Source organism: Nuphar pumila, chromosome 4 (assembly GCF_984573655.1).
Source record: "Nuphar pumila chromosome 4, dmNupPumi1.hap1.1, whole genome shotgun sequence".
NCBI lineage: Eukaryota > Viridiplantae > Streptophyta > Magnoliopsida > Nymphaeales > Nymphaeaceae > Nuphar > Nuphar pumila.
This window is the reverse complement of record NC_143252.1, coordinates 41,091,199-41,163,287: the sequence shown is the minus strand read 5'-3', so window position 1 is coordinate 41,163,287 and position 72,089 is coordinate 41,091,199. Positions and strand designations below refer to the sequence as shown.

Sequence of the window (72,089 nt, the reverse complement as noted above, 5' to 3'; positions counted from 1 at the left end):
GAGCTTACCTTTCCTCTGCTTCATGGATTCTGAACTCTGATTTTATTTTAATTCAATTCAAGGACAAATGTGATTAATTTTGGATATTGTGGAACTTTGATTTTATTACATGCATGGTTAATTAGTTGTTAAATTTTAAATTCCACAATTATATGTTTGCAAGTGTTCATATGTAGTAGCATGCCAAGTTTTGTACCCAATATGTTTTTCCGTTGTTAACTGCTAAAAGATTCAAATGTATTTCAAAAAAAAAATCACCATTTTTCAGGTTACAAAAATTGGGGTGTTACACACCTACTATTTGAAACACGTTGAATTGAACACAGCTACAAGGCCTGATTGGATAAAAACAACCTTTGGCTATGACTTTCAAAGGTGTTTTCACCCCATGGTGAGATTACCAATTGTTATCCCTAAATTTTTAGACCCAATTGATATCAGAACCATTTATGTCACAATTAACGGAAAGGAAAACACTCATAGGGGGCACAAGTTTTGTTGTCTTTGAGACTCTGTGCAATTGTTCTAGAGCCTACATCACTGGATTTGAATTAATTTGGGTATGGAGCATGTTGGAACCATTTGTGTTTCCATTAAGGGTGAGGGATGAAAGGAAATTATTGGGGGCTCTAACTTTCACACAAAAAAAGGCTCAAGAAGGATAAAAACTCAAAAACATCAATTTATTGGATAATATTGCTCAAATTATATACTCCATAGACACATGATGATTTTTTATCTTTCTTTCATGAAAAAACCCTTCAAAAGCCCAATAGGCTAGAAAAGTGGCAGACAACAACCACACACACACACACACACACACACACACACACACACACACACACACATATATATATATATATATATATATATATATATATATATATCATAGTCAATTGTATTGTTAAAGGTAATTTCTTGGTGAGGTTATTATGGGAGAGATTTTCAAAAGTTGATAAATCTCAGAAATATCTTAGGAAAATCTTGAGAGTTTAAAAAATTGAAAAGAATATCAATAACAATAAAAAAGCTAAGAAAATAATAAGTTTTGCATTCTTTTTCTTTCAAAAATATAAAGAAACATATTTTAAAATATAACAATAACAGAAAAGTAGGAAATGCAAACTTGAAATTAAAAAATAATAATTCTAAAAAAATATTGCGATATTTTGTTTCTAGTGGTATTTTGAAAATATTGTGATATATTTTCGATATTATCAGTTACCTTGAAATAGCCGAAAAGTAGGAAATGCAAACTTGAAATTAAAAAATAATAATTCTAAAAAAATATCGTGATATTTTGTTTCTGGTGGTATTTTGAAAATATTGTGATATATTTCCGATATTATTGGCTACCTTGAAATAGCCGATAATGTTGTGATATTTTTAAAATATCGGCGATATCAGTGACAGTGATATATAATAGTCACTAGAATATAAGAATTGGAAATATGAGAACTACTTTGTGAACCATGATTTTCAGGGATTTTTTTATTATTTTTTCTCTTGAATCTAACTATATGGATGTGATCTACGTGCTTGGTTTTATAGGGACCAACTCTTCAATCTTCTGATTATGATGCATAAATGAGATTTTTTAAGCCTTTAAGACCAATGGTGAATAATCTTCATAAACATTCAAGCATCAAAAGATCAGATTTTTGCATAAAAAATACATGATCCAACGGCTGATTCCTAACAAATTCACCATGCCAAACACATCTACATGGTTCAATTTGCAAAAAAAGTGTTGAAAATGCCAAGTTTACATGGTAGTTCTTATATTCTAGTGACTCCATATATATATATATATATATATGTGTGTGTGTGTGTGTGTGTAGTTGTTGTGATTGTTTATATGTACAAACAAATTTGCAAATCTGCTTTTTGTTAAAATGTTTCTTCTACTTTTGACCTTACAGATATGGTGGGTCAGTGTTTGGATTGCCAAATTTTGGTGTTTGTATGATTTTCCTATAATGCCAAACTTGTTGGTTGCAAATGCACCAAAACTTGTCAAAAGTTTGTAATTTTTTGCTAAAAGAACATGATATCAAACCCCAAAACATTTACCATGTGGAACTCATATATCGGGTTGGATTGAGTCAAAACAACTTGTACCATGAGATCTTAGGTCATTTGTATTTACAAACAATTATAGCAAGCCCCATACCAAAGCTACATCTTCTCAAATGGAGCCAAATATGCCAACCTAAAATGGAAGGAAGAGTGGGAATATGTAGAATCAAAGAAACTAATCAAGTTAACCTTGCTTACCTAGGAATTCAATGCATCACCTCCAAATCCAGCTGGGCTCGGTTCCTGCGTCATAAATATCTTTGGCAAAATAGCATGTGGTGCCATAAGACTCTGCTGGGAGGATCCTATGCATGAAAAGGAATACATTGGGGATGAAATAGAATTGCATCTGAGGTTCACTGGCAAATGGGCAATGGTGCCTTCGCTAAATTCTGGACATACCCCTGGAATAACCACATATTTATTGATATGATCACCCCTCAACAATATGGAGAGATCTAGTATGATTTGCGCCTCACAATTTTTTAAGCCCCAACCCTCTATTAGCACAGAGAAGATATATGAAACTGGTTACATCTAAGGCCGATTGTAACACCCCAAAATTTTAACCCTAAAATTTCAGAGTTTTTTTCTTTTTTTTTTAAATAGCGGAAGCAACACTTTTTCTTTGGGTTAAACATTTTGGGCGGGTTACAGTACAATCAATCGTCATAACTGAATTAAAATGTGAACATTAAGATTTAATTCAGTTTCAATAATTTAAAATACATATTAGAGTATTTTGATAATAATAATTATTTTTGAAAACTATTCTCGATAAAGGAAAAGACTGGTTCTCGATGCTGCCTAAGCATTCCGCATCTGTTCTGCAATTGCGCATCATAATCTACCTAAAACCCTATAAAATGGGTCAGATTCATAAAAGCCTAGTAGAAAATGACATACTTGCAATGAATACACGATATCAGAATACATTCAAATATAGCCTCATATATAAGTTATGTAACACATATCTCAGCAGATATAAAATAAAAATTATGCTGTCAACAAAATAACAGTTCAATTTAATGCGCATCCATTCATGCTAAGATTTGCAACAATACAATATATTATGCACATGCATGAACATATACAATATGCATAAACTTATCATTTTATTGATGTGAGTCCTTCATGAATGAATATCATATTATCTTCACTTATTGTTTTCTTGCTTGAATGATGCATGCCATGTTCTATCTATATATAATTCACAATTTTATTTCACTTTCCAATATTTGTCTGTGGGTACAACACAGACTCTCCTAGATAGTGATACAGTTTAGGTTTGTATTTTCAATTAATTATGGCTTATTAACCGGTGTGACACCCTAATTGTGACTACTCTGGAGAGGGAATATAATTTTATAGAGAGAGTTCCCAACTCCTGTAACCTGGTATATCATATTTTTTTCATGAGTCCTACCTACTATACCGCAGACAAATCATGGTAATTTTCTTGATTACGGTTCATGTGAATGGGGGATATTCCACAAAACCATCAGTATCAAGCTTACTCTCTTAATAAGCCATAAGAGAAATTTTTTTTTTTTAATTAACTTGCTTGCTAATAGTGTAAATGCAAATATGCAACCACATTCAGGGTTCAATTACAACAATATTCATGACACTCAATGCATGCATTCGATTAGTCTCTACTATAAAATCAATACAATGATGTAATCAATATGCATGTACACAATCAAGGTAAGCTAATCATTGATATTTAGGCATGCCCAATACAATCAATAATAAAATGCATTTAGTTAACATGCATATCAGTTCAATATCTCATTTAAATATCAATAAACATGTTAGACAAAATAAAATACAACACGGCATCAACATATGCCGTATGGTGCAGTTCGGATCCTTGTTAAATTGATTTTGGAAAACCCACCAAAAATCACAAGGACCGAATTTAACTCTCAAAATTTTACTGGGATTGCCCCATCCTCTTAGGAACACAATCCAAGAAACAAAATTACAAAATTTGTTGTAATAAAATCAAAAAATTTCTAAGACTGAATCATATTTAGAAAAAATATTTGACAGTTCTGTCAACTGCAAAAAATTATTTTGATTTGAGAAATTTCTCAAAATTTACAAAAAATTCTTTTTACAGAATCTTTTATTCATGTTACTTTTCACCCAGATTTTTCATAATTTATTTTGATCAGTTTTGATTAGAGTTTTAGAGTTTTCAAAATCTTTGGTTAGAACAATCCTACTGACAGGGCATTAAATTTATGCTTTGTTGAAATGAACGTTTCAGCCTCAAAACGAAACCAAACGGGATAAAACAAGATTGTAAATTCAAGCCCTGGATGTATAAAGTATTTCAGTATTTTTGTTTTTATGTATTGATATCATTTTCATAGAGATATTAATTTTTTTCTGAAACTGGTCAGAACAAAAAAATGAGGACAGAATAACAAAGATCCAAACTCATGCATGATCTATCAAACAAGAACAAGAATCATGGTAAAACTCATACATTCACAATTTTTGGATGCTTTAAATACATTTACAACATTATACAACTCATCTTTGATCACATTTATGCTAATCTTGATAAAACATTAATACACATAATTCAAAAATCATAAAACCTTCATGGAATATCTCAAATACAATTTCATATATGCAAGAATCGCAAAAGACATAAAAATAACATGAAATCATAAATTATTTATTCAATAACATGTTTAATTATGCTATACATATCCTAATCTACTATATATAATCAAATTAACTTTCTTTATCATAAAACATCAAAACCCTAAAATGTTTTTGGCAAAACCTTCTTAAAAATGATTTTCGCATAATTTTAACCAAGATCTATGCAAGAGATATATTTATAACATCAAGATCCATGTAAAACACTAAAAACGTGATTCTACATTCATTATTCATATTGAACAATCAAATAAAATACTGATCTATCTATTCACATGATTTTTGCTTTTTAGGGTTTCGAAACTAGTCTTTTCCAAATCGTTTTCTCAAAACCGATCTTCCAAAACACCATTTTGGATTTTCAAAAATCTTTTTCATATAGATCTAATAGTCATAAATGTTCTAGGCATAGATTAGATGAAGATCGAAGACCTGGATAAAAAAGGAGGGTATGCTAATGGATCCTGAAATCGAACATCATAAAAATAGAGATTCCCTATAGAAAACGTGCTTTCTGCAATGACACCATCACTTTTTTCTCTACTCATACCTCATTCTGGGCTGGATTAGACATTCACCAAGGTGGTTGCAGGTCTCTAATAGAGGTTTGGACTTTCCTAATGACTTGAAAGAAGAAGGAGATATGAGGGAAAATAGAGAGATGCATATCCCTATCACGAGGGCTTCTATTTGTAAATGAGACTAGGCAAGAGTCTCATCTCTAATATAAAAAATTAATATTTATTAATTTTTTTATTAATAAAATAAATAAATAAATTATGGGTCCAAACTTATTAAATTTTAAAATTGATTAAGCTAGAAAAGAAAGGTTGAGTCTTCTTACCCTGGCTTACGCTCTAGTGACGGTAACCTTTCAGGAGGCCTGCAGACTCAAAGACTCAACATAATTTGATGTTTAAATAGTCAATTAGATAGCTCTCAAAATGTAGATCAACATGGTGGTCTTAGATTTCATCGTATACATACGAATTGACAAGAAAATTTAGTCAATGTCGAAAAATATTGATTTTTGACCTACAATTAGGCATGAACTTCGATCGATGATAAAACACTCAAATCAACACCAATTTGGGCGTGTAGATAGTCAATTTTGATGCTCTTGAAATGAAAAATGTGAAAGTCAACTCCGATTTAATAGGTAAGGCACTGATCAACCAAAATTTCTATTCAAACAATAATAACGTTGTTGTGAATGTCCCATCCTATGGGTCCAATCCAATAAGATTAAATCCAAATATTCTGAGTTATATCCACCCTAATTCATCCCTAATTAGATCCAAATGTCATGGATTATATCAAACTTAATTGGGTTAGTTCTAAATACCATTAGTAAATTTCACTATCTAATTTAAGGTTCAAATCCATAATAAATTCTCATTTCAATTACTGACTAAATTCAATTTATAACTTCAATCTCAAATTGAAAATCAGATAAATTCCTAATTTTATCAATATAATATATAAATAACAAATTAATAATTATCAAAAAATTATAGGTATTACACCGATGGCACCTGAATCTATTTTTAGTATGACATATACTCTAGTCTCGAACAATATTGATTGCTCCAAAGCTTCACACAAACTCATTTGGGAAGCATTGCGCACTAAATATAATAAGTAATAGTGGCAGAAACATATTTGGATAAAAAATCACTTGTTGAGGGCAACTTGGACTCTTTTCTTGGCTTGTGTGAATAGATTGCTCACATATGACAAATTACAAAGGATTGGTATCTCCATTGCCAACCGCTATCCACGTTGTCATGTCAGTGAGGAAAACCAGCAATACCTATTCCTCCTATGCCCTGTGTGTAAAACCTGCAAAATTCTTGAATTATAAATAAATAAATAAAAGAGATTTCATGGTTGATTTTGAGTGTATCAATGTGTTATATGGCTTATGGTGATGTTTTATATGTTAATTTGCCACTTTTTGGCTAATTTTGAAATATTTTCCATTTTTGGATTTATTTCGGCATTTAACCATCATTTATATTCAATTTATAATTAAATATATAATTTTATGATAGTATTATTGATTGTGGAATGTAATCAACTATTTATTTGGCTAAGTAGGTATAATTACTTAGCATATCTTTGATTTTAATAATAGGGGTATTTTGGATAAATAATATTTAATTGGCCATTTTATTTTAATATATCAGGTATTTAAAATATTGTTAAAACAAATAATTAATAAGGACTTTTAGAGTTCTAAACTCATTTCAAAGAATTTAAAATATAAGTGAATTTTCAATATGGACTCAATGTCTAAGTGGGTTCAGACCCAATTCTATGGATATAGTGGTTTTTCTTGGAGTCAAATATTTATTAAAATCATTATTTTAATCCTTTAATTTATTTTAGAAAAAAAACCAAAGTTAATGTTCTTTTATATTTCTTTTTTTATCTTTTTATATATATATTGTTTTTTTGTGATAAGGTTTGGTGGAAACCAACCCACTTGGGTAGACCCAATCCAGACCCAACACCTGAGGCGCACAAGTCCTAGAGTGAGTCAGTTGGGTGGCTATCTTTCACATTTCTTTCTTAACCCCAGCCCAAACCCCCCTTTTCTTCTTTTTGCTTCTCATTTGCTCCAGCCAAATAACCTCATTTCTTCTCCTTTTGCTCCCGAAGGAGGTTATATGCCCCCCCCCCCCCCCCCCGCGACGCCCCTGAACACACATTGTAGCTACAATGCGTGTTCGGGGGAGAAGACGCAACACACTCTCTTTTGCTCCAGCCAAGTACCCTCTTCCCTCTCTCTATCTTCTCTACTTTGGTTCTGCGCACAACACCTCCATCTTCCTTGGGATTGATACCAAGGTTTGGTCCTCTTCATTTCTTCTTCTCCGAGCATCTTCTTCCTCCCTAATTGGCTTCTTGGATTCATCCTAGCCGTCAGCCATTGGAGGAGTTTGTTGCATTTTTGGGAAATCGTGCAACAAGCATAGGAGCACCATGGGAGTCATGCCCAGTAGACTCACACCCAGTTGTGGCTGTGTGGGCTTCGTCTTCACCATCTTCATCGTCTTCATCTACTTCATCATCTTACTCCTTCCTCTATTAGCCGACCATCGAGAGAAAGGCCATTGCTGAATTTTTGAGAGGCATGCAGTAGCGAGGATTTGCAGCATTGAGAGGTATGCATACCATGGAGAACCTTCAGCCGACTAGCTCTAGCCACGGTTTGGGTAGAGACTGGTTTTGGGAAAAATCGCCCCATCTGATTTCCTTTTGGTGCCGATTTAGGAGAGAATCATTGCAGCCATTTTTCCTTGAATTGCGTGCAACCTGTAGCATCTCTATCAACATTCAGATGCCCCAGTTGAAGCCTCATTCATGCTTCTTCATTGGTTTTCTTGGTGTTGCACGTGCACGCCAAGTGATCGATAAATTGCTTTTGTATAGCTATTTTTGTGGATTACGAAACCTCACAGATTTTTGGGTTTTGTAGCGTTATATATACCAGATCTACGAGTTTAGGAACTCTTAACTGAATTTTTAGAATGCTTTTATAGTTCATTTTTGTTGCAAGCATGCGTTCATTATTGCATATTTAGGTTATGCATGTAGCGTAGTTTCCAATTTCTGCGTAATTGGTCATAAGCATGCCTAATTATGAGAATTCACTAACTATAGGATAATTAGCACTTCTAATAAGCAATTTAGACTTGTTTATTTAGTGTAATAAATTCTGTATTATGCTTTATATAATCCAAAAAAATGGTTTTTGCCTTGAAAATTACACTCACACACTAAGTGTTCGATAAAATGTCTAAGAGAGTAAAATTTTAGATTTAAGTGCCATAATGGACACAATTCAAAAGCAAATATTTAGCGACGATTAAGTGTGCTTAAAGCTCAGTTTTGAAACAGATGTTACGTACAATTATACTATGGTTTTGATTGTGCCAGTATATACATTAGAAATACCAATGTGCATGAGTTGATGTGCATAGTTAGTGACTTAACTTACACAACACATTTTCAGTTATGCGTATGTGCTCGTGCTTGTTAAACCTTATTTTTTGTAATATGATTATTTACACACACCCACTTAGTTATTGATATTTAGGGTTGTTATATATGCTTAACTTCCTATATTGTGTTTCAACATTGTTACGTGCACACACCCACTTAGTTATGAATATCTAGGGATGCCATGGTTGTCCTATATGCCTAACTGATTGGAGTGCAAAAAATACCAAAAATGTGATACTTGCTAAAAGTCACTGCGCATTGAATCAAATGCAATGCTTATAAAATCGAGCAAAGTGCCCATGAAAAGTTGGTAAGATACGATGCAACATACAAATATTGAAAAAAGTTTGGAGATCATACGGAGCATGATTTGAGTTTATGAGAATTAAAGAATTTTTCTTGTTGTGGTACGAAGATCATGCTTGTCATGATTCTAGTATAGTGAAAATATTGAGTGCTTTTGCAGGTATGCTTCAGATACAGTCAATAGTTTCCTGGGTGAATCATGATGCTTGAGTGACATGTAGGAATTAAACGTATTTTGTTGATGTGAACGTGTTAAAGTTGTATATGTCTTTGATTAGGACATGTATAAATGTATGATTGAAAATATGCATTTGCATGGGTCTATGCTGAAAATGCATTTGGTCATGTGATATGTATTTGCATTTGGTTTTTTATACAAATGCATTTTTGATCTATGTTGTATAGATGCAAAGTGATATAGAAGTACATGCATATGAGGTTATGACATGCATAGGGAAAGATCGTGTTTATGCCTTCAATTTTGATGCTTATATCTGACATTTATGATGTGTGTACATCCTTAGTTGCGATATATGTAATGTTGGATTTATGAGATATGTAACTGCGCTTGTGTATGTTTCACGAATGTCTTTTATTGGGTCATGACTGCCTAAGAAATGTATTATCTAATCATGATTATGTGGCATAGTTCCTTGTGAGACAATGTGGTCTGTGAGGCAACCTAGAAGGGGTCGGGCCTCTGTGAAAATTGTGAATGATGACTTATGATCTAAATAAATAAAGATAGTCTATGAAAATATTTGTGAGTTGCATAGTTCACACTCAACTGATAAAATATTTGTGAGTTGCAAAATTTGCACTCACCTGAAAAAATGTTTGGGAGTTATAGAGTTCTTACCTTATAAAATATTTGTCAGTTGTAGAGTTCGCACTCACCTGATAAATTGTTTGTGAGTTGTAGAGTTCTCATACACCTGATAGAATGCTTTGGGGATTGTGCCCCAGTAAGCTTATGGAACCTAACCTGTTTGGTTGTTATGCAATGAATGAATGCAAATATTTTAAACTGCTACGGACTTCTATGTCTTCATAGTTGATATGTTTGTGCGTATAATTCATGTTGATTTGGTCATGAGATGGACTATTGTTTTGATGTCAAATGAGTTGATTGAATGCATATGAAATGTATATGTGTGAGACACACTGAAAAAGTCATGATAATGGACATGTTCCTTAAATATGCAAATGCATGAGTGCATACTTTAGTCATGTGAATTGACTTGTTATTTTTGCATTTATTAAATATGGATTGCATGAAAAGCACATGAATGAAATGTGAATGTCATATGTTCATTTTTCATACGCTTGATCTATTTATTCTTTTTTTAAAGAATGATTGTAAATGTGTTAATTTATGATAGACTTATATGTCTTGTTTGCTTTGAAAGCATGCACATATGATATATGTTGGAAGAGTCAAATTGGATTTTGACATATTATCTTTTTGTAATTATATATGATGTGATGAATAGTTTTTCTATTTTGCAAATGATTGAAAAAAAATGAATGAACATGCAAATGTGGATTTTCTTGGCCCTCATTTTTAATGATGAGAATCACATTATGATTACACCATTACAAACTTGATTTGGGTTCTTCAAGTTCAGTTTTGGGTATCCTACGAGTGTGTTGTATTAAGGCCCAAATAATTACACATGTCATTCTGGAGGATTGAGGCGAATGATAGGTCGCACAACACTCGAGGGATACTCTTACTTGTCACGATCCCTAGGGGATCTTGTTTTTTATTTTTAGGTTGTAAACTTGTAAAGACAATTAAACTTTTACTATTTTGGTTTGTGCAACTACCTATGGCTTTGCTTATCAAAGACTTGTGAGAATTGAAACTTGTAAATATTTTGGTATAAGAATTACTCGGTGGATGTGGTTTTCATTTTACATATGTAAATCAAAGTTTTATCACATATGACCTTATCCTTTTACTTTTCTTTTGTGACTTGTCCAAAGTTTTAAACCTGTTTGAGATAAATTGTTTTTGCACTTATATCAAATATTGTTTTTTTTAATTAGGGCTTCCTAACTATAATAAAATCTAATCGGGTTGGATTGTGGGTGGTCTCGTACTGGACCTGGTGCTAAGAGTACGAGCTCGTGCTTGTGTTCAAGTTGTTAGATTAGCACTTGGTGTGGTTGGGTTGTAGCTGTTATTAAACCTGTTGATTAATTACAATTTGGGAAGTGCAAACCCATTAGTGTATTATTTAAAAAAAAATGGTCTCAAATTGTAGATATATATAAAGGTTTTTTTTAAAAAGGTTAAATTTTGGGAACGTTACACTGTGTCTAGCAACCTGTGGTCTAGTATCATGGGAAGATTCAACAAATCTAGAAGGCTCAATCGATCACTCATTCAAAAACTACAAGGGTGGTTTCAAGTATCCTTCAAAACACCCTGATTTTAGAAATGTTGGAACCAATCCTTTCATTTGACTGTTTGGTTCATCCGGAAGCTTCACAACAGAATGGTTCATTTCTAAGAGAATGTCTCTCTAACAGTTGCAATATGCGCCCTATGGAAAACATGCAAGGATTTTTTTTTCAAACTTGACTGGTCGGATGATATGAGATCTCTTCTTTCCTGTTGGGACCATTTTCATATTATCCCTCGAAGATAGGTTCCTCCTCCTATGGACATTTTGGATATTAAATTTTTTACCAAAGCTCTGGGCTGCAGTACTGGAATTTCTTATGGTGGGGTAGGGGTGGCAAAACCTGACACGACCCGCCAACCCGCCTCTTAGGCGGGTTCGGGTTGGGCTTAAGCAAACCCGTTTAATAAACGGGTCGACCCGCCTAACCCGTTTATTAAACGGGTCGGGTTCGGGTTGGGGCTATGTCAAACCGCCAACCCGTCGACCCGTCAACCCGACCCGCCAACCTGAGAACCCGTTTACCCGACTCAACCCATTTATTAAATGGGTTGGCGGGTCGTGTCGGGTTACCCATTTATTAAATGGGCCGGGTTCGTGTTTGCCACAGCCGACCCGTTTAATAAACGGGTCGGGTTCGGGTTGAGGTATGCTGACCCACCAACCCGAAACGATTGCCACCCCTATGGTGGGGGGCCCATTGTACAATTTGGGCTTCATTCCACAAGGACCTCATTACATTGTGGATGGTGAGGATGCCAAATCACATTTTTAAAAGTAATTTGGCAGATCACTCTTCTCTCATGAGGAACTTCCTAACATGTGCATCATACTCATGCTGGTCCCCCTGATAGGCTTCTTTTCTTAATCTGGCTAGGATGATATATACACATGCCTTCACAATCTGATGAAATATCCCTGACTCCAGTTTCAAAACAAACATTAATATCCATTGGAAATCAAGAAGTCAACTGGACATATTGGGAGGGCTCAGTTTTGAGCAGTAGTTTGGTTCAATATAACTGGACCAACATCTAAGCCTAACTTTTTAGTTGCCCTACCGATGGTCATCTTCCCGAAGAAATGTAGAAAGATAGATTCAAACTTTCAAACTATCATTGGAAGATGATAATTTCTTTTCTTTTTTTTTCGATAGAGAAGCTGGAGTTAGGCAGACCCCTACCAGTTATACAACCATACCATTTGGGGTTCGAACTTGCAACGTCCCAAAGCAAGGCCACGTTCACTAACTGCTCCTGCCAGACAAGTGGAGCCTCGTTGGTAAGATGAAGATAAATCCCAACTACCATTCAAAGATGAAGATAGATTCGATCCAACTACCTTTTAGATATGAGGTCCTTACTAGATGTGCTAGGTTTAGCTAAAGCTGAAAACTTTTTTTTCCTAATTTAATTTGTAGAAAGGTAAAATTATGATTCTCTAACGACTCTAAAATGTGCTTACCCTCTAAAATTACTCAAAGATGAAGGGGATGATCTTCCCTCTTGTTGTTCAGTCTAGTCACCAAGCCAGCAAGGAGGTTCCATTATAGAGGGGATTTCAGTTTTTCATAGGCTACTTTTGAGATGTAGAGATGTGGGAATCTCCATAACTATCCTAGTCGCAAGGCTCGATTGGAGCCTCTCTCTAGTTTGAGCTTGACTCAGCAGGTTTTTTTATTTTTTATTAAAAAAAAAAGATATATCTTTTTGTTAAGCCAGCCCGCTCAAGCATGGTTTGTTCATTTTTTTGTCTCGTTTACCAGTCATATCAACAGGTTGCCAATGACCTCATTAATGATAGAAACACTAGAAAAATCTAATTTTAAATGTTTGAGTTGGGCTTGCTTCAAGCTTGAATGGAGCCAGATGATCCCTCCCATAGATGGAAGCGGATCAGGTCATGCTGAACATGAGCGTTTTTGCTCATGCTGACATCATGGCCGTCCGATTTGCATTTTAAAATGCTCAAAAGTCAAACAAAACCACGTGGCATTCATCCAAAATGCAAACAGACGGCCACGATGTCTGCATGAGCAAAAACGCTCATGTTCAGCATGACCTGATCTGCGCCCCCCCCCCCTATAGATAGCAAGTCAAGCAGACAAGTCATTGGCCTAGCCATGTGGTTAGATTCGATAAGCCATGAACCTTGAATTACCAATAACAAACACTGTGGAGCCCTTGTCTGGTTCAGGTCACCCTTAAAATCTGGTGTGTCAAGCTTGGCCAGCTCGGTGCTGATAACGTATAGCTTGGTAGTTGGATCCATCAAATAGCTTAGCTAGGAATCGATTGTCAGCCCAGCTAACAAACATTTCAGTTTTGTCTTCAATATTAAATCAGCAATCCAAGTTCATTTAGTGAGTTTCAATTCTTCTCATTACCATATTTTTCATACCAAATGTCAATTATTTGAACTTTTCTTCCATTTTGCATCTATTTTAGGCCAGATGGATGCTTGGCAATCGCCATGAAAACCCAAGAAACTGATTCAATTTCACTCACAAGGGGTCATTCCACTCGGGGCATGGGTGCTAAAGCATACTGGACTTTTCTCTCTCTCTCATATATTTATATAAGCATCCATATATATGAATGTAATTTTAAACATTAATAGGATCTTGATAAAAAAATTATAATATGTCGGTAAGATTTTATAACATAGAAAATTTCAAAAATTTCATGACCAATAATTTTTGGAACCTTGCAAAATCATACCTACATCAAAAAAAGTTGGTGCAAAAGTTTTGGAATATCTTTTCAACCCTGAAGGTCACATCCATACAGTCGTACAGTCATATCTGTCCAAAAAACATATCGAACGTATAGATTTGTCAACCATATGTTTAAAAAAAATTCATTTTTTTATCACCCGATATTCTGTTTTGTCAACCATTGACTTTTTGAAGCACCAAATCCTGCATACAAGTTGGATTGCAGCAATTTAAATATTTATCTTTAAAAAATGATTTGTACATAACAAGTCCAGTTAGATCAAAACAACTTGCATCAATGAAATCCCAAGCAGGCCAATGAAATCCCAAGGCCAAGGTTACTTCAGTGTTCGTTTCTTTTACCGGCGGAAGAGACCAATGGTAAAAACAGCCAGCATGACCAGGTGGCTCTCCATCTTTTGCTGACGGCCCGTCAATTGTGAGGTTGATGCAGCTGCACACTCAAAGTGTATAATGTGATTTGACCTGATCGACATGCCGACGAGTACACTCTAATTTAAAGCAAAAAAGTGGTTGTCTGTTACCATTGATCTACCTGCTGCTTTCTCCAATGTCGGCACTGAGACTGATTGTGGATTCTCACCACCACCACCATCTATCTCACCATCACCCTCCTCCACTCTTATTTTTTCACATTTTTCACTGTTTTTTTATTCTACATAAACAAGCGAAAAAATTCTTTTGAAAAACTTCTCATATCAAAAACTCATAGTCAAAACTTTCTTTTCTTATGAGAATTTTTCTCTCTTCCAAACGTACCCTTAAAGTTTCCTAGTTGCTTTGGCTGTAACTCTCTCTCTCTCTCTCTCTCTCTCTCTCTCTCTCTCTCTCTCTCTCTCTCTCTCTCTCTCTCTCTCTCTGTTAGAGTTTCATGCGTTGGAAAGGTTACACAAATACTGTGCATGTTAAAGTATTTGTGAGTTTAGATGTTGATATATTTCACTTTAACATCTTCATTAGTAATTTGGACACATGTCCACTGTTGGAATTTTTGTCAAAAATGGAGGTGTCCATTGAGATTGAGACTGGAGACAAAAATTATTGGGATATTGACAAGGACCTTCACCTGCTTATAAAGCTGCATTTTGTCATCGCAACTCCAATGGATGATGATGTTATCATTATTAGATATAAAAGGACCCTTTAGCAAATCGTTACTCGGTTTGAGGTGTTCTTTAGCAAATCGCTACGTGGTTTGAGGTATCCGTCAGCAAATGTTGTTATGGTATGGATTCAGTTTCCAAAAAATGTGGAGTCAGCATAGGCAACTGTATCATGCAAGATTATTGTGTCGTGGGTTGTTTTCTGTTTTCTCTAGATAGAGATATCGTCTATATCAAATGTGGTAAGTCATAGTGATTGAATAGGACCAATGAATCCTCTACGTAGAATATGACCTCATGTGAGGTCTTTCTAAACACATCTTCTCATTAATTTCTTAGCTAGTAGGTCTTGGTCAGGCAAAGGAGGCGGACATAACAAGTGGTTCAGAGCACAATTGCCCAAAGTGAGACGTGGTGCAATAACACCCACATGATTTGCAAGGTAAGAAGGTGAAGATTCCAGTCATGGACTTGGCATACATCCTTATCAGAACGGGTCAAGTGATATGCCAAAACACGCTTTACTCCTGTTATGGCATCTCCGCCATTCATCCTGGCGATCAACAACCCACTGTGTAGTGAACAATGGAGATGAATGTCATGGATGGTGGCGATGTCGAAACACAAAGAAAACGTATTTTGACATATCAACTGATACATGCCTCATCATCCATTGGAGTTGCGATGACAAAATGCAAATTTATAAGCTTTGGTTATCCATATCCTTAACATCCCTGGGTTTTTTTTTCATTATAGAGCAACAGATGCAAGTCAAGGTACTTGTCAATATCCCAATAGTTTTTGTGTCTCCAGTCTCAATCTCAATGGATGTTTGTGTCTTTGGTCTCAATCTCAATGAACACCTCCACTTTTGACATAAATTTCAATGTTGGACACGTGTCCAAATTACTAATGGCGATCTAAAGTGAAATATATCAACATCTAAGGTACAAATACTTTAACATGCTCAGTATTTGTGTAACCTTTCCAACGCATGAAACTCTTGTGTGTTCTCTCCGAAGATGCATTGTTTGCTACAGTGTGTGTTCGGGGGTCCGAATGAGCGTTATGTATATAAGCACGTGAGGCTCATATTCTCGTGTGTGTCGGCATCACTTAGTATCAGAGTTCGGTGTGGTTGCAAAGACTTAAGTACCATTTTCCGCCAATATTGCCATGAAATGATGGTTTGAGAAAATGACAAAAATGTCCATCCAAAAAAAGAAAAACGATGGTTTGAGAAAAGGACAAAAATGTCCGCCATCTATAAAGTCGAGGATGATGTTATCTCAAACAAGCTCGACCTCATTCGACGAGACCCAAGTACTCTTAAAAGCTTTGTTTACCTTTGGACACTGGCTGACCTCGTTCGACGAGACTACAAAATGGTCTCCACACCCCAGTCGTCCTTGAACTGATTCAATCTCGTTCGGCAAGATCCAGAACAGTCTTAATAGTCCAATTCACCTTGAATCCAACAATCATAGGAGGAGGATAAAACTTCATCATTATGCAAGGCATAACATTAAAAGATCATTAAAGGTCAAGGATCTTGTGTCAAAACAGATCCGTCTCTCATCAAAATAGTCATTTTCTCAAGTAGGTCCCTACTTAGGAGACTCTACCACATAAGACATTCAAATCTTAGGAAAAGATAATATCGCAGTACAATGAGACTAAGGTATTTTAATCCAATAATTCTAGCCTATGATCATACAAGGATAAATTATAAGGGCATGGGATCATTATCAATGAATAAGTGTAAAGCCTGTGGAACCCACCTAGGTAAGCAACTCTTCAGAGAATACCTTTGATGCTAATCTACTCTATAGGTTAGCCCCCCCTCGAAGAATCTTTTTCTTTACCTCGATAGGGTAAAACATTAAAAAAACGTAAAAGTGCAAAAAGTGAAAATGCCAAAAAAAGAGAAAAGCAAAAGACAAAAAATAGTAGTGAATTTAGGCTAACACCTACTTTGAGTCCATGACGAGGTGGCAGGCCCCGATCATGAGACTACCTTAGGGGTAGAGGTTAGAATATAAAAACGAGAGCTAGGAGAAAGCTAATACTTAATTCCAAACCTATAACTATGTAGCAGGCTCCAGTCATATGGCTTTTGGAGAAAAAGGTTGGATAGTTAGTGGTATCCCTCTTAGATCAGAAAGTCATGAGACCCATGATTGTTACGCCTCACGTCAAAGGATAACAAAAGTGAGAAATAAAGTCCTCTCAAAATAAAAACAAAGACTATAGGAAACTTATATAGGGGCAAGATGTGCACTTGAATACATTCTCATCAAGCTCTAGTTATTCAAATTTTAAGCCTTAGTGGAGACCATTAGATATAACATTAATGCCTTGAGACTTAATCTCATATCCCTATAACTAGTCACTTAAAAACTGAGATAGAATTAGCCAAATTTGACACTTAGGGCACGCTTTAAAAAATCACTATAGCATGGGAGTGGCCCTAAAGAAAATTATTAGAAGGGTCAATATCTGAATCAACACCCCCAATGATCCAAATCAAGGTGCGTCAAGTGGTTCAAAAGGAAAAAAATTTAAAATTGTTATTTGTCAAATTTGCCAAAAGAAAAATCACTATGCCATAAACTTTTTCAATCAATTTAACCATGCTTACCAATATAAAGAGATCCCTCAAGCCCTTGATGCTCTGTAAGTTGCCGATAGTAATGATTCTGAATGGTTTTTGGATATTGATGCTAGTGCACATATGACAGGTAATATTGGTAAGTTATTTAACCTCAGAGGATATTATGGACATGATTGAGTTATGGTTGAAAATGAAGAAAAATTAAACATTTCTCACAAGGGTGACATCAAAATCAATTCAAAATTGTCGCCCATTACTTTGAGAAAAGTTTTGTATGTCCCAAAAATTAAAGAAAAATCTTTTATCTATGAGTCAATAAATTAATCATACAGAATGATCAAAATTTTGAAAAAGATACCATTTTTTTTTCATTGGATAGGTTTGAAGCCATTTTTATTGAAAGACATTCATCTTTCTATATATATTTCATCTATCAAAAGGGAGAAAGAGATGTAAGATCAAACTTAGGTGGCATCTTTCATAACACACTTTTATTTTTTTCTTTATGCATGTTTGTAAAGAGTGAAAAGATCAAGTGCAATATGATTGCATAGATATTTGTGCAATATGATTGCACACCTGAGCACCCTCCATCTTGAGGACAGGGCTGTCAGTTGTGGGGTCCAAGGCCTATTGGAGGAATGTAAACTTTAAAATATTTTTTAAATAATAAAAGCCTGACTCAAGCCTGTCGTTGACTTTTAAAGTGTATCACAAGCCCGGCCCGTGTACCGTCCTCCAGCCACTGGTGGTCTGACCTGATCACTACAAGAAATCTGTGGATCAGCAACAGCCGCAATCTGTCGCTAATCCGTTGCCAATCCCTCGCTATAGAGTTTAGTGACGAATTAGCAACGACTAACTTTCATCATAAATTTATAGTTGCTAATTAGTGACGGAACATATATGTCTCTACTTTCATCGCTAAATTGTGATGAATTAGTGAATGCTATGATTCATTGCAAGGCCGTCATCAATCTGCAGAGATTTGGGTTTACGACAGATATGAATCCGTCGCTAATTCTATCACTATTATAGCAAAGGAATTGCGATGGATTAAAATCCGTCGCACAACATCAGCCAATTCAGTTTTGCGATGGTTAAATATTCGTCCTTGATCTGTCGCTAAATTAGAGGTTGATACTAATTAGCGATGGATTTTATTCGTCGCTAATCCATTGCAAAAAATTAAAAAAATTTGTTCAAAATATAAATATCGAGAAAAAATTTCTCGTGATACAATTTATATATCCTATGTATAAAAAACAAAGTACACATAAAAAATACATATACAAAGCAACTAAAATAATTTATTGATCCACTATAATCCTCGCCAAGTTCTAATTATTTACAAGTGAACATTTACAAAGAGTTTCTTTTGAAACAACAAGAAGGTACAACAAATTCAACACATGAATCTAATCATCGACAAGATTTTGTGCGTCATCTTCTTCATTGTCTCGATCTGCCCCTTCAGCTCCTCTACGCTGATTATCTCCAACATCCTACAAGAGAAAAGAAAGGGTAGTATTGATAAACAAAATATAATGAAATAAATTATATACAATGCACCTAAGCTAAGGCAATCAAAGTAACATGAGTGAATTACACATAGTCTAGCTAGCAATAAAGTGATGGATATCAACACAATTCAGACGTGTTCTAAGGCTGACAAAAAAAAATTCATAATGATTCAATCGTGCAAATATGTGTTCTAAGGTTGTCAAAAAACTCGCATAGTGATTCAATCATGTATATATGTGTTCTAAGGTAGTGAAAACACTTTCATAGTGATGGAATCATGCTTATATGTGTTCTAATGTAGTAAAAAAACTTTAATAGTGATGAAATCATGCATATATGTGTTATAAGGCAGTCAAAAACTTCCATAGTGATGAAATCATGCTCATATGTGATGAAATCATGCATATACTAGCTTGAAATCTAGCGACATAAAACAAATGACATGAAACTTTCATACCTAACAGGCACCTGCAGACGAAGTTCCACTGTCCCAAAAAAAGTTGCACAACTCATTACAGACAACGTTGAAAATTGCTTCATATAAATAGTCACGCATTGTGTCCTTAACAAGCTGGCAGACACCATCCAAAGAATTAGGCGGGTTAGTCGGATGCTTAGAGCTGATGCTGTCGGGAGAACTCTGAGAGCCATGACTGGAGGAGGCAACGACTGGTGAGGTGTTCATTTTACTCCCAAACCCGAACACATGACCCTTTTTTGGTTCACCTGTTGCAGTCACCCATGCTGCAGGATCAAAAGGCGGATGCTGAGTAGAGTCATTGTCATATCGCTCTATCATCTGTTGCTCGTATGTCTCCTACACAGTAATGATTACAGTATGGATTAATAATTAAGAATTACAATACTTATGATAACTTGTATATTATAATGTTTATTAATACAATAAATACATACAATTGTCGTTCTTGCCGCCTTCCCTGATACAAATTGTTTTGTGGTCTTACGTTTATGTGTTTTAACAAACACATCCTTGTATGGCATAATGCTTCCTTTTTCTACTTCCTGCGAAGTTAAATGATAAAAAATTATTTAACAGGTATGCAACAATACTTATAAATTTGACAATATATATATTGATGAGTTACCATTTTCTTTAGGTGACTCCCAAAAGTCTTAGATTCACCTGTGTGTAGATGGGCATCCGGTATCTTTGCTCGGTTTTGTGCAGCCTTCGTTGAGTGGTTTTGAAACCCATGCCCCACCCACTTGTCGCACATTGCATCCCAAACATCTGACCTGATAGTAGGACGGTCATGGTCGTTCCATTGTAGTGGATTATCTATCCCGCCAGATGATTTTCTTGTTGCAGTCTTCATATTGTACAACATGTCTGCAAATCAACTAGCAGTCACCTTCTGTCATACCTTCCTCGCGTCCTGCTCCTCCATCGTAGTCGCGAAACGATTCGAAGCCTACAAATAATTTCAGAAAGTTAGTAGACATGACTATAACAAAAAATTAAATATGAAACACATTAACTATAAAAAATGATTGTATACCATGAATGAGGACCACAATCTGTCCAACACCTCCTTCGGGTACTCTTTCCATTGAACGATCGGTCCTGGTAGATGTTAAACAAGTGAATGTCTAATCTCTCGTATTATTTCTTGTGGCTCAAACCTCGCGATGCACATGAATTAGTACACATTAACTATCAATACACAATATTTATAAGATAAGTATAGGATAAGTGAAAATGAAATACTTACGATTGATTATCGATATACACTATTTGAATGAGTCATCATGTATCAGACTGAGAAGACCCTACATCCGGCGTTGTCTCGAGATGTGTATGAATAGCTGATGTAGGTGGGTCATGTGCAAGCGAAACATCATCTATAGAAAAATGAGTTAGAAATTCATACAATGCGCATTTAAACTAATCAAATATAAAATTAGTTAAATAATATACCTATTGAAGCAGCCCATAAAGATGAAGGTTGAGACTGGCTACCACTGGGTGCTCAACCACTGTAACCTCCACGAACCATATTCTAACAAATAAAAAATGTCATGCAATACATTAAAACATTGCAATACCTTCAAATCATTGCAATACATTCAAATCATTCACATCAAATATTACAATATATTAAAACATAAGATATGACATCACTTGCTAATCATGGATAACTTATCCTTAACTTGCAATACAATTGGATCAGTTACACAACTCTATATCTTCATGGATACATAATCAAATCGAAAATAACTTCATGCAATATATTCAAATATTGCAATACATTCAAATCATTTAAACATGTTATAATATCTTCAAATCATAACTCTATATCTATCGAAGATACATAATCAAATCGAAAATAACTTCATGCAATACATTTAAACATTGCAATAAGTTCAAATCATTGCAATACATTTCAATACATTCAAATCATTCACATCAAATATTGTAATACATTAAAATATAAGATATGGCATCACTTGCTAATCATGGATAACTTATCCTTAACTTGCAGTATAATTGGATTAGTTACACAACTCTATATCTTCATAGATACATAATCAAATAAAAAATTACTTCATGCAATATATATAAATAATTCAAACACGTTACAATACATTCAAATCATAACTCTATACCTATCGAAGATCCATAATCAAATAGAAAATAACTTCATGCAATAATTCAAACATTGCAATACCTTCAAATTATTGCAATACATTTCAATACATTCAAATCATTCACATCAAATATTGCAATACATTAAAACATAAGATATGACATTACTTGTTAATCATGGATAACTGCAATACATCCATTGTACTCACACTTGCCATTGCAAATTCAATAAAACTGTCAACACCATCCATATATTTAAGCGATACCCCATTGCTAACTATCATACGGTACATCCATTCACGGTTTGCAGTCATTTTGTCCTATGATGTTACGGATATTATCCTAACCAGTTAAAAGAGAATCATAAGAATGCTATAATAAAAAAAATATTAAATTTTTCATGCATTCGTGGTAGATATAATGATTTGATATATCACACACACACACACACACACACACACACACACATATATATATATATAGTGTGTCATTCAATCACAAGAACTATGATGCATGCATTGATAACTTAATATTTTCATGTACAAAACCATTCATTTGAAGCATTGATAACTTATCATTCATTTTCATGTGTAAACTCATTCATAACATGATACATTCATTTGAAGTATGTTTTCATGATACAATTTCACTTGAAAGTCATAATCAAATTGAAAGTAACTTCATTCAAGCATGGATACAATCACATCAAACATTGCAATACATTCATATCAAAACAATGTCAAACATGTACCTGCAGCAAAAACACTCCAATATCCCGCTAACTACTACCATGACTAACATGGAAACCGAACTCCAAAAATAAGAACACTTTTATTTTCATACATTAAAATCATGTTCAGCATGATCTCTGAACTCCATCAAAGCAGTCCTAGATATCCACAACTAAGTGAGTGTGTGAACAGAAAAATGTTGCATCCAAGAAATTAAATAATTTGTAATGCACATGCATCACTTACTCACCACGGGTATTTACCCGATTTGCATTGCTTTTGTCACTTACTCACCACGGGTCACGGGGCACAAGCGGGATCCGTTGCGAAATTTGCAGGCCACACTGTGTTAAAATGAAGTTTATTACTCGATAACAAGGGGTGTGACTCCCGTTGTTGAAAACGAGCCCAGACAGGAAGACATAGCCCTCTGCTGAAAGCGAGACAGGCAGGGACACTGCCCCTGCCGGCAGTAACGTCAAGGCAGGGAGCGAAACCCCCTGTCGAAACATTCACAGGAGGCCGGGGTGGGACCCCCAGAAGGGAAGCATCGGGAGGCAGGGGTTGAGCCCCCTACCGGGAATCAATCATGAGGCACAGGGGCCTCACCCCCTACTGAGGCAAAATTTCCCAGCACGGGGTTCCGCCCCCTACCGGAAAAATAGACAGGGGGCAGGGAGCTTCTCCCCCTACCGATCATAACGAGGACAGGGGGGCAGAGCCCCATTGCCTGAGAAGTCAAGAGGAGCCTCCTATAGGCATTCGAAAGGACAGGGGCGAAGCCTCCTATCTTGCTGGAGATTGGGGCAAGGGGAGGGCCTGGCAGAGGCGATCAGGGCCTCTGCCAGCCCCTGCCAACTACAGAGGGGTGGGGAGGGCCCGACAGAGGCTGTCGGGCCTTTGCTGGCCCTTCGGCAACCATAGGGGGAAGGGGGAGGCTCCAGCAGAGGTTGGCGGCTCTGTGGAGGACCGTGGATGACCCTTATTTCAAGGGAAAAAAACAAGGGGGAAAGGGGGAGGGTTACCTGCGGGAGGCGCCAACGAGAGATCGCTGGAAGGCTCGTCGCAGGTTGGGGTCATCAGCTCGCCGAAAAACGCAGAGGGGGAGCAAAGAGAGAGGAGGTCGTCGGACGGGGCTATGAGTCAATAAATTAATCATGCAGAATGGTCACAATTTTGAGAAAAAAAACCAAAAAAAAATTCATTGGGTAGGTTTGAAGCCATTTTCATTGAAAGACATTCATCTTTCTATATATGTTTTATCTCTCAAAAGGGAGAAAGAGATGTAAGATCAAACTTATGTGGCATCTTTGATAGCACACTTTTAGTTTTTTCTTTTTGCATGGTTGTAAAGAGTGAAAAGATCATGTGCAATAATAAAAGCCTGACGACCTGACTTTTAAAGCATACCTGAAGCCCTGCCCATGTACCGTCCTAATCACCCACTAGTAATAAGTCCTAATCATTTTTACCATTATCTAATGGTTTATAGTTGTTCACGTCACAAGCATGCTACCTCACGTTATATGACCCATGTGTGGAATGGCTAAATGTGACATGGCATATAGCCGCCCTGAACCAGACTCCTCTTTATAAAGACACATGAACAAGTGAAGGAAAGAAGCAAGAGGTGGTCTGAAATCAAATGGATGTTTACAGTGATCTGATTTTTTGGCTTTTAATTTTCTTAGCATGGGCGTATGGCTTTCTCCTCATTTTCAAAAAAAACTAGGAAGCTCCCACCAGGCCCCGTAGGCCTTCCAATAGTTGGTTCTCTCTTAGAGCTTGGTAACAAGCCCCATGAGTCACTTGCTAGGCTCTCAACGCTATACGGACCACTCATGACTCTTCGACTCGGGTTCAGAACAACTGTGGTGGTGTCCTCCGCAGAAATGGCCAAAGAGGTGCTGCAAAAGCATGACCAGTCCTTCACGGGTCGAGTCGTCGCGGACGTAGCCAACATTTCAGACTATCCCAATTCCTCAATGGTGTTTAATCAGATTGGTCCGACATGGAGAGAGATGAGAAGGATCTGCCAGTCTGAATTATTCTCGCAAAAGAAACTGGACGCACTGAGCAACCTTCGAGAGCAGAAGGTGCGAGCCCTCCTCGCTCATGTCCATGCAGCATGGGCCAACGGGCACACGGTTAATATCGGAGAGTGTGACTTCAGTACCAACCTCAATTTGGTGTCCAACACCATCTTTTCGCAGGACGTGGTGGAACTGGAGTCGGAGTCGGCAGGGGATTTCAAGAGCATGGTTTGGGGGTTGTTGGAAGGTATTGTTAAGCCGAACCTCTCTGACTACTTCCCCTTGGTGAGGTTGGTCGATCCTCAGGGCCTACGACGCCGCTTTGCGACTGTTTTGAAGCGACTGTATGCAGTCTTCGATGACTTGATCGACAGGCGCTTGGGGTTGTACGCTGCAACAGAGGGGTACAAGAAGAGCAATGACTTATTGGACGTCCTTCTTGAGCTTTCTGGAGAGCCAGGCTCAATGTTCACCAAGGAAAACATCAAACCAATGTTGACAGTAAGTTTCTTTTACCCTCTTATAGCTTATCCACTGATCGGGCCCGAATACTTGCAGAAAATCACTGCAGTATAGCAATTTTGCACAGATAATTACTGCACCGGTTAGCGATTTTTGTGTTTTGGGTACGAGCAGGAATCCAGAGAGCGCCTAAGCGCCATGACTATATTTGACACAGCCAATCAATCACATTACAACATTTCATGTGGGCTGCACTGTGAGCCTCATGCAATGCTGTTAGGTGATTGGCCAGTGTCACATAGCCATGTCACTTAGCCGCTCCTTTGATCTCAACTCGTCACCTAACCACGCCTCCAACTTCTGCCTTAGCAACCCATCTTTTTTCTGAAAAGTACAAGGCATGAGAACCAATTCGACTTGACACCACCCGATTTTGATGGACCCATGGGTTTGTATTTGGTCTAAAATTAGGTAGGATCCGGATCTATTTTCAGAACTGATGAAAAGGAATGAGTCTGTTTGATGCCCAACCTATTTATGCCAACCTGATTTATTTTCACACTCGTTATCTCATACTGAGGCCTGCTCCAGAGTCTGAATCAAATCGGTTTGGATCTAAGTCTATAATTTTTAGATCCATTACAAAAACATGTTTAACAAAACCTGACTCAAACACAACCTAGTTGCTCCCGTACTTCCAGCCCCACGGATATTAACTGGTTCTGGGGCGTAGTTGGTGCCAATGTTGTCAAAATGTCACAAAGAAACACGTACGGCCCACCACACTAGGGACATGCCACCAAAATGGTTTGTCCCTATGACATAGGTTTCTAGCCAACGATGCAACTGGATCAGATAGAGTCAAATATTCGATCCAGAACCTTTATATTTCTGAGCGCAGAAATTTTTAAGTTGGATCCAAATGTGCATCTAGATCTGGTTTAGGTTTGTTTAGTCTCATTATTTTCATATTCAGATCGGTTTTCTTAGTTGGATTTAATTTGAATTTGGATCAGATCCCAATCATAATGAATTTTTTATGTGCAAGGAGCTTGCTTTTAACTTTTTTACTGGATCAGCTATTATATACTTAGGATCCAGATTCCATTTATTTCATCAGCTATTATTTCTGATCCAGACCTTGATGCTGATTTACTACTTGAACTCTGGGATTTTACTCGAATCTACAAAATTCGGCTTGCACATAATCATTTTCACCCTTATTTCTAGTCTAATCTCAATTCACTTGGATCATAGTTAATTAGGGCTGCCAACAGGTCAGGTATAACTTGATCCTGACCCATACCAGATCCAGTAGGGTTTAGGTTTGGTAACAAAATAAAGGGGTCCCATCCATGAGGCCCTATTAGCATATACATAGCTGAGTATGATTTATTTTCATACCAAACTAGGCTCGACCCGAGTCCCATTTAACATCCACAATTTTTTTAAGTAACTGGTTTTTTACTGGGTTTGGTCCGGGTCTGGTTTACCCTAAGCTTATTACGAGCTATAGACTGCTTCAGAACAACCCAGGCTTGGTGAAGGTCCGAACCACTGGCACCTATTGAGAGCAAAAAAAAAATGAGAAGGCAAGCTGGTGACAAAATTGATGTGTGAAGTGCAAAGCAACAAGCAAGTTACAAAATGTCAAGCATGTAAAAGGCACCAGGAGAAGCGAAAAGGACACAACAATGGAAATAAAATAGAAAAAAAAACATAAAATTGGATTAAAATCTATGTTTGTTTTACTTCAATGAATTGTAATTGTTTTTAGCTAAAAACATTCAATACATACACTCTTTTTACAAGGAAACTTTAATTTAAAGAAAATGCAATTCTTTTAAACATTATAAGCACTTTTCATGAACCTTGAGAAGTGTAAACTGTGGGAATCATAGTTTTTCCTTTTGAAAGGCAAGTTCGGGTTATGCAGACCCCCACCAGTTATTATTCAATGGGTTTTTGAACCTGCAACGTCCCACCACAAAGAGACCTGCACTGACAGCTCCTACCATTGGGATTCGAACTTGCAACGTCCTAACGCAAGGTGACGTGCACTAAGTGCTCCTACCAGACAAGCAGAGTCCCGGTTTTGTGTAAAAAACATAGTTACCAATAAACAAAGGGGAAGTGATGGACGAAGCAGTGGAAGCGAGTGTTGAAAAGCGAAGCAGGTTATATGTTCCCCCCCCCCCCCCCCGAACAGGGCAGTTAGCTACATCTCATGATCGGGGGTCCCAAAGACCACCACGTATGTAAGCATATGTGTCTCGTATCCCCATGTTTGTCAGCATTAATTAGCGTTGGAGTTTGATAAGATTGCAAAGACTTAAGTACCCTCTCCTCCATTGGTGCAAAAAAAATGACGGTTCTTGAAAAGGAGTGGTTGTAAAGACTTAAGTGCCCCGAAGATGATTATTTAAGACCCAGTCTCTGCACTGCAGGATTGTCCGAGAAAGAAATCTCCCCTAGAGGAGGCCATGAACATCAACCCTCTCACTCTCTCTCTCCTTTCTATTTTTGCTTCTATGCACATCCATTAGAAGATCATACATTGCTCCATCAAGCACCGACTGACCTATACATTGACTATTGTGAAGCCTGATTCAGAGTTTTTACCCTTACAGGAGGAGGGTTTGGGGGCTCCTCCCAGCGTGGGTATCATCATTCAACTAAATGAGTTGTAGATCCTGATTCAGAGTTTTTACCCTTACAAGAGAGGGGTAAAACCTCATCTCACTCTCTCTCCCTTCTCTCTCTACTTCTGTGCACATCCAACAAACGATCCAACATTTCTCCATCAAACACCGACTGACTTGCACACTAACTGTAGCATCGTTCAACTTGATGAGTTGTGCAACCTGATTTAGAGTTTTTGCCCTTACAGGAGGGGGGTTTGGGGGCTCCTCCCAACGTGGGTAGCATAATTCAACTTGAAGAGATGTGGAGTCTGATTCAAAGTTTTTATCCATTCATATTTTAAGGCATTAGATCTCATTTTTGAACATCCACGCATGTGCAGTTTGCTTTCATCATGTTCAGTTGCTTTCTAGATTATACTTTGAATTCTTATGCATTTTAGATCTATCGATTTGTATGTAACCAGAGCTCCTTTTAACTTGAATTTTTTACTGCAACTTCATGCATATGTCTTCATGCTCTCCACCAAAAGTCAGATCATTCTGAGTTTGTTTGACCCACTTTAAAAATTGAGATTCAAAACCTGTTATTTTGCACCGTCAGGATTTTAGCAGAATCAGGACCAACTTGCAGAAGTGATTTCTCCCTAACAAGAGATGATCTTTCCGATCCGTAAAAAGGGTTGTTTTCTAAATTGAATCTAGTTTGTTCACACCAAATGTCAGCAATTTCTATGGTGTTTTCGTACCAGTTTCGGGTCAAAAACCATAACCCTGTCACCCTGTGTCATTTTAACGGCTCAGATTTTAATCCATTTTGTTTGAATTTTATTTTCCTAATGGAAGATCATTTTTCAATTCTGTAAAACGGGTTCTCTTCGTTTATGTGTCTAGTTCATCCTTGTAAATTTTCAGAATTTTTTATGGTCAATTACTATTTTATTTTGATTAAATACCAGAACCTTGTATCCAGATTTTATAAATGTTCTGATTTTGGCCCCCATATCATGACTGTTGTAGCACTTCTTCAAAAAATCGTTATTTGATTGGCAATATTCTTCAGCAAATTATTGTTATGATTTTTTTGAGTCTCTACTATGATTTGTAGTATTTTTGGGTCTCCAACGAGCCTCACAATGATTTATAGTGTTGTTCGATCTTTTAACTATGATTTATAGTGCTTTGGGGTCTCCAACGAGCCCCACAACGATTTGTAGTATTTTTCGGTCTTTTAACTATGATTTATAGTATTTTTGGATCTCTAACGAGACCCACAGCGATTTATAGTGTTGTTGGACCTCGCTATAGCGATTTGTAGTGTTTCTCGCTAAACACTACAGCGATTTGTGATACAAATCGCTATCCGAATCAGGACCAACTTGTCAGGATCATATCTCCCTAACCAAAGATCGGATTTCAAATCCGTAAAAAGTGGTGTCTTTGTTATGAAGTCTAGTTTATTCCTGTAAATTTTCAGCGATTTCTATGGTCATTTGATACCCCATTTGGATCTAAAACCAGACCCCTATCAGTCTGCCTTATTTGAGTGACATAGGTTTTTATTTCAATTTGTAAGAGTCATATCTCCCTAACAGAAGATCATTTTTCAAATCCGTAAAAAGGGTTTTCTTCTTCTATGTGTCTACTTTATATCTGGAAAGTTTTATAACTTTTTATGCTCATTTGATATTTCGAACCTGTTAAAAATTGAGACATGTTATAAAATGTTATAAAACTTAAAAAGTTTAAAACTTCCTCTATGTGTCTCGATTTTTAACATGTTTGAAATATCAAATGAGCATAAAAAGTTATAAAACTTTTCAGATATAAACTAGACACATAGAGGAAGAAAACCCTTTTTACGGATTTGGAAAATGATCTTTCGTTGGGGAGATATGACTCTTACAAAATGAAATAAAAACCTATGTCACTCAAATAAGACATACTGATAGGGGTCTGGTTTTAGATCCAAATGGGGTATTAAATGACCATAGAAATCGCTGAAAATTTACAGGAATAAACTAGACTTTATAACAAAGATACCACTTTTTACGGATTTGAAATCCGATCTCTGGTTAGAGAGATATGCCCTGACAAGTTGGTCCTGATTAGGATAGCGATTTGTATCACAAATCGCTGTAGTGTTTAGCGATTTGTAGTGTTTCTCGCTAACGAGCCCCACAACGATTATCATAATTCTTTTTGGAAGCGATTATCGAAGCGGGTAGGGTTCAAAAGAAAACATGAAGGAAAGGTAAGCGAGTGAGATGCAATGGGAAAAAACGAAAATAATACCATAAAAGACACAAGAAAAATCAATAGGAAAACGAGTGAAAAGAAAAGAAATGCCAAAGGAAAGCAAATTGAAGTTTTGAGAAGCTTCTTCTAACTGTGGTGCATGTATAATAAACAGGACCTCTTCGTCGCTGGGAGTGAGACAAGCACTGGCACCATAGAATGGGCAATGGCAGAATTACTTCGCCACCCTGAAAAGATGGCTGCTGCACGGTCCGAGCTAAAGCAAACCATCGGCACGGACCGTTTCGTGGAAGAGTCGGACATTTTACAGCTTCCTTACTTACAAGCAGTGGTGAAGGAGACCCTAAGACTGCACTCACCTGCTCCTTTTCTGGTACCACACAGAGCAGACGTAACTACAGAAGTTGCTGGGTTCACCATCCCTAAGCATACTCAAGTGCTTATCAATGCATGGGCTATTGGACGTGATGCTGCATACTGGGAAAACCCAACCTCCTTTTTGCCAGAGAGATTTATCGGGTCGGATATAAATTTTAGAGGTACGGATTTCCAATTCATCCCTTTCGGAGCTGGAAGGAGGATCTGCTCTGGTATACCTTCGGTGATCCGCATGGCTCATTTGGTGCTGGCTTCTCTTATCCATTCGTTTTCATGGGAGCTTCCTCACGGGATGGCACCTGAGCAACTTGATATGGAGGCCAAGTTTGGGTTAGCACTAGTAAAAGCTGTGCCTCTTCGAGCATTTCCCTCTCCCTTAATAGAGATGTGAATAGGGTTGTCAACGGGACCAAAGGTGTTTTGCAAATTTGGGCTGTCCCTGATCCGATCAGATTCCCCAATGTATTTTAGGATCCGAAATCCAAACTTTGGCATCCCTAGATGTAATTAAATGGTTCTGGCATGGTCAGACTCATCTAAATAAATCCAAGTCAAACTCAATGGGCTATAACCAAAAGGTTGTGTCAATTCAAGTGTTTCCCTCCGTTAATATGTGTAAATGGTTTGACATGGATTGGATCCAAATATACCAGAATCCTAGCTAAACTTCTAAGCAATGTTGTCCGAATCCATATCGGCCATGAATGGATTTTCAAAACGATTCATGGAAACGGCCAATTCTGAGTCTGAACTGAATCAGACAATTTTTAACCAGCAGATGACACATGTCACAAAAATATTAAAATAATATTAAAAATACTTAAACCATTTAAAAATAATAATTTAAAGATAAGCAAAATCAACTTGGTTTTATGTCGATTTCAGGCTGATTTGCTGCCATGCCCACTGTCACGGGCTAAATTCCAAGGCCCAAATTTCCGCAGACTTAATGTGCAACACTAACAATATTGCTTTTAAACAATGTTGCCGGCATTGGGCTGGCTCAGGCCTGATGTTGCTTGACCCACCAGGTTTTCAGAGTGACCTGAACCTGACCAGGTCTCCATGTTGGTTATCTAAGTCATGGTTCTGGTGTTATCGAGTCTAATCACATCGCTGGGCGCCGATGGCTCGCCTGGCCTGCTAGCTAGGGCAGTTCATCAGGCTAGGCAGGGCCAAAACCAGTGCTCCAAACAGATTGAATACAGGTGGGCTCTTCCTGATCCGATCCAAGTTTTCAAAAGTCAATCCGAATCCGGGTCTGAATGCGAATAAAGATCAAATGATGTAAGATGAATCAATATCTGAAATATATATGATGATACTGGATCCAGTAGAAGGCCAAAATCATATTGGCTTTTACATGTAATGGATTGGATTAGATCTGAATCTAAACATATATCAGACGTAAAACAATGATTCTAATCTGACGTGAATGAAAAGGCATGATGATGATCATGAAGAATATTTTCCATTTCCAAGAAAATCCAATTGCCGATAATTTTTTACGGTACAAATTGGCAGTACCCTCAATGGTGCAAGTTTGGGTCAGACATGTAATGACCTGAAGGTGTTTAATTGGATATTGCAAGTGTTTTCCAAATTCGCCTACAAGGTCTCCATACACCTGGTCCATAGGGATGCACAACTAATCGAGCTCAGCTCGAGCTCGTCCATGAACATAAATGAGTCGAGCTTGAACACAAGTCCAGGCTCAGTGTGCATAAACAAGCCGAGCTTGATCAAGCCGCTGAACTCAATTAAGCATGATTAGGCTCATATAAATAATATATATATATATATATATATATATATATATATATATATATATATATATAGTAATGGGTCTGTGGTAAACCAATTTCGTGCTAAACTGTGTGCTAAATGGGTTTTTCAGGCTTTTTTCATTTTATTTTTAAATTCTGACCATGTAGATGTGATTTATGTACTTGATTTTAGAGGGATCAGCTCTTGAAGCGTTTAATTCCTACACATTGGTGGGTTTTTATAAAGTTCGAAAAATCAACGGTCCAAAATCTTTGTAAATTTTTGAGGCTCCAAACATCATTTTTTTCATCCAAAACACATGATCCAGGTGTAGATTCTTAGTAAATTGACCATGCCCAACACATTTATAGGGCCAGAACTGCATAAAAGGTACAAGAGAAGCCCGAAAAACCCATTTAGCACACGATTTAGCACCAAATTGGTTTAGCACGAATCATTTTCCTATATATATATATATATATATATAATATGTTTCCAAATATTTTACAAGATTTATTGTTAGCTTGTTGGTTTGGGGGTTATCCTCTTCCGCAAAAAGGTGCAATTGGATGGAATAAACAGCAAATAAATCTAGACAACCCCAAAACACAGACAAATCCTAGTATGTGAAAAGCTAAAACTGAACCAAAACTCCCAAGACTAGCCACTGCCTACATTCGATGCAAGCTAGGCAAGAAGAAAACCAAAAGAGGGGATTAATTAAAGCTCCTAGTAATCCTACATGTAGATTCCAACATGTATAAGGAATTTTGCCTAAGAGGGGCAACCTTTATTAAATGTAGAATAGGATTAGTTTCCAAATATTTCATGGATTTCCAACTACCTATCTGGTCTAAAACTAGCCCACAAGGGTTCAAGCTAGCATATCGGCTTAATTCATTTAAGTTGATAGATGTCAAGAGTTTGATACCCGAGGTGTGTGCCCCTTTCCAGCTGCAACACTAAAGCAACAGGACTATTATACTAAGTGCTTGAAATCAAACGCTCCCTAACTACTTGGCATGTGCATACAGTAAAGCATCAACCTCTTCCAGGGCTCCACTGTAATATTTGGGATTTTTGAGACCTTTTTGTGAATTTTTGAATGCTTGTATTATGTGCAAAATTTTAAATTCTAAGTTTTTAGCTAGAAAATGCACTAAAGGGGTATGTGAAGTTAGTTGAGAAATTTTAAGAATGCAAAAAATAATTAAAAATGCATTTAACCCTACACGCCTAGAATTCTCAAAAATTTATGGCATAATTCGATAAAATTTGGATGGTAACTCTAGAGGAATTAATTAAAATAGATAATTAATATGCTCAAAATATAGAAAATATATTAATAAAATTCATTTAGGCATGAATTTGCTTAAATTACATTCATTAGAATTTTATGTGAATTTTGAATAAATTTATAGAGTATTTTAATTTAATTTAGAATAAATTTAGCTTGAATTTTATGGAATGAATTTCAAGAATTAATTAGAATTTATAAAATAGTAGGGGTCCATAGGTGGGGCCTCCCATCCTATGTGGCATCCTATTTAAAGTTTTAAAATGTTAAAAACAAAAACAAACTTGAAATTTAAGTTAAAATCAAAGTTTCCAAAAAAGAAAAGAAAAACTTGAAAAGTCCAAACTTTCTAAAAAACTTAAAAAGAGCCCCATACGGGGGGGGGAGAGGGGAGACATCAAGTTGTAAGACCCTAGAGGGTCTAGCAAGGGCTGGACCCTCCTTAAGGGATTAGGAAAGTAAGTACTATGAAAAAAAAAAGAATTTTACTTAATCAACTTGCTTGCCAAGCAAGCAAGTTGAATTTGGTTTCAACTTTGGAAAGGGGTCAACCCTGGGGGTCGACCAACCATTTCCCTATAGGCTATGTATTATATAATATATAGTATACTTTATAAGATACATAATATAGTACTTAAACTAAGCTTATTAGAAATAAAATAGCAAGACAAAGGTAGAAATAAAAATAAAAAGAAATGAAGGACACAAGGGGATTGAAATTTTTCTTTTTTAGAATTAGATCAAGGGCCAGAAATCAACCCAGCCCTTGACCTAATTCAGGGCCCTATAAAGCTAGAGGATGGGATCACAACCCCCCCCCCACACCCCATTTGGTCCTTTGTGATTTTTCTCTCAAACTACTTTCTCTCCCCTCTCAAAACCCTCTCTTCCTTCTCTCTTTTCTCAACACCATTGGTGTTTCTCCCTTGTTTTAACAAGAGAAAGGGATTCACGTGGCTGAGGAAGGCCTAAAAGTGTCTACACTAGGCTGTGGTAGGCTTGGAAGTGACAGATCATGTGAAACGACCCACCAGTGCACGAAATAATAAAAAAAAATTGACAAAAAGGTAGGTGAATTTATACTCTTCTTGCAAAACAAAATTCATAACACGAACTCCATTGATTTTCTTAAGGGTAGTCTCTAAACAAACCCTCCCATACATGGGTTTGGCTTAGGACTATCAAAGGAGGGAAAAAGAATGGTTTTCTAAAATAAAACCATCTTGTAAATATATTTTTTCTCCAAAAATTTACTTCTCATAAAATAAATCTGTAATTCTTTATAATACATTGATTTGGTTAGTGTTTTCTTTCAATTTTTACATTGGATCAGTAGTATATGATGTTATAGATATCCTGTAAAAATTTTACGAATTTCCACGATCAGAATCTTGAGATATTGTAATTTTAGTCAAATTAGGTTTTTCAGAAAAGATTTTGGTAAATTAGAGAATATCATGAATTTCACGTATGAACCCAAGTGATTTTATTTTTGTAGTTGATAGAATATATGCATAGGAGTATTCTGTGATTTTTGTATATTTTTTTGAATTTTATTTGCATGTAAATTTTGTAATTTACTTCATTATATATGTATTTTTTGAATTTATTTTTGAATAATTAATGCATGTGAGAGACGGATCGATTTTTCTGGCCAAACGGCTGAGGAAAAATTTGATTTGTCTCAATAAGAATAAATCAGAATTAGATGCGTAGTTCTACTATAGTTTTGATTAATAATTATGTCAAATATCTATGGGTGTACGGATTCGAGTGACCCGGTTTGGGCCCACCCGAATGCATAGACCCGAAATTCCTGCTTTTCGGACAGACCTCTATTATCATTGCAAGTCAAACTAACTGTTGATTTTTTTTTAAAAATAACTCGCCTCCGTTTTAAAATGCAGGAAAATTCCGTAGAATGGGACTCGTCTGTCGGTACGAGGTTCAACCATTTATGGTGCCATAACCTGGGGTAATCGAACCAAGGCTTAAATCTTATGTTTTGCTTTGTTTTGCTCAACTTGTCTAAATCAATGTTTTGTTCCTAAATACACAAAGAATCAGGCATGTGCTATGAAATTCTGAAAAATGCAGATTGAAAATATGATGTATGCTTAGAATTTTTGGAAATACTTGGAAAATACTTAGAAAAAAGACACTTTGAAAATCGTGAATCACATTGAGAGAGTATTTTGAAGAAAAAAGAAAATTGATTTCTGAAGAAAAGGAGATCTTTTTGAGAAAATTGAATTCTGGAGAAAGATTTAGAGAAAATTGATTTTTGGTGAGATTAAATTGAAAAACATCAAAAGGGATGGGCATGTAGCCCTATGAAAGTCTTTTCATGATGTAGTCTAACCTAGATGAATGAATGAATGTAATTTGCAAAAATATTTTCTAAAGAATTTGAGAAAAATCTTTGATAAAAGGAATTTATGTGCATTATAGAATTTAGATGAAATAAGTTCTTTATATATCCCTGACTATGGCCACGAATATGCATTGAATATAGTTCATTTGATTCTAAAAGAAAAAATACTTTGAAAAATTTTGAAAATATGCAATGATTTCTGAAAATGCCTAGGAGTATAGGTCATTTGTGGCTTAAAAGAAGATGATAAATCTGAATATTGTTCGTATTCTGACTATGACCACAAATACGAACTCAATCGAGTTTATTAACTCCTTAGAAGTGAGTACACGTGTCATTCATGTAGACCATTATAAATTTGAATATGCATGAATCACCATTCATCATACATCAACATTATTTGAAAAATAAACTATATGCAATGCAGCCCTAATCTAAGCTGGAAAGTAAATTCTTATTCCAAATTTATAATTGCAATTTACTTCAAAAGGGAAAATGAAATAAAATAAAATATACTTTTGAATGTCCCTGCAAATATAGCAAACTTGTTAGTAGAGATATGTCAGCTTTTGGGATTTATCCAGCAATATCTAGAAATTACTCTATTTATCCGGACATAAGCCTTTTTTCATGCTTCCCTGAGGTAAACATAATAAAATATGATGAAAATTTGAATAAATACTAAAACTAAACAACTTTGAAATTCAAAATTTTAGAGAAAATGACCAAAATGCACCTGAAAACAAGACTATAGCCTTGAAATCAGGGTTTTTAGAAAAGATTTTTGTAAAACTTTTCATTTAGGGATCAAACAGATTCAAATCAACACCAAATCGGGTGTGGATCACCCTAGCATGATTATGACTATGATCAAACCCTAAATTTATGAGAACCATGCATAAAAATGAGAAAATACACAAAAAACAATGAAATTTACTCGTGTTTTTGTAAAACCGAAACTCTGTTGGCACTCTATTTTCATGATTTAACTAAATAACCAATCAAATAAATTCAAACATTAACAAAAATCGACATGTATACATCTGACAACCCTAAAATCAAACTGAAATTGAAAAACAGAATTTTTTGGATTATTTTAATATGAAAATAAAATAAAAACAAGAAAAATAAGCGATTTTACCTACAATCACGAACCTATCACAGTGTCAAACCCGAATCGGGTATCAAACCACCATAGAAATTTATAAAAATTTACAGAGAGAAACTAGACATATTAACAAAAATTTCCCTTTTTACATATCTGGAATACAATCTCACTACAAGAAAAACTCTAATTAGCGACAAAATTTTATAATGATTTTTTTCTGTCGCCAATTTCTGACGGATTAGCTAGAGAAAACTGTATGCCGCTAATATTTGAATTATTTGCAAATTTAGCGACAAAAAATATTTCATCAGGAATCCATCGCTAATTCGCGATGGATTCCCGACAGAATAATTCTGCCTAAAATTCTATCGCAAATTTGCGATGGATCAGCATTAAAAAAAAAATTGTCGCTACTCTATCGCACATTTGTGATGGCGTTTGCAATAAAAAATTTTCGTCGCTAAATTTCTCGTAAATCCCTAATGTGAGCCCCTTTTCCCTTTATGTTTTGTCAATCCTCGGACTGTTGCTTGCCCATCGCCCGTCGCCTGCCTGACCGGCGACCTCCTGACCCACACCCTTCGACCTCTGTTGGCCTGCCCGATGCCCAATGTAAAACCCTAAAACCCCGCTTAACCCTTTTATCCCCTTTTTACTTTTCGCAGCCGCCCTCCCCGAGTCTTCTTCTCCTCCTTCCTTCCCTGTTTGCAAACCGGGTGCACCGTCGCTGACCCCCGCCAGCTGACTCTCTTCTTCCCCTCCTTCCCTCTTTTCTCCAGAAGCCCTGTAACACCGCCGTCACGACCTTCTCCCCTTTTTCCTCTTTTATTGTTTTTATTCTTCTTCCCCTCTTTCTTTTCCCTAGGTTTGGATGTCGTTCGGGAGTTTCTGCGCTACCGCTGCAATCCGCCATCGCCAAGAAACACAAGATCATCGTCCCCCATTCTTGTCCTCCTTTCTTCATCGAGGTACCACTGGAAACCTCAATGTTACCATTGTCGTCTTCCTTCCATCCACTTGAAACCATCTATTGTTTCGACCCTGACACTACTGCTATACCGTTGTGAGCCCCAACCACCATCGATCGTTCGTTGCTTCGGATATCCGCAGGTCACCCTCCCCCTTTTCCCTCCTTTTGTAGTCGCCCCCTTTCCCGTATGGTTGTCGGAGGCCCAGCAGAGGCCCAACAGCCTCTGCTGGCCCCTCCTCATCCGTATGTAGTCAGTTGGGGCTGGAAGAGGCCTCGATCGCCTCTGTCAGGCCCTCCCCTTGCCCCCTTGATCTCTTTAGCAGAAGAAGGGGCTCCACCACTGTCCTCTTTTTCTCCGGTATGACAAGGGGCTTCGTCCCTATCCTTTCGAATGCCGACAGGGCCCCCCCTGTCCTCTTGACTTTGCCAACAAAGGGCCCCCTGTCCTCTTGACTTTGCCGACAGCCCCCCCCCCCCCCCCCCTGTCTGTTGTCAAAGAATGTTCCCTGGCAGGGGGTGGCTTTGCCCCCCTCTCCTCAATAATTTTGATAGGGGGTGAAGCCTCCCTACCCCTTGTCTTTTTCGCTCAGCAAGGGCGAATCCCTCTGCCGGGAAATTTTGCCTCGACAAGGGGAGAGACCCTATGCCTCATGATCGAAACGGGAGGGGGCGAGACATCTTTGCCTTGACCTTACTATTGGTAGGGGCAGCGCCCCTGTCTGTCTTGCTTTCACCAGAGGGTTATGTCTCCTTGTTCGGGCTCATTTTCGATAGAAGGTGTCACCCTCCTTGTTATCGGGTAATAAACTTCATTTTAACATAGTGTCTCTTGCAGATTTCTTAAAGGATCCCGTTTGTGCCCCGCCACCCATGGTAAGTAAGTGACAAAAGCAATGCATATCGAGTAAATACCCATGGTGAGTAAGTGATGCACGTGCATCACAGGTTATTTAATTTCTTGGATGCAACACTTTTCTGTTCACGCACTCACTTAGTTGTGCATATCTAGGATTGCTTTGATGGAGTTCGAAGATCATGCTGAGCATGATTTTAATGTATGAAAAGATAAGTGTTCTTATTTTTGGAGTTTGGATTTCATGGTAGTAGTTTGCGGAATATTAGAGTGTGTTTGCTGCAAATACATGTTTGACATTATTTTGATATGAATGATTTGAATGTATTGCAATGTTTGATGTGATTGTATCCATACTTGTATGAAGTTACTTTCAATTTGATTATGACTTTCATGTGAAATTGTATCATAAAAGCAGGCTTTAAATGAATGTATCATGTTATGAATAGTTTGCACATAAAAATATTAAGTTATTAATGCATGGATCATAGTTCTTGTGATTGTATGACATTATATATATATATATGTGTGTGTGTGTGTGTGTGTGTGTTGTATATCAAATCATTACATCTACCATGAATGCATGATAAATTTGATATTTTCTTCATCATAGCATTCTGATGATTCTCTTTTAACTGGTTAGGATAATATTTGTAATATCATACGACAAAATGACTACAAACCATGAATGAATGTATTGTAGGATAGTTGACAATGAGGTATCGCTTGAATATATGGATGATGTTGAAAATTTTAATGAATTTGCAATGGCAAGTGTCAGTACAGTGGATCCCACAGGTCAGATTATGTGTCCCTTCAAGATTTGTAAGAACAATCGATTTGTAGAACCTCATGGTGTTAGACATCACCTATATAGGAAGGGTTTTGTGAGTGATTATCAAAATTGAACGTTTCATGGTAAAGAATTTAGGAACAATTTTGACGCATGGGTGGATGTGATGCACAATAATCCATATATGGATTTGATATTTGATGTCACAGGACCAAAACTGAGTTCTGCTATGGGTCCTAGTGATGTGACAACTGGGGTAGAGAAAGAAGCACCAAACGATGCAACTAGTAGATTTTATGATTTACTTAGAGATGATGATGAGACACTTTAGAATGGTTAAGAGAGTCACACTATCTTTCTGCAGTTCTTCAACTACTAAATTTGAAGTCTGAGTTTAATTTGAGTAATCATGTTTTGACCATTTGTGCTCTATTGTGAAGAGTATGTTGCCTAAAGATAAGAAATTGCCATAAAATTTCTATTATATGAAGGTTATGGTCAACGCTTTAGGTATGAGGTATCAATAGACAGATGTTTGTCCAAATAATTGAATGTTGTATTTCAAAGATCAAGAAACTAGCAGATCATGTCAGTCATGTGGGCATTGATGATGCATGAATTGCTTATAAATATAACATATTATTATTTCATAAATGCATCATTTATAAGTTCAGAACCCACACTTAGATGTATTTAGGTATAATTGAGCTACGGTTTGAATTTTGTTCGAATCGGACTTAAAACGAGAGAGTTATCGCATTTATAGTGTAGCGGGTCGGACCTCGAGGCAAACTGGGTCAAATTGGATCCAAATGGCCAAATTGGTCCATGGATCAATGCAAAACACAGTGGATCCAACCCAATTCAACACATTTACAAATTTGGAAAACATTTGCTAAAAACCCTTTCTAAAAAGGTGCCTAGCATATATTTTTATTTTAATCCTTTTTATGGAAATAGCAAAAGAAAGAGGATTTTGGCCTATTAAAACATGCTAAAACCTTAGAAAACGGGTTCTTGCCTTGGGAGATGTGCAGCCCAGGTTGCCCCTTTCCTTCCCCTTCTCTCCTCTCCTTCCTTTCCACCGTCTTCTCCATCACCATTTTCTTCTTCTCTCCAAAATCTTCCTTCTCCAGCGTCTGAGTGGTCAGTTGTCTCGACCATGGAGGCTGGATCATTTTCTCCTTACCGCTCGTTCCTTCCCTTCCTTCTCACTCTCTAATGATTTTGCTATGCTAATAGGTTTTATCTGCTGTGTGTTGTGCTGTGCAGGTGAAACAACGTGGAGCGTCTTACCTACTGGTTGTGCCGTCTGCAACTCATAGGTGGCCGAACTCTAGCCGGCTTCTTCCCCTTGTCTCAATTGGCGTCGTCCATGCAGCTGCACCCCAACTATATATGTGCAACAACAGCAGACCATATCCAACAGCCACTTCCAACAGCTTGAGGGACGCCCTCTTTAGAGCTTGAATCATTCTCTTCGCACGCCTTCACTCCTCGGACCACCAGTCGGCCACCGGTAAGTCTCATCTCATCTCTTCTTTTAGCATAAAACCCCATTTGCATGTGCTTTCCCTTTTTTTTATTGCCTGTATTTTTTTGTGTGAATCTGAGCCATAGATTAGAAGAGTAGTGCTTAAACAAGCATTGTAAATCGCATTTAGGTAGTTCATTTAATACTGTTTTGCATTTTGCTAATTTTAAACTCAGTTTTTCCCTTCTAACGCTGAAACCGGGAAGGCTTGTTCTAGTCGGCTGACGCCAATTAGTCCAACACTTAGTTCAGAAAAGGATATAAAAATTAGTTAACTATTTGGGGTATGTTTAATGAATTTTGATATTGTAGATGTGTGGATTTTCGGTTTATAATGAATTGCGTTCAAGTTGCAAAAATCGGGTAGATAGATGCGACCCGATTTAGATGGTTTGAGCAAAATAGATCCACGTATTAGCTCTTTGTTTTTCTGTTAAGTGTTAGTAGTGGATTCAATAAGGTATATGCTAATTTGTGGGATTAATTCACAATAGGATGGTTATTTGATGGTTTTTGCTTAGACGGTAGATTAGTTTTAGTATGCATATGGTATTTGAAATTTGTTTAGTGCATTCAGTCTATGTAGCTAGCAATAGTTTACATGTTGTAAGGTGTGGTAGAATTTTGTATTAACTATATGTTTAATTAGTTTTAAGAGTGATTAGTTCAATGATTCAATCGGATATAAATATCGGTTGTTGAGTTTTGATTTTGCATAAGCTTAGGTGGGGGTTTCACCTCAACGATTTAGGCGTTTTATATTTTCTGCAAACTAAATGTCCATAGCTGTTTGGATCGCTGTTAGTAATAGAGTTAGATCTATTATTTTTTTTTGGTAGAATGAATTAAATTAGTATGAGTTAGTCAAATATTAGTTATATTAGTAAATTGTTTACTAGCATTGTTCAATATAGCTCCTTTCTAGTTGGTTCTCAAATTGTGTAGCAATTTAGAGTAGGAAGTAGCTGCTAATAATTTTAGATTCAGCATGTTCTTTCCTGTTCACCAATAGTATGCCTTAGGTTAAGTAGTATAGGTAATTGAGATTGACTAGAATTGGTGATTAATAGTGTTCTAGAGTTAGATTTGTTCAAACCCCACAAATTGTCTACATTCATTCTAATTGATTGTGGGTATTCTCCCAAACTTGACATAGCGGTCAGATTTATATTTTCAGTCCATGTTTGATTTGACTTAGTTAGTATGTAGGATGCTAATTTGTGTAGAGTAGTTAGATTAGGGTTTATTCACATTTTGGTCTTTCGTCGAAATGCATCTTGACTCATACGTCGAATCCGACTAGAACCACGTATCTAGCCGGGTTCGTCGTGTTGTGAGCATAGAATTAGTTGTTACAATTGGTAATTTCCATAGGATAATAGTTTGCTTAGGTTTAGAATGAGTTAGTATATGTTTTAATCAATAATTAGTGTTTTAGAATTTATTTTCGCGTAGTTTTTCCCTTCGCATCATTTGATTTTCTTGATAGGCTTATCATGTATTCCTGTATGATTTCGTGATGCCTATATCCGGAGTACCTGGAGTGATATTTGGGATCCGTAAGCCACGCTAAATTTATGATTCTGTCAGGAATGCAATGCAATGAAAGCACTCCAATCGGACTTCGTTTAGGCCATCTACGATTTATTTCCTAATCGCCTATCCGAAATTAGTGTTTCGCGTAATGTGGGGGCAAAATAGTCATTTATGATTTTACATAGTTTTATAATTTAGATTTCTAGTGTTTGATTATGTTTCTAATAATAGTCTAGAGTTAATTGTCGTGTTAGGATAATTAGTTTAGGAAATTAGCTCTGGTAATTTTTTGTTTTACGTAAAATTTGGTTAGCAATTAATTTTGGCATTAATCTAGAAATAGTTGTTTTTAATTTCTGTAAATAGTTTTACTAACTTCGTTTTTATCGTGTAGGAGATATTAAGTTGCAAGTTAAGAGCATCTCGTTCCAGTGATCAAGTGTCGCATCAAGTGAAATGACAGAAATGCCCTTGCATTTGTGGGCTTAAGTTAGTGCGTGGCTTCTTTTTGTTCTTGTTCAATTTACTTTCCATTGTAATATTTTCTGTAATTGAACAAGTTCAATATCAATAAAATGCAAAGTTTAGTTTTAATTTGAGTATATCCTATTCCTTGTGGATCTATCTGACTCACCACTTACGTGGAAAATTGGTATTATTACTTGGTTGGCGATTTTCTAAACAATTTCAATAATAAAATAATGTTTTAAAAATACCATTGTTAAAAGTCACACCAAGTTTTTGGTGCCGTTGTCGGGGAATGGCGATTATACTCTGTTAATTCTAATTTTGTAATTTGTTGATATTTTTTTAGATTAATTGTTTTATTTTCTAGTTAATTAGATTAGTAAGTAAATATAGATTTAATGTAGTAAGTACATATAGGATTCACGTTTGGTTTCTCTAGGATTCACAAATTTTCATCCTTCTAGAGGGACTAGACAAGTGAGTTCTAGATAACTTAGCTCAAATTCCTATCTCTATACTTAAGCATACTTAGAGCAGATTTCATTTTGTATATGAATTTTCTTTAAGCATGTTTAGCGTAGTTTAATTGCATTTAGTTTCAATTCTTCTTTTTGTTCATTGTTTACTGTTTCTGTTTTTCTTTTTATTTACGTAGTTAGGACACTAGGTAGTTAGGTTACATTGCACACATCTGGACTTACTTCCAGTGTATGCAAGGGCGCATGAATTTGGGTGTCTCACTTCAACCGTTCGTTGAGGATCCAGAGAGAATTATACATTCTTCTCAAAACCGATCTGAAATGGGGGACTTAGAACCCGAAGCTCCTATGCGTCGTCTAAGGAAGTACTTCCTACCTACAGAGTACACCCAGGCATCCTGCATTCGAAGACCCAATGTAGGGGCGCCACACTACAAGATTAAGGTTAGCGTGATTCAGATGCTTCCATCTTTTTATGACCTTAGTCATGAAGATCCCTATAGGCACCTTGATGAGTTCCTCGAAATTTGTTCTATAGTGAAGATACAAAATTTTGGGGACAAAGCGATGAAATTGACACTCTTCCCATTTTCATTGAAGGACAAAGCCAAGTATTGGCTGAAATCCTTAGACACAGTAGTGATAGGATCATGGGATCAGCTTCAGCAGGAGTTCCTGAAGAAGTACTTTTCCATTGGTAGGATGAATTAGTTCAGGTGAGCCATTACCAGTTTCTCAGAACTAGATGACGAGCAATTTCATGAAACGTGGGAAAGGATGAAGGACATGCTTAGGAAATGCCCCCACCACCAGGTGCCGAGATGGCAGCTGACGCACTGCTTTTATGATGGATTGTTTGCAAGAATCGTCAGATGATCGATGTTTTATGTGGGGGTACATTCATGTTGAAGAGCGAGAATGAGGTCTGGCACTTATTTGATACTCTTGCTGAGAACTCATTGCACCATACCTCTACCTTTCACTCTGAGAGAGTGTGATCATCGCAAAATTTTTCCTCTCGTAATATTCTCTCTTTTCCTTTCTAACCTCTATTTTCCTCCTTTTTGAAGGGAGAAACATAAAAGAGAGAAAAGAAGAGAGAAGAGAAAAGAAAGAAGAGAGAAGAGGAATTATCCTGCGGGTCTCACTTGACCTTAATTTGAAAATTTTTGAAATAACTCGCCTCCGTTTTGAAATTTTTGCGGGGAAACTGGGAGACGGGATCCGCTCGTCGGTACGAGGTTCGACCGTTCCTGGCGCCTTTACCAGGGGTAATCGAACCAAGGGTCGAATTAATGCCTTTTGCTTCGCTAAGAATTTATCTAAGAATTTATCCTAAGTCTAAATGCACAAAGAATCATGCTTGTGCAAATGCAAAGATGTATGCTATTTTTGAAAAATGTTTTAAAGAATTTCCAAGTGTTTCGGAGATGAATCTGGTAAAGTGAAGAAAATGATTTCTAACTTAGAACTTAAGATTAAAGTCCTAAGTTTTTTAGAATAATCAAGAGCTTGGGAAAATAAATCTGGAATTTGGAAATTGATTTTGAAGTTTTGAGATAAAAAGAGAAGGAAATTTTCAAAGTCACAAATGGACTTTAAATTTAGAAGTTTGAACTTGGATGAATATTTGGAATGGAATTGAATTCCAATTTTGAAGTTTTAAATTTAGAAGAAAATGTGGAAAATCTAAAGGAATTGAGAAATGGGATTTGCAAAAGTTTGGAATTTTAAGATGAAATCTGAATCTAAGTTCTGGATTCTGAATAGAGTTTTTAGTTGATTTTTTTGGATTTAGGATCCGAAATAGGAACTTGATTTGAAATCTGGAATGAAGAGGAATTGGTTTTAAGAATTGGAATTACGGTGAATTTGGATCTGGAATTTTGAATGGAATTGGATTCAAGATTTGGAATCCAAGATGGTATTTGGATCTTAAATCTGAGATCCGAGATAGGGTTGGACTCTGGATCCTAAGAGGGAATTGGATCTGAAGCCTGAGATCCAAAGTAGAATTGGATTCTGGACCCTAAAGAAATGAATTTTGGATCTGAAGTCTGAGATACAAAATAGAGTTGGATTCTGAATCCTAAGAATTGGAATTTGGATCTGAATCTGAGATCCAATGGTAGAATGGGGATCTGGATCCTAAATGGAATTTGGATCTGTAATTGGAGATCCAAAATAGAATGAGGATCTGGATCCTAAATAAAATTTGAATCTGTGAAAAAGGGGAATGAGGATCTGGATCCTAAATGTAATTTGGATATGTAATTGGAGATCCAAAGTGGGATAAGGATCTGGATCCTAAATGGAATTTGGATCTATTAATTGGACATCCAAAGCAGAATGGAGTTTATACTTGAAAATCTGGATCCAAGTTGAGACTAGGATTTGACTTTAGGTTTGGGTTTTGAGAAGTCCAAATAGGACTTTTATGGATCTGGGTTTTGAAAACCCAGATTTAAATTTAAGAAAGGTCAAACTTTTGAGAATCAATCTCAAACTGTGGTTTTCGAATAGATAAGAAGATGAACTTTTGAGAATGAGTTAAGAATTTCAAAGTTTTAAATGGAACTTTGAAATTGAGTTTTTGAATTGAATTGGATTTTTGAAATTTCAAAATTGATTTGAGAATTTGAACTATAAATGAATTTCAAAGTCAAATTTGGACTTTGAATTTGAAGCTTTGAATTTGGAATGAATCAAGAATATAAAGATTGAATTTTGAAATTTCAAAGTCAAATTGGACTTTGAATTTAGAATTTTAAATCTTTGAAATAAAATAGAAGAATGAATTAAACTATAGATTGAAGAAAGGTATTTGAGATCACTTGGATTTTTGAAAGAGAACTTTGAAAATATGATGCAATTCTTCCCTAAATGATGAAATGAATTTGAATAAGTTTGAAATTGGATTTTGAAAAGCTATTTCATTCTTTAAGTGAATTATGAAGGGGGTTGAGGATATAATATATCCCTGACTATGGTCATTGGATATATTATATAATAACCACATTTAAATTCAAATGAAGAATAAGATACATTTTTTTTTGTGCTTTTATAGAATTTAAAATGAAATCAAGCCTCAGTATACCCTGACTATGGCCATTGGTATATATTTGAGTTAATCCTAAGTTAAATTCTGATAAAAGGAAGAAAATATTTTGAGAAAATATGATGAATTTTGAAAGTGGATCCAGTGTTATTTTGTAAAAGATAAAAATTCTAAGTTTTGTTTACACCCCGACTATGGCCGTTGATGTAAATTGTCAACTTAGAATTAACTTACCTCTTACGAAATGGTGCACGTGCCATTCGTGTTTCACCATTGTGGGAATTTTGAGAAATAATGGAAAAATGCATGAGAATAAGCAATTTATAATGTTTACAATGCTCATCCATTCTACCTAAAGCAGGAAAAATAAAATTCTCATTAACATCTAAGTTATTACAATCCTTAAAATTGATATGATCTTGATCTAAGAAGGGACTTGATATCTTTTCCTGCAAAATAGAATTAACTTTAGAGCCATATTGTAAAATATGGAGGATCAAGCAAAATCTAGATGTTATACTTGGGTTACGAATGCCTTGATCTAGATAAATATGGGAAGGTACCATCTAATAGAAATGTAATGGAGATGTATAGGGCTATACTTGTGTTTGAAAAGAGCATATATGCCTATACCGGATCCTATTGGGAGATGGATGCTAATGAATGTGCCTGGACTAAATGTTTATGTTGATGCCTAATTGAACTGGAAGTTTATGGATGATGAAATGGTAACAATATGGGATGTTTATTATGGGATCTTGAAGGACAAATCACAGCAATGCCTTAGCACTGCTACACAACAGTGCCAGGCACTGCCATGGATACAGGCAAAATAGTGCATTGGCACTGCTGTGAATTTATGAAAGATTATAGCAGTACCAAGAACTGCTATATGTAAAGGTATATGCAGGAGAAGGCATGCTATGGAGAAGCCTAAGCTCACGTCGAATCCTACTCCACCAGCCCTAATCGTAATGGCACAGTATGTCAAACATTCTGCAAGGCCTTGGTCTGTAGTGAATAGACATGATGGACAGTTGTGTCATAACGACACCTTCTGTTATAGGTTTATACAAAAGACTGCTCAAAATGCAAAGATGAAGGGAGGAGGGGCCATAGCAGTGGTTGTCACTGCCATGAGTGCTAAAAAAAATACAGTCAACACTGTTATAGCCTATGGAGGTTTATGGATTCTGAAATTTAAAAGGAAAGGTTGAACCCCAAGTGTAGGTGACTGAGTGAGGTTAATATAAACAACCTGACAGAAATCAGAGAGAAGCAATAAAAGGTAGTTCAGCAGTTAAGTTTCAATATAAACATCTGATAGGATAACTTCTGAGCACTAAGTGTTTACCTTGATGAAAGGGGTTTGGTTTAGAAGCATATTATCATCAGTGAGCTAAGATATGAAAACAAGAGTAAAATTCCACATGAAAACTAATTAAAGACTTAGGGAAAATTCAGAACAACAATAAAACATACCTCGGCAGGTAAAACGAAACCCTCATGCCGGATCTGTTAGAAATAGCAATTCCCTTTGACTCTTCAATATTCTGAATTCTTTAGCAGTGAGCACATCAAACATGGCCATGATTTCTTCACTATTTTCATTTGAAGCCTCTTTTCAGCATCTTTATATTACTTTAATATTGAGTCACTGATCTTTGCTAAAAGTTCTCGATCTTCGGAAGAAATTTCCATTGACCATCCGCCTTGTTACATAAGAGCTTAACGGTGGTTGTAGGCATATCAAACCTGAGAGCATTATTTAGAAGTCAACAGATTTCATGAGGGATTAAATACATACCTTATTTCAGATCAATAATATAGGTAGTGACATATGTATTGAAACAAGAGCCTTGGAAATGCTGACAGTGAGCTGGAAACATTGTCTTGAGAGTTTTTTCAGGATTGACAATAACAAAACTACTGATATGCTAATTTCATACACTCTTACCTGTAAAACTTCAGGGTCCAAACATGGTTACACCTGGTCCCAATGTTAGCTTAGCAAGGAGACATATCATAATGCTTCATTGCCTTATGGATCATAATAGAAGATGAGTGGTACAACAATTGTACTGGTATAGCACGCTGGGAAATCATAAATGCAACTGAAATATTGAGCTTCTGTAAGGAAAGATACCATAAGATGAGATATTACAGGTTTATCACGCAATCGGTTGCAGGGTAGTTTTCATCAAATCACCACCATGGCGGAGTGACAGTGTAGAGGGATCTCCTGTAGGTGTGATGCTTTCAGCAATGACCTGATTGTCCGATCGATCTTTGTAGCAGCATCCCCCAAATGGTCACAACGTCATCTAGATGGTTATCAAGCAGCACATCCAGAAACGTATGACCACCTTCAGATATTTTGCAGATTATGTCCTTCACTATTTCAGAAAACTATCCAAATTTTTGAAAGTGTCTGAGGATCTAGATAGAATCTGCAATCAGACGATATATCAGTTGGATCTGGTTGACTCTACCTTCTCTGAACCCAGCAATATAAATGCAATTCCCACGCAAGTATAAGTCATGCGACATACCTTGTGAAGGTGCTGTGAAGTATAAGTAATTGTAGCTATGCTGACTAGAAATTCTTCTGAACGACAATTCTAAAGAATATGCTTATTTTCTTTGGAATAAATGGGCAACTCAGACTGTATTCTAAATGAAAATGTAAGTATAGGGAAGGAGTAATTTCTCAGCTGGGCGACAAATAAACCAGCATTTACAGGGAGGTTTCTTCCCCTTTTACCACCCATAAGACATCTTGGGATCTATGAGATGGATCAAGATCCTCACGCATTTCAATCGCCTCCAGTTCGTCCATCTTCAATTTTATCGAGTCTTAGATCCAAATTTGTAACACAGAGTAATGAGATGGAAGTTTGAACAGTGTTGGGTTGAGAATCAGCTTGGAAGCCTTCCCTGCTCACGGACTTACCTGTACGCTCTCAATGCCTGAGATATGACTTTAGTTCCATGGTGATAAGTTTCCTTATGAGAGTTTGGCTCTCCTGCCTTAAGAAACAGAATTTCTTCCTTGAATGAGGAAGATCGTATATGGATCCAGATTCGAGAGGGAAGATAAGTTGCTTCTGCGTATTGATATGGGGAGATTCATTCCCTTTATCGTGGCGGATGCTTCAAGACTGGCGGAGGGGTGAAGAGCTATCGATGCAAGAAGAAAAGAGGGATGCGAGGGAAAAAGAGGCGATAGTGAAGAAGGAAATGGGGAGGTGAAGAAGCGGTGGTGGTATGGAGCTTCCTCCGGGCTCCTTTTAAAGAGAAAAGAAAGGGAAGGTTCGGGAAGGGTAGTTGAGGATGAAGGGTGATGAAGAGGGGGGTCCGGGCGATCGACCATGGAGGAGAGAGAAAAAGAAGGGCGATGAAGAGAGCTTTTAGGGTTTCGGTGGAGAGAGAGGGGAGATACCCGAGTGAGGGAGGCGGCTCTCTTTCCCCTTTTCTCATTTACGAAGGGTTTTTCAAAAACCCTAAAAGAGCATTTCGCATAAGACCCCCTCTAATTTTTGAGTTTTTACAAAAAGAGGCTCTCAGGGCTTTTTAGCAAAAATTTGTCTTTTAAAGTTTAAACTAATTCATTTTTTTTTTCTCAAAATTTTTCCATTTTTTTGGTTTTTGGTGTTATTTTTCCATTTTTTTGTATTTTTAAGTAGAAAACCTAAGATTTGTGAGAAAATAAGAATTAAAAATAAATTTTTTTGTGTTTTTGCAAAATATTTACAAAAGGAAATTTTTCTGAGAACTAAAAGCTATTTTGAGAAAAAAATTTCAAAAATGGGTTTTGATCCGGATTTTGAGAAAATATGGATTTAAAGTACTGGATTCGGATCCAGAGTTGATTTTGAATATATCAATATGGATTTTAATTAAGAAAATCTGAAGAATGATCAAAATTTAGCTTTTGGTTTTCTCAAAAAATGAAACCAGGGGCGAAAGGGTCATTTTTACAAAACTTTGAAAAATTTGGAGTGTTTACAGATGCCCCTCTTTGCTACTAAGCCGGTTGAGAGCCGAGCTTAGTGGCAAAGACAACACTCCAAATTTTGAAAATGCCCCAGTCAGCAGGTCTGAACTGGGTGTGGAAGAATTATTTTGAAAATATGGTTTTTCAGGCTTTGAAACCTTATCCTGAATGGTTTTGGGGAGACGAAATCCTCGAAGATTATATGATTGAGTAGAAAGATGAGGAAATCGTGATGGGACTTTAGATGGAAATTCTGAAATGGTGGGAAATAAAAATTTTGATCAGGTCTCATGGGTGAGACAAGATACTCTTTTTAGAATGATTCAGGTTTAGCCCTTAACCTGGATGGGATGAAAATATATCAAAAATGAATTTGGAAATGAGGAAAGGAATACATGAGGACCTTGATGGGACATTTTGGACAAGGCCTTGTGAAATGAAGCTCGAGTATGATCCTTTCTTGGAGGAATATATGAAGCATGGGTTCCTCGATGAGAAGAACCATGGTGGGACTGGAAGAAAACATCTCATCAAAAAATGAGGAATCTCATTGGAATGTGACTCAGGTTTAACCCAAACCTGCAAGGAAGATACCTCGCGAAGTGAGGTTCCGGGTTAACTCTTAATTTGGATAGGAAATCTACCATACGGGTTTCTCAAAAATAGAGAAAGCACGATGGGACCTTCAGAATTTGGACGAACAAATCCAAGAGGGTTTTTTGCGAAAGGAGGAAATATAGAGTCCCTAAAGCTTTGAAAAGGGGAAGAAATTGGGCGTCTCATTGCTGAGACTGAAATAGCTTTTGAAATTAAATGATCTTTCGCAAATGGTTCAGGTTTAACCCTTATCCTGAGTGGGGGAAATCTACCATACAGGTTTCTCAAAAATGGAGAAAACCATAATGGGACCTTCGGAATTTGGACCAACAAATTCGAGAGGTTTTTTTTTGCGAAAGGAGGAAATATAGAGTCTCTAAAGCTTTGAAAAGGGGAAGAAATTGGGCGTCTCATTGCTGAGACTGAAATAGCTTTTGAAATTAAACGATCTTTCGCAAAAGGTTCAGGTTTAACCCTTATCCTGAGTGGGTCGTCCATACGGAATTCTTTAACGAGAAAATCGTGATGGAACAGGAAGAGATACTTCTCCTGAGGCAACTCTTTTGAGAAATATAAACAACGCTAGGTTGCATCAAAATGGATATTGAATGTTTATTTTATTTTTGGAATAGCTAGAAAATTTTGCCAATAAGATAAAATCATAGTAGATTCAAACGCTTGGAAATGTGCACGTATGTGCAAAAGATATTCTCTCTTTTACCTAGAGTATTTCCCCCAAATGAGGTTAACTCCTTAGTTATAAGAGTCAAATTCAAAATTTTAGCACTGATGATTTTCTTCAAGGAAGCTATCCATTTCCCTGATATGAGAATAAAAGAAATATTCTTAATTTCATAAAAGCAGGAAATGAAGAGATATTGATAAAAGAATTTTGCATGAGAAAAGATGACTTCTGGCAACTTCGGTAGTTTTGATATCTGGGTGTTTTCCCACGATGATCTTTTTGCACTCTTTTGAGTCATTGGGCTTTCTCGGTTTTTCACATCATCCTTCATTTGGATGTCCTGACTTTTCTCTCTTTTTCAGGAAATGGTACGTCACAAGCTCCTTCATCTTGGAGATGCTCTGATCCTTCTTTCTCTCAGGGATTATATATGATATTGGCTCAAAAGGTCTTTTAGATGATAGCTGGAATCAAATATCTTTTAGGGTTTGTTGGTAGGTTCATCACACTCGCCTTCATCTTGGAGATGTTTCAAATCTTCTTTGGCCCCGGGGGTCTACTCGCTTAATTCGTCTTCATCTTGACGACAATCGAGAGATCCCTTTTGCGGATATTTGATTGAAGCTTTAAATGAATAAATGAGGAGATATGGATTGAGTGAATTCTTTTTATGGCTCAAGATATTTCCACTGCCTAATTGCCAGAAAGTCATTTTAAAACACGCGCCATAGCCAAGATCAATATCAATTCGTTTCTGGCTTTTCAACATCATTGAAGATTTCTTTTATTGATCATATCGAAGATATTTCTTACATCCTTTTGGTTGATCAACAGGAAAAAGATTTGAATTTTACCTCTTTTTGCGAAAAATTTCACCTTTTGGAAGGGAATACAGGAGGTAATCTGAGAAAATTCTTTTGTGGAGTAAGATTTTTTAGAATCAACAAGTGTTTTTAACAAATTGGCAAAATTTTCATGAATTCTTTGTTAAATAATCACTCAATATAAATTTTGATGAGATCTTGAGTTGCAATCTTTTGATTTTGGGAAATACATGACCAGCAAAAACTGGAACTTTTTAGAATACATGACCAGCGAAAGCTGGAACCTTTGAAATACGTGACCAGCGAAGGCTGGAACCTTTTGAAATACATGACCAGCGAAAACTGAAACCTTTTGGAATACATGATAAATAGACGTTGATATCTTTTGAAATATCTATCCAGCGAAAGCTGGAACCTTTGAAATACGTGACCAACGAGAAGCTGAAACCTTTTGAAATACTTGACCAGTAAAACTGGGACATTTAAAATACATGACCAACGACTGTTGGGTCTTTTGGGAAATACACTAATGGTTATGAAAAACTGGGTTTTAATAAAAAGATTGAGAATGATCGAATATGGGAGATTATAACCCGAGGGTTGAGAGAATGGCGAATTTTTGAAAATATTGTACCCAGAGGTTGGAGAATTGATAATCTTGAGAGATTTGAAGATATGAAGATTTTGGAAATGATAGATTTGAGAGATTGAAACCCGAAGGTTTGGGAAATGAGAGAACGGAGAAATCACACCCTGAAGGTTTGATTTATGGAAATAGGTTGAGTTGGGAGCTCGACAATTTGAGCTGGGACCTTTTGAGATATATGACCAGCAAGAGCTGGGTCTTTTGAAAATACACGACCAAAAGCTGAGTTCTTTTTTGGGAATACATGACCAGCAAAGCTGGAACGTTTGAAATGCGTGACCAGCGAAAAGTTGGAACGTTTGAAATACCTGACCAGCGAAAAACTGAAACGTTTGAAATACATGACCAACGAGTGTTGGATCTTTTTTGGAAATACCTGACCAGCAAAAGCTGGAACGTTTGAAATACATGACCAGCGGAATGCTGGAACGTTTGAAATACATGTCCAACGGGTGTTGGATCTTTTGAAATACCTGACCAGCAAAAGCTGGGACGTTTGAAATACCTGACCAGCGAGAAGCTGGAACGTTTGAAATATATAACCAACGAGCGTTGGATCTGACCAGCAAAAAGCTGGAACGTTTGCAATACCTTACCAGCAAGAAGCTGGAACATTTGAAATACATGCCCAACGAGTGTTGGATCTTTTGAAATACCTAACCAGCAGAAGCTGGGACGTTTGAAATACCTGACCAGCGAGAAGCTGGAACATTTGAAATACATGACCAACGAGTGTTGGATCTTTTGATAATACCTCACCAGCAAAAGCTGGAACGTTTGAAATACCTGACCAGTAAGAAGCTGGAACGTTTGAAATACATGCCCAACGAGTGTTGGATCTTTTGAAATACCTGACCAGCAAAAGCTGGGACGTTTGAAATCCCTGACCAGCGAGAAGCTGGAACGTTTGAAATATATGACCAACAAGTTGTTAGATCTTTTTGGAAATACCTGACCAGCAAAAGCTGGAACGTTTGAAATACCTGACCAGCAAGAAGCTGGAACGTTTGAAATACCTGACCAGTAAAAACTGGAACGTTTGAAATACATCAGCTTTTGGGAGATTTTTAAATCAGAACTTGAATTTTGGTAGAAGAAAGGATTTTGATCAAAAGATTGAATATAGAAAGTTATTGGTGCGAGGACCGGATCCTCCAAATGAGCTCAATATGTGATTGAAAAAAAATTGAGAAATAACCAGTGCGAGGACTGGGTTGTGAAGATGAGCTAGGAAAGTAAAATTTGATGAGAAATTCTGAATTCAATGGACCCTCACATCCTAACTGCATGTGGTATGATTGCCCCTTTATCTTGACTGGGAAGGAAATAAAATTTGAAAAGAACAAATGAGAAGAGATAGAAATTGATGGGAGATTTGACGAAAGAGAAGAATCAAGGAGATTTTATGGAAAGAATCTTTGTAAAAGAATTCTCACAGGTAGCATTGTTGCTCCTATGAGGGGTTTCAGAATTATCCCTTATCTTGAATGGGAAAGGAATAAAATCAAAAGTTGATGAAAAGCTTTGATAAAGAATTGGAAGAATTAAAAGTTAATTAAGAAATGAAATTGATAAAGTTGGACAAAGAAAAGGATTTAGCAGAGATTAATGAAGCTTTAAAAGAAAAGACATTCAGGACTATCCCTTATTCTGAAGAAAGAAGAACCTCGTAAGATGAGGTTTCAGGTTTTATCCGGTAACCTGAAGGGGGAGAGAAAGAAAGAAAAGAAAGAAATACCTCATGGGAAAGAGGCATCAGGTTTATCCCTTAACCTGAAAGGGTAAGGAGAAAGAAAGAAAAAGAAGGAAAAAGAAATACCTCATGGGAAAGAGGCATCAGGTTTTTCCCTTGACCTGAAAGGGAAATTTTGAAATAAGAATCAATTAAAATAAAATGAATGAATAATGAAAATGAATAAAATTGATAAAACTGATAAAGAAACAAAAGGTTAACAAAAGTTGAGAAAAAGAGTTTGATCGTGCCTGCATGTGGGATCTTTAAAATGAGAGAAGAAGATGGGAAAATCATTTTTTTTGGAAAGAAGGATTAACCACGAGAGCTAATCTTTGAAAGGGGATCATTCATGAGAGATCATCATGAGGGTTAATTTTTGAAGCAATGATTTGAAAATCAATTTGTAGAAAATATGATCAACACGAGGGTTGATATTTGAATGCAACGATTCAAAAATCGATATTTTTAGAAAATATGATCAACGCAAGAGTTGATATTTGAATGTAATGATTTGAAATCAATTTTTAGAAAATATGATGAAATCAAATTTTTGGAAAATGAGATCAACACAAGGGATTGATACTTGAAAGAAATGAAATCAAATTTTTGGAAAATGAGATCAACACAAGGGATTGATCTTTGAAAGAAATGAAATCAAATTTTTGGAAAATGAGACCAACACAAGGGATTGATCTTTGAAGGAAATGAAAATCAAATTTTTGGAAAATGAGATCAACACAAGGGATTGATCTTTGAATGTAATGATTTGAAGTCATTTTTTTTGGAAAATATGATCAACACCAGGGATTGATCTTTGAATGTAATGATTTGAAAACCAATTTTTTAGAAAATATGATCAACACAAGGGTTGATCTTTGAATGTAATGATTTGAAAACCAAATTTTTAGAAAATATGATCAACACAAGGGTTGATCTTTGAAATGTAATGGCTTGAAAAACCAAATTTTCAGAAAATATGATCAACACAAGGGTCGATCTTTGAAATGCAATAATTCGAAATCAATATAATCAACACAAGGGTTGATCCTTGAATGCAATAATTCAAAATCAATTTGTAGAAAAATATGATCAACACGAGGGTTGATCTTTGAATGTAATGAAATCAAATTTTGAGAAAATGAGATCAATACAAGGGTTGATTTTTGAAAAAGGTTGTAATAAAATATCTGAACAAAAATTTTCATGATTTTTGAAAGACCCTCATAGGTAATATCATTTCTCTCATGAATGATGTCAGGATTGTCCCGAATTTTGAAAAAGAAATTTAATGCCCCAAGAAAGTATTGAATACCAAAGATATAAAAAAAATAGACATTTTATTGATAAGCAAAAAGTTGATAACAGAACTGAATATTTACAAGTATTTTAGCTAAAAAGAGTCACAAAGATTGGGCTAACTTGCCCCTACAAAGCGACTGACAAAAAGAGATGATAGCGGAAAACTCTTGGTATTTTCAACTCTCTAAGTAGTATGGAAATGGTTCGGCTGAAACTGCAGGTTGCTCTTCTCCTTCCTCTGGTACCAGAAGCTCTTTATCAATGTAGTCCTGCACAATGTTTTTGAGGACGAAGCAGCGCTCCGTGTCGTGCCCCCTCGCTCGATGAAACTTGCAAAAGCGATTCTTCCATTTTCCTTTGGTGACAGAGGGATCATCCTGCTTCGGGAGTTTGATCATTTCTTTCTCGAGCAGATATTGGAGAACTTCCTCAACCGGCTGACCTAGAGGAGTAAGCTGACGATCATAACCCCAACCTTTATGCTTTGCTTTCTTCGGCTTGTTTGGCTTTCGCTGAGCACTGACCCCTGTCTGGCAACTAGACTGAGCTTGCATGTTTAGGAGATCCGGATGTTTTTCTCCTTTGCTTTTGACGAAGAGATTCTTATCAAGGCAATCCTGAACGATATTCTTGAAGACGAAGCAATGCTCAGTGTCATGCCCTGTTACTTGATGGTATCTGCAGAACTGGTCTATATATTTTCCCATGACTGTGGAAGGGCTGACGGCTTTTGGGAGCCTGAGTAATCCATTAGACATCATGTATTCGAGGATTTTGTCAAGCGGTTTATCTAAAGGAGTGAAATCTCGATCCTTGCTCCAATCCTTACGCTTTGGTTCTTCTTGCTTCTTGCCTTTTTGCTGAGGACTGTATTGAAGAGGTCTATCATGGTTTTCACAATATTTCCCAATCTGACTTTTATGCTCTCTCAAGTTGCTGCCTTGGTTGCCTTGATTGCTGCCCCTATTGGCTTTAGAGTTTCCTACACTGATATTGTTGTGCTTATTCATGGAGAAAGTGACAGGTGCCTTTCCTTCTGTGGGAGCTTTTCCGCAACTAGCTTCAGCTTGCTCAGATAATATCTCCAGCATCATCTTTTTGAACAACTGATATATCGCAGGATCCATCTCACTCTTGTTGTCCTGAACTCCTTCTCTGACAGACTTTTGAGAATCCATTCCTTGCTTTCTGCTTGTAACTGGGATGTTAGAGCAATGTAATCTCTGAGCTTTGCCTGACTCAACTGATAGTGCTGATGCTCTCTGTAGAGTATAAATGGGTTTTTTAGAAAATATCTAGTTAGAAATTTGAATAAAGGAGGAAATCATATTCTGAAAATGAAAACATCCCATTACGAGGGATCGGGTTGTCACCAAAACTTGTGACAACCGCACTGTTTTTCTAAAAAAGGATAGACAAGTAAAATGTGAATAAAGATAAATTTTGAAAAAGGACATATCCCGACAAAAGATGTTTTATTGTAAATAAGGGTAAGGAATAAAATATAGAAAAGGAAAATTTTGAAGAATTGCAGGCAGGATAAAAAAAGAATTAGAAGAAATTAAGAGAAAAAAGGAAAATACACCTGGGTTTTAAAACAAGGAGGAAAAATTTGAATAATATATACCCAGGGTTTTGGAAAATATCATTCAATCATAGATATACAAACAAGGATGCAAAAACAGCAATCCCTAGAGGCTGACTCTAAATGCAATAGTTGAAATGGCTTGTAGGACCTTAATCCTAACTCTAGGGTTCAGATCATCTGATTCTAATCAAGATACGCCGATATACCCAAGCCGAAGCTCGAAGTACGTGGCATAGAAATATTTCTCCGGTTCTAAGGTAATGGCTTCCCAACATCCTTGAGCACCTACCGATATACCTCGGACTATGGCCCTTAGGTACGTGGTAGGGGGGCGCGAACCCAAATAAGTGGTCCAGTTGTGAGGCTCTCTCCCGAACTATGGTTCAGTGAGACAGCCCAGCAACGTGAAGACCGGGACAATATAGGTAGGGGATATTTTTGAAAACATGTTCAACATGCAAAATAAATCAGATGGCTCTAATGCAAGTCCTAAAGAGATAGAAAAAATGAAGAGAAGCATACACTTGCATACATTGTTTTGCATTCAATCCCTAAAAATTGAGGAGAGTTGTATTTCAAACCTAAGTCCAATGTGAACATGGATATAATCTCCTCAATATGGTCCTACCAAACCATACTTAAATCCTATATGCAATGATGTCAGCTTAGGACAGAGTCTAGGCTCCTAAGGTTTGCATGAAAATGAAGCTGACATTTGAAGAATAAAGACCTAGATAATATCAAAGCAAAGTAAAAGGCATAAATTCGATCGGACGGAGATGAGTCCCATCATGGTCGCCAAATCTGTGATCATCGCAAAATTTTTCCTCTCGTAATATTCTCTCTTTTCCTTTCTAACCTCTATTTTCCTCCTTTTTGAAGGGAGAAACATAAAAGAGAGAAAAGAAGAGAGAAGAGAAAAGAAAGAAGAGAGAAGAGGAATTATCCTGTGGGTCTCACTTGACCTTAATTTGAAAATTTTTGAAATAACTCGCCTCCGTTTTGAAATTTTTGCGGGGAAACTGGGAGACGGGATCCGCTCGTCGGTACGAGGTTCGACCGTTCCTGGCGCCTTTACCAGGGGTAATCGAACCAAGGGTCAAATTAATGCCTTTTGCTTCGCTAAGAATTTATCTAAGAATTTATCCTAAGTCTAAATGCACAAAGAATCATGCTTGTGCAAATGCAAAGATGTATGCTATTTTTGAAAAATGTTTTAAAGAATTTCCAAGTGTTTCAGAGATGAATCTGGTAAAGTGAAGAAAATGATTTCTAACTTAGAACTTAAGATTAAAGTCCTAAGTTTTTTAGAATAATCAAGAGCTTGGGAAAATAAATCTGGAATTTGGAAATTGATTTTGAAGTTTTGAGATAAAAAGAGAAGGAAATTTTCAAAGTCACAAATGGACTTTAAATTTAGAAGTTTGAACTTGGATGAATATTTGGAATGGAATTGAATTCCAATTTTGAAGTTTTGAATTTAGAAGAAAATGTGGGAAATCTAAAGGAATTGAGAAATGGGATTTGCAAAAGTTTGGAATTTTAAGATGAAATCTGAATCTAAGTTCTGGATTCTGAATAGAGTTTTTAGTTGATTTTTTTGGATTTAGGATCCGAAATAGGAACTTGATTTGAAATCTGAAATGAAGAGGAATTGGTTTTAAGAATTGGAATTACGGTGAATTTGGATCTGGAATTTTGAATGGAATTGGATTCAAGATTTGGAATCCAAGATGGTATTTGGATCTTAAATCTGAGATCCGAGATAGGGTTGGACTCTGGATCCTAAGAGGGAATTGGATCTGAAGCCCGAGATCCAAAGTAGAATTGGATTCTGGACCCTAAAGAAATAGATTTTGGATCTGAAGTCTGAGATCCAAAGTAGAGTTGGATTCTGGATCCTAAGAATTGGAATTTGGATCTGAATCTGAGATCCAATGGTAGAATAGGGATCTGGATCCTAAATGGAATTTGGATCTGTAATTGGAGATCCAAAATAGAATGAGGATCTGGATCCTAAATAGAATTTGAATCTGTGAAAAAGGGGAATGAGGATCTGGATCCTAAATGGAATTTGGATATGTAATTGGAGATCCAAAGTGGGATAAGGATCTGGATCCTAAATGGAATTTGGATCTATTAATTGAAGATCCAAAGCAGAATGGAGTTTATACTTGGAAATCTGGATCCAAGTTGAGACTAGGATTTGACTTTAGGTTTGGGTTTTGAGAAGTCCAAATAGGACTTTTATGGATCTAGGTTTTGAAAACCCAGATTTAAATTTAAGAAAGGTCAAACTTTTGAGAATCAATCTCAAACTGTGGTTTTCGAATAGATAAGAAGATGAACTTTTGAGAATGAGTTAAGAATTTCAAAGTTTTAAATGGAACTTTAAAATTGAGTTTTTGAATTGAATTGGATTTTTGAAATTTCAAAATTGATTTGAGAATTTGAACTATAAATGAATTTCAAAGTCAAATTTGGACTTTGAATTTGAAGCTTTGAATTTGGAATGAATCAAGAATATAAAGATTGAATTTTGAAATTTCAAAGTCAAATTGGACTTTGAATTTAGAATTTTAAATCTTTGAAATAAGATAGAAGAATGAATTAAACTATAGATTGAAGAAAGGTATTTGAGATCACTTGGATTTTTGAAAGAGAACTTTGAAAATATGATGCAATTCTTCCCTAAATGATGAAATGAATTTGAATAAGTTTGAAATTGGATTTTGAAAAGCTATTTCATTCTTTAAGTGAATTAAGAAGGGGGTTGAGGATATAATATATCTCTGACTATGGTCATTGGATATATTATATAATAACCACATTTAAATTCAAATGAAGAATAAGATACATTTTTTTTTGTGCTTTTATAGAATTTAAAATGAAATCAACCCTCAGTATACCCTGACTATGGTCATTGGTATATATTTGAGTTAATCCTAAGTTAAATTCTGATAAAAGGAAGAAAATATTTTGAGAAAATATGATGAATTTTGAAAGTGGATCCAGTGTTATTTTGTAAAAGATAAAAATTCTAAGTTTTGTTTACACCCCGACTATGGCCGTTGATGTAAATTGTCAACTTAGAATTAACTTACCTCTTACGAAATGGTGCACGTGCCATTCGTGTTTCACCATTGTGGGAATTTTGAGAAATAAAGGAAAAATGCATGAGAATAAGCAATTTATAATGTTTACAATGCTCATCCATTCTACCTAAAGCAGGAAAAATAAAATTCTCATTAAAATCTAAGTTATTACAATCCTTAAAATTGATATGATCTTGATCTAAGAAGGGACTTGATATCTTTTTCTGCAAAATAGAATTAACTTTAGAGCCATATTGTAAAATATGGAGGATCAAGCAAAATCTAGATGTTATACTTGGGTTACGAATGCCTTGATCTAGATAAATATGGGAAGGTACCATCTAATAGAAATGTAATGGAGATGTATAGGGCTATACTTGTGTTTGAAAAGAGCATATATGCCTATACCGGATCCTATTGGGAGATGGATGCTAATGAATGTGCCTGGACTAAATGTTTATGTTGATGCCTAATTGGGCTGGAAGTTTATGGATGATGCAGCATAAATGGTAACAATATGGGATGTTTATTATGGGATCTTGAAGGACAAATCACAGCAATGCCTTAGCACTGCTACACAACAGTGCCAGGCACTGCCATGGATACAGGCAAAATAGTGCATTGGCACTGCTGTGAATTTATGAAAGATTATAGCAGTACCAAGAACTGCTATATGTAAAGGTATATGCAGGAGAAGGCATGCTATGGAGAAGCCTAAGCTCACGTCGAATCCTACTCCACCAGCCCTAATCGTAATGGCACAGTATGTCAAACATTCTGCAAGGCCTTGGTCTGTAGTGAATAGACATGATGGACAGTTGTGTCATAACGACACCTTCTGTTATAGGTTTATACAAAAGACTGCTCAAAATGCAAAGATGAAGGGAGGAGGGGCCATAGCAGTGGTTGTCACTGCCATGAGTGCTAAAAAAAATACAGTCAACATTGTTATAGCCTATGGAGGTTTATGGATTCTGAAATTTAAAAGGAAAGGTTGAACCCCAAGTGTAGGTGACTGAGTGAGGTTAATATAAACAACCTGACAGAAATCAGAGAGAAGCAATAAAAGGTAGTTCAGCAGTTAAGTTTCAATATAAACATCTGATAGGATAACTTCTGAGCACTAAGCGTTTACCTTGATGAAAGGGGTTTGGTTTAGAAGCATATTATCATCAGTGAGCTAAGATATGAAAACAAGAGTAAAATTCCACATGAAAACTAATTAAAGACTTAGGGAAAATTCAGAACAACAATAAAACATACCTCGGCAGGTAAAACGAAACCCTCATGCCGGATCTGTTAGAAATAGCAATTCCCTTTGACTCTTCAATATTCTGAATTCTTTAGCAGTGAGCACATCAAACATGGCCATGATTTCTTCACTATTTTCATTTGAAGCCTCTTTTCAGCATCTTTATATTACTTTAATATTGAGTCACTGATCTTTGCTAAAAGTTCTCGATCTTCGGAAGAAATTTCCATTGACCATCCGCCCTGTTACATAAGAGCTTAACGGTGGCTGTAGGCATATCAAACCTGTGAGCATTATTTAGAAGTCAACAGATTTCATGAGGGATTAAATACATACCTTATTTCAGATCAATAATATAGGTAGTGACATATGTATTGAAACAAGAGCCTTGGAAATGCTGACAGTGAGCTGGAAACATTGTCTTGAGAGTTTTTTCAGGATTGACAATAACAAAACTACTGATATGCTAATTTCATACACTCTTACCTATAAAACTTTAGGGTCCAAACATGGTTACACCTGGTCCCAATGTTAGCTTAGCAAGGAGACATATCATAATGCTTCATTGCCTTATGGATCATAATAGAAGATGAGTGGTACAACGATTGTACTGGTATAGCACGCTGGGAAATCATAAATGCAACTGAAATATTGAGCTTCTGTAAGGAAAGATACCATAAGATGAGATATTACAGGTTTATCACGCAATCGGTTGCAGGGTAGTTTTCATCAAATCACCACCATGGCGGAGTGACAGTGTAGAGGGATCTCCTGTAGGTGTGATGCTTTCAGCAATGACCTGATTGTCCGATCGATCTTTGTAGCAGCATCCCCCAAATGGTCACAACGTCATCTAGATGGTTATCAAGCAGCACATCCAGAAACGTATGACCACCTTCAGATATTTTGCAGATTATGTCCTTCACTATTTCAGAAAACTATCCAAATTTTTGAAAGTGTCTGAGGATCTAGATAGAATCTGCAATCAGACGATATATCAGTTGGATCTGGTTGACTCTACCTTCTCTGAACCCAGCAATATAAATGCAATTCCCACGCAAGTATAAGTCATGCGACATACCTTGTGAAGGTGCTGTGAAGTATAAGTAATTGTAGTTATGCTGACTAGAAATTCTTCTGAACGACAATTCTAAAGAATATGCTTATTTTCTTTGGAATAAATGGGCAACTCAGACTGTATTCTAAATGGAAATGTAAGTATAGGGAAGGAGTAATTTCTCAGCTGGGCGACAAATAAACCTGCATTTACAGGGAGGTTTCTTCCCCTTTTACCACCCATAAGACATCTTGGGATCTATGAGATGGATCAAGATCCTCACGCATTTCAATCGCCTCCAGTTCGTCCATCTTCGATTTTATCGAGTCTTAGATCCAAATTTGTAACACAGAGTAATGAGATGGAAGTTTGAACAGTGTTGGGTTGAGAATCAGCTTGGAAGCCTTCCCTGCTCACGGACTTACCTGTACGCTCTCAATGCCTGAGATATGACTTTAGTTCCATGGTGATAAGTTTCCTTATGAGAGTTTGGCTCTCCTGCCTTAAGAAACAGAATTTCTTCCTTGAATGAGGAAGATCGTATATGGATCCGGATTTGGGAGGGAAGATAAGTTGCTTCTGCGTATTGATATGGGGAGATTCATTCCCTTTATCGTGGCGGATGCTTCAAGACTGGCGGAGGGGTGAAGAGCTATCGATGCAAGAAGAAAAGAGGGATGCGAGGGAAAAAGAGGCGATAGTGATGGAGGAAATGGGGAGGTGAAGAAGCGGTGGTGGTATGGAGCTTCCTCCGGGCTCCTTTTAAAGAGAAAAGAAAGGGAAGGTTCGGGAAGGGTAGTTGAGGATGAAGGGTGATGAAGAGGGGGGTCCGGGCGATCGACCATGGAGGAGAGAGAAAAAGAAGGGCGATGAAGAGAGCTTTTAGGGTTTCGGTGGAGAGAGAGGGAAGATACTCGAGTGAGGGAGGTGGCTCTCTTTCCCCTTTTCTCATTTATGAAGGGTTTTTCAAAAACCTGTTATCATCGCAAAAATTTTTCCCCTCCCTTGCGAGAAAGAAAGGAATTTCGCGAGTCAAACTCGACCAAAGTTTTGAAAATTGTTTTGAAAATTTACTCGCCTCCGTTTTGAAAATTTGCGGGAAAATTCCATGGAATGGGATCCGCCTGTCGGTACGAGGTTCAACCGTTCATGGCACCTTTACCAGGGGTAATTGAACCAAGGATCGATTATGTGCTTTAACTTGACTCAAATATCTAAATTATGCTCTATTTTTTTCTAAAATGCACAAAGAATCCGGCTTGTGCTATGAAATTTGGAAAATAATGCAAGTTTGAGAAACATGATGTTTGCTTTGGAAAATATGCTTGGAAAAATGGTTAGAAGAGTGCTTGAAAATGGAATTCTTGGGAAAATCATTGAATTTCATTGGAAAATGAATACTCAGGAAAACTTGAACTTTGGAAAATCGATTTTGAGATTTGGAATTTCTTTTCTGAGAAAATGGATTTGAGAATCTTGAGAAAATCAGAAAATCATTGGAAAAGGATTTTGAAATGGAAAATGGATCCTCAGGAAACTGGATTCTCAGGGAAATGGGAATTCTAAGAAGATGGATTTATGAAAACTTGGGATTTTGAAATTTGAGAATTTTAAAGCATAGGAAAATCTCGATTTGAACTTGGTAAATGCTTTTAAATGTCATTTGAAAACTTAGAATTTTGAGAAAACCAGATCCTGAGAAAGACTTGGAAATTATTGAGAAAGCTGAATTTTCTAAAATTAAAATTGGAAAATGAGTTTGGAAATAATGCAATTTGAATGATATGAATGAATGAATATGAATTTGAAAAGGGAATTTCATTGAGGAATTGGGAAATCCTTTTAAAACTTTGAAAAATGCAGTGCATTTTGAAGTTAGCCTAAGTGTGTAGGCTGAATGTGGCTAATATGAAGATCATAAATCTTGGTTTTCTTCGTATTTTGACTATGGCCATAAATACGAATCCCACCGAGTTTATAAACTCCATAAGAGCTTGTGCACGTGCCATTCGTGTAAACCATAGTGAATTTGAAATAAATATGCATGAATCATACATCACATATTAAAATTTGCATAAATTAAACTATATGCAATGCAGTCCTATTCTAAGCAGAAAATGTAAATCTTATTCCAAATTATTACATTTGATGTTACATTGAATTGAAATAAAATAAGATAAAACTAAGTCTTCTTCTTGAATATTCCTGCAAAACTAGAAAACAATGTTAGCACAAAAATGTAGGTTTTTCTGAATTTATCCGAAAATATGGGAAATTATCGGATATTATTCAGATATAAACCAAAATTCATACCCCCTTTGATATAAACATGATAAATAATGAATAAATTTCAAAAATAAACTTGAAAATTCGAAATTGGGGTCAAAATGACAAAAATACCCCTGATGACCTTGAAATCAGGGTTTTCTGAAAGAATTTTTATAAATTTTGGAAATTTGAAAATCAAATGAAATAAATCAAACATAATATGATGAAATATGATGATATGCATGAAGTTTTGAAGAATTAGAAATTGAAATTTCGAAATTTAGGTCAAAATGACCAAAATACCCCCGATAACAAGACTATGGCCTTGAAACCAGGGTTTTCTGAAATAAATTTTGCAAAATTGAAAAATATGAATTGTAAAGGATCTTTAAATTAACCCTAATATGATTCTACATGCTTATGTATATGATAAAAACCCTAAAATGACGAAAATATCATAAAATATCAAATTTAACCTGATTTTCGCCTGATTTTCGCTTTTGAATTTAAAGATAAACTAACACATGGTGCAAATGAACTTGTAATTAAACCAAATTTGGCATGGACACCTAAAATAACCCTAGAAACATAATGGATCTCGAAAATCTAATTTTTTTATATTTTTAAATATGGAAATTCAAATAAAAATCCTAAATTTTGTGATTTTTGCCTAAAATATTGATTCTAAAGGAGATTTAGGATATCAAACTTCCATAAATTTTTCCCAAATTTTATGGGGTGACAGAGGACAGTAAGGAAATGATTTATGCCTTTTACACTTTCTGATTTTGACCTATGGTCGGAGCTGTGCCACTCCGGCAAGTCGGATCGGAATCCGGCGACTCTAGGATTTAGGAGAAACAGACAGGTTTCGGTAGAAAACATGGGAAAAATGGCAGCCAGATGGGAAAAAGGCTGAAATTGTGTGAAAATGTTTCTGACAAATATAGGAATATTTTATATTTTGACACCATTGGGATTCGGGTTATGGTTTGGAAAAATCCATACTGTTATCAGAGACCTAAATCTCTGAGATTTCTGGATATTGAAATCTGTCAGACAGAAATGAAAATTTTGGGAAAAATACTGAACCAGTTCCAAAAATCCCCAAATTTTGGGAAATGACAGGAAATAATGTTAGAAATAACTTTTGTGTTGAACGTTTTTGCAAACGAGCTACAGATTGGGCAGACTTGATGCATTAGGGTCTGTCTATACCCTGACGAAGGAAAATCAAGATTTTCCCAGGAGTCTGGGAAATCCGATTTTTGACAGAGGACAAAATTAATTGGCAAAATCTCAAAATTTCCAGATCATTAGTAGACTCAATTATAAATCCACTGTGATTTTTGGAGAATGATTTGAATCTCCCACAAGGGCAGTTTCATGGGTTCTTGTCTGCTAAAGCAGAAATTGAAAGTTCAGAGAAGTCCAAAACCCGAATTAGGATTTGATTTATTTAATGGGGTTCCGAAACCCAAATGAATCAAATTTTTGGCAGATAAGCAATAAGAAAACAAGTTCAATCACCCTAAAAATCTCTACAATTATGAGTAAAATTTCGCACATAAGATAATGATTGGACTGAACATATAATATTAAAGCCTATGAACTCAATAAGCAAACATGAATAAAAACTATACTATGTAAATCATATAATCATGAGATGCTAAAATAATCCTGAATTCAAGATCTAACATGAAAAATCTCATGAAATTGATGATATGACAAAATAAATTATAAAGGGCATGATTTTATTTTATGTTAGCTTTTGGTGAGAGGGATTCGATCCATCAATCGGATGGATCGCCTCATACGCATAGCATTAACATGTAAAGCATATACAGCAAGCATTTAATGATATAGTATCTAGGATCAAACAAATGTTTTATCTCAAATTGACCCTGCTAAAGACAGCAGCCCTCAAATTTTTAGAGAAGAGATGCACCTGGGCGTGGGCTGAAGCAAAACTGGTACTACGTCAAGGTTGGAGGAGGTGGCAGCTGGAGTTGGATTGGCTTGAAGGAAGACAAAAGTGCCAATAGAGGGGTAGCTAGAGCTGCTTTCAGGTTGAAGCCAATGACTGGGAGAGTTGGGGTTGCCTTGTTGCAGCTGCGGTGAGGTGCTTAAAGATGGGAGCAAGGCTGGAGCTTGCTTATGATGGAGGAGAAGGCTGGTTCAAGGTCTTGGAGATGCTGGAGTTGCTGGTGGTGTTAGGGGTGTTGCTGTCAAGGTGTGGTTGGCGCAGGTGGCTGGAGAAGATTGCTGCTGTGGAGAGCTTGAAGGTTGGTTGCTGTGGTGGCTGAAGAAAAGCTGCAGGTGGCTGGGCTCTTGCTGCCACCAAAGAAGGCTATGATGGAGGCCCAGCTGGTGGCTGTGTAAGGGCTGCAAGAATGGGGTTTCAATGGCTTGAAGTTGCAGCCAAGGGGTGAGAAAGAGAGAGTTCAAGGGAGAGAGAGAGGGAGAGAAACGTGAGATGAGAATCCACGTCTCTCTTTTCTTTTTGGTTTTTATCATAACTTAGGTTTTGATAAGTTCAAAACCTAAGTTTCTAATAATGCATAATGCCTGCCATTATCTTTTGGGGGGAAATCCAAAGGGGAATAAGGAAGAAAGGGGAAAGAAGGAAGGGAAGGAAAAGGAAAGAAGAGGGGAAGAAGGAAAAGGAAAGAAAGGGGAAGAAAGGAGAGGGAAAGAAGAAGGAGGAGGGGCTGGAAAGACTATACGTGAATGGAGGGAGAGGAAAGAAAAGAGGAAAGAAAAAAAGAAAGAAAAAGGAAGAAAAAAGAAAGAAAAGAAATAAAGAAGAAAAGAAAAGAAAAGAAAAGAAAAGAAAAGAAAAATAAAAAAAATATAAAAAAAGAAAATGGAGGAAGAAAGAAAGGAAATGGGCTGGAGGTTTGGGTGACCCCCTTGTGGGTCCCACCTTAAGAAGAATAAAATAATAATAAAAAATTAAAATAAATAAAATAAAATAAACCAAAAAAAATAAAGAAAAAGATAATTTTTTTCTTATAAATTAAAACAAGAAAATGCAAATGGATGGGCCATCTCAGAGCGGGTCCAAATTCCACTTTTAAAATTCATTTTGATGATTAAAGAGGTAAAATAGTCTTTTCAAAAAAATTCCAGACGAAACGAGCTATTTTTGGCAGTTTTTGAAACAAGCTCGAATTCTGAAGTTCAATACCCCGTTGCGAAGCAAATCCAGTGTAGAATTTGAAAATTTAATTTTGAAAGAAATCCAGATTTTTTTTTCTCGAGAAAATATTTTTAAAACGAAACGAGCTATTTTTGGCAGTTTTTTAAATGAGCTCGGATTTTGAAGTTCAATAGCTCATTGCGAAGCAAATCTAGTGTAAAATTTGAAAATTTAATTTTGAAAGAAATTCAGATTGTATTTCTCGAGAAAATATTTCCAAATCTAGACTCCCGGGGGTAGAAATGTCAATTTTGAAAAACCCGGGGTTTGAAATTGATTTCTGAAAGCTTTTAAAACTTGATCTGGATTGAAATTTATAAAACTGGAATTCTGGACTTCGAAAATGAAATGAAATGTGATGAAATGTTATGAAATGCTGAGAAATGATATGAAATGATGAGAAATGATATGAAATGCTATGCGAAATGCTAACCTTGAATAAAGAATTTTGTTTGTCAAACTCCGATTGACACTTGTATCAGTTTAAAAAGCATTAAAATTGATAAAATTTGCAAAATAGCTCAAGAAATGGTTTTAGGGACTCTACTGGGTCAGAGTGACACTGAAAATTGGGGTTCGAGCTGGATTGAACTGAGATGAGCTAGATTGAGCTGGGTTTTAGAGTTTCAAAACTCAAATGAACTGACCTGACACTGACTCAACTAACCTTTCCGTCTGAATTTTCAAGAAAAGTTGTCATTTTTAGAGAAATGGTACCGAATGGTCACTGAAGTGAAGTGAATTACGAACTTGAGCTGGCTTTGACCTAAAACAAAGGTCAGTAATACTGAGATGAACTAAAATTGAGGCTCAAACACTAGCTCAACTGACTGAACTCGGCTCAATTTCAGCTGAAAGAACTGAAATGGACTAAAATGAGCTCCTGAACACTTAGAAATGGTTTTGAACTGAAACGAAAGCACTCGAACTATTGGTGAGCTCAAGTTAGACTCTGGGGAACATGATTGACTGAGAATGACTGAATCGGAGACAATTGGTTTGGATTTGAATGAGAAATGAGCTCATTTCTGAAGAAATGATCCCATTTTGGCAGGAATGGTCAGAAATGGAAATGGTTTATTCATTATGAGCTCAGATGAGCTTGAGATGACTGATATTCTAACTGTCTTGAACTGACCAATGATCTTGGTTGACTCCGACTGACTGGGGTCCGGGATGACCTAGGGGTAAAATGGTAATTTTCCTAATGAAAATGGGTAAAATGGTGACTTTTTGAAACTGACTCGGGGTTTGACTCCTACACTGACCTGACAGGGTTGGCACTGCCTGAGGAGGATTGTTTGAGAATGGATGTGGAAAATTTGGGGTGTTTACAGATGCCCCTCTTTGCTACTAAGCCGGCTTGAAGACGAGCTTAGTGGCAAAGAAAAACACACCAAATTTGGGCTATAAAAATGCCCCAGTTAGAAGGATCTGACTGAATATGAAGAGATTTAGCCCTGATGAAAATGGTAGATATGAAATGGAGAATAAAGAAGAAAAATTTTACCTCAAAAGAAGTGAGATTCAAGTTTTTGCCCTTAACCTGGATAGGACAGAAAATACCTCGTGTAGAAACGAAGCTCAGGTTTAACCCTTAACCTGACCGGGAAATGAAATACCTCATCAAAATGAGGCTCAGGTTTGTACCCTTATCCTGATTGGGCGGAAAATGAAATACCTCATCAAAGGAGGCTCAGGTTTAACCCTTAACCTGACCGGGAAATGAAAATGGTAAGTTGGATGGTGAATAAGACAATTTTCTTGAGGAGGAATAAGGTGACTCTTTCAACAACACGAAAGATGAATTCTTTCGACAACGCGAAAGATAACAAGGCGATCCAAAGGAACACGACGATTCTTTCAACAACGCGAAAGATGACAAGGCGATCCAAAGGAGCAAGGAGATTCTTTTGACAACGCAAAAGATGAATTCTTTCGACAACGCGAAAGATGACAAGGCGATCCAGAGGAGCAAGGCGATTCTTTCAACAACGCGAAAGATGACAAGGTGATCCAAAGGAGTAAGGAGATTCTTTTGACAACGCAAAAGATGACAAGGCGATCCAGAGGAGCAAGGCGATTCTTTCAACAACGTGAAAGATGACAAGGCGATCCAAAGGAGTAAGGAGATTCTTTTGACAACGCAAAAGATGAATTCTTTCGACAACGCGAAAGATGGTAAAGGCGATCCAAAGGAACAAGGCGATTCTTTCAACAACGCAAAAGATGACAAGGCGATCCAAAGGAGCAAGGCGATTCTTTTGACAACGCAAAAGATGAATTCTTTCGACAACGCGAAAGATGACAAGGCGATCCAGAGGAGCAAGGCGATTCTTTCAACAACGCGAAAGATGACAAGGCGATCCAAAGGAGTAAGGAGATTCTTTTGACAACGCAAAAGATGAATTCTTTCGACAACGTGAAAGATGGTAAAGGCGATCCAAAGGAACAAGGCGATTCTTTCAACAACGCGAAAGATGACAAGGCGATCCAAAGGAGCAAGGCGATTCTTTTGACAACGCAAAAGATGAATTCTTTCGACAACGCGAAAGATGACAAGGCGATCCAGAGGAGCAAGGCGATTCTTTCAACAACGCGAAAGATGACAAGGCGATCCAAAGGAGTAAGGAGATTCTTTTGACAACGCAAAAGATGAATTCTTTCGACAACGCGAAAGATGGTAAAGGCGATCCAAAGGAACAAGGCGATTCTTTCAACAACGCGAAAGATGACAAGGCAATCCAAAGGAGCAAGGCGATTCTTTTGACAACGCAAAAGATGAATTCTTTCGACAACGCGAAAGATAACAAGGGCGATCCTTTCACAGAAAAGGCTAATCTTTCAACAACGCGAAAGATGATAAAGGTTACTCTCTCAAGGAGGTAAAAGGTGATATCAGGATGTGTCAAGATGGACATCGAGCTCTTCACTTCATGTCAAAATAGTAAGAAAATATTGCCAAAATGTTAAAAATTGTTTGTTGATTCAAAATGCTTGAAATTGATGTATATTGGTATGAAAATCTTT

The 72,089-nt window shown here is 36.5% G+C and overlaps 1 pseudogene; it reads left to right on the top strand.

Moving 5' to 3' along the window:
* The first annotated feature begins 24,695 nt into the window (after positions 1-24,695).
* Positions 24,696-67,978, top strand: LOC149840090 (geraniol 8-hydroxylase pseudogene; annotated as a pseudogene).
* The last annotated feature ends 4,111 nt before the right edge of the window (positions 67,979-72,089 follow it).